The following is a 72,089-nucleotide window of genomic DNA, read 5'->3' as shown; positions in this document are numbered from 1 at the left end:
TATTCGGAACAATATCTATCAGGTAGACAGTTAATATTTGCCTGTTGGGTGCGCGGAAATTTCTTAGAAAATTAATAAGATTCAATTGTTAAAAAATGAGGCACAAATACTGAGCGAAAATAATCAAAGGAAGGATATTTTAAATAATAATTGGTGATCTCAATAGAAAATAATTCAATAAATAAATATAATAATTAATTTTGTCAACATCATTATGTAAAATAATAACTGCACAAAACAAAATAAAATACAAAAAAAAAATCATGAAATTGCTAGAGAAGAGAGGAATAACTGCTAACTAATAACTCTATAGCTTTATGCTTTTTAATTTTTTTGCACTATTTTCTTTGCGTTTTAAATTTGCTCAAAGCCATCATAATTAAGTTATTTCATAAATTATCTAGTTATTCCATGAGATAACTGATCATTCTATGAAATATTCTATGAAGTACCATATTTAATACTCTAAGCTAATATATATATATATAATAAGTTGGTTTTCCTTTGATTTCAGGATTGATTGCTTAATTTTCTTTCCAAAATTAGAAGTTATATGCACTTTTACTTTGATTTGTGAATTACGATGACTTTTGATTTTTTTCAGAGCATCCCGGAAAATAAGCTTAATAAGTACTTTAACGATCTAGCATTGGTAGGTCATGCCAATTCATATCGCGAGCCTCTTTCCAGATTGGAATAGTTCTCTTGTATTTGCTGATTTTACGCTTCGCCAACTATGTTGATGCTGCGACGTCTTTGCTCATGAGGAAAATGATAACTTAAGTGCTAAAAGCTTTTTCCAATCTCTTCAAATCGGATGGTACGTTTGCCCACGTATGTCTTCGGTGACAAAATATTAATACTTTCAGTACTCGAGTTTTAATTAGTCAAAAATTTTATTAAATTTTGCTTATAAATGGTCAAATAGTTATCTGGTGATGAATCTGAGAGAGAATTGAATTTAAGATTCGTTAATAATTTTGATAATGAGTGATAAATTAAACAATATGAAATATTTAAAAAAAGACGATACAAAAAAGTAAACGATAGAAAAATTTGACATTTAAACAACAATAAAAATGCACTTTTAAAAGCTGCTTTACTTAATACTATTCTTGTTTTTAGCATTAGCTAAAGGAACACTCCTTAAATGACATTAAAGTGCTTAATAATTCTTTATTACAAGAGATAAATCACTTTTTGAGATAGAAAATTCTTTTGACTTTCATTTGAAGATACGGAAAAATGAATTTAAGAAAAAAAAATCTGTTTTAAAAATAATCCTCTCGAATAAAATAAAAGTCTATTAAGAATTCAGGAAAGAACTAGCAACTAGAAATTTAATTATCATCTATTGCAACGGCATTATCAACAATAAAATAAAAACTCGATGGCACAAATGAAAATGAAAATAAAAAAAAATACTGCAAAAGATAAAGCAAATTTATTTTAAAAATTACTGTACCATTTTTTATAATCATGCTGATGTTTGCCACCATTTACCAAATATTAGAAGCCCCCTTATGCCATCAAAATGATCATTTTCTTTAATAGTAAAGATGGATCTAATGCCGTTCAAGATTTCATAATAGATGATACGGAGAAAAAATAATAACTAAAAAAACTATTAAGAAGCGTGTCACACTTCCATAGACTCTTATGCCATGGAATAAAAATGTTGAAGAGGGATAATAAATGAAGAGACCAGTGATCATGACAATACACTTTATCATCAGGTTGAAGTAGTAAGGCGACAGATGTTCCGAAAGGGGAATGAAAAAATTCTTATTTTTTAGATGTGTGTATTTTCCTTTTCACGTTTTTATTTCTTTAAACAAAAACAAGCTGTGCCTAAAATCAGCTAGTATATGCTTGGAATTTCGAAACAACTATTTGTTATAATGAACAATTTACCATTGACGGTGAGAAAAGTGACAGGTTAGGCATTAGAGCTGAGTTTGTATTAAAGCACTGTGTAAATGAAATAAAAAGATTTGTTTACAATTTCTTTGATATATAATTTCAGTATCTTTACATGATATTTAAAAGTGATTTCAAATCTTGATTTTTGTTTCTGAATATTAGTAAATTGTATTAATAGGGGAAAAAAAATCTCTTTTTTTCAGAATCAGTTTTTGAAAATTTGAATGTATTGAGTGTGAACTTATCGGACGAAATTTGAGAAATATTGAATTATATGGGTAAGATAATATAAAAAAAAAGATATAAAAATAAGTTTGATTTCTAAGAATATAGCAGTTACATAACTGTATTAGCTTCTCTTTTGATACAAAAAAATCGTTTTACCTTATTAACACCAAGGTACATTTCTCATGATCCTTCTTGGGGGTCATTATTACACTGTATTCTAAGTGAGTGTCGTATATTTTCATGTTTGTGTTTGTTTTGCCTTGTGAAATGTGGGGCTTAGAAAATAATTAAATAACTGTTCCTGGAACTCGTCTATTATTTTCATCAACCTCACAATGAAGTTATAAAGAGTCTCGTCAATAAAAAGCATATTAAGGCACTAAATTTTGTTTTTATTTAACCCCCTTTTCCATTTAAAGATTCAATTTTTTTTCAAACCGTGGAAATTTTTTTCCACATAACGGGAGAATAATTTGTTTAAAAATATTTATTTCCTTCAAAATAAAGGATATCAATATTCCACATTAAGGATAAAGCTCAAGTGTTGCAAGATGAAACAGTGAATGAATCTTTATTATTTAAAAATTTTAATTTGACATTTTTTCTCTCTAAAACAGTTTAATTATTATTTAAAACAAACTTTTCCGTAAATTATTAAAATACTGTGTTAGGTATTCATCAATTACCAGAAATGCTCAGAAAGTGCCTGAATTCCCATTCCAATAATGTCTATGAAATGCTAATAATAGGAACTATACAAAAATTTATATTGTGACTTAGATGAATTCATAATAGTTATCAAACTTATTTCCCCTTTAAAATTTTTATATCTTCTTATAACATAGGATATTGTGGGCCAATATCTATCCTTTGCCATTTTGTAGATCATACAATTTGACATGAATTCTCAAGTTTGACACAAATATGCTTTGCAGGGTAAGAATGTGCATTTCTGAGCGATTGTTTTGAAATAGAAATCGATTAAAATCCAAGCGAGATTTGAAATTCGAATTTTGGAAAATATTATAGCTTAAAAATAGTTCCAAGCTATTATAAAATTAAAATTTTGTCTTCGTAATATTATCAATTTAGTTATACAATTCTTTTTCTGAATTGTAAATATTTTTAAAAATATTTCTTGGCAAAATTTTTTAAAATGCGTTCATTATTTCCTATTTAATCTATTACATCGTTGAAAACTAAGAAAGAAAGCTTCTCTTTATTATCCAAGCAATTCATATAGGATGCAAGAAAGTGAAGTATGACACTGCGAAAGGTAATTTAGAATACTACTAATACATAGTTAGTTTTTTTTAATGGCAATATGTTACCAGAGAGTCAGATTAAGTTAAAAATGTATGGTGTACATACGTATTGCTTTGTAAGAAGCTCAAGGATATTGCCGTGAATAAAGTTTTAGAAAATTCTACTTAATAAAACATTTCTGTATAATTTTTAAAGGTAAAATAAAAAGAAAACGCTCGCAATATCGCTTTTAGATCAAGATTAAATTTAAAAATCAAAAGAAGAAAAACATGTTCCACTTCAAGAAATTTCCAATAATTTTCTATGAGATGTTGCCAACAATGTTACGGTTTCTTTATATATCCATCACACTCAATTCGAGTGAGTTTAATCATTTTTGAAATAAAAATTATAATATTTATTTCGTAGAAGTGTCATTATTTTAGTGTGGCGTTATTAAAATAATACAAATTAGATGTCAATCACAATTTAAAACTTTTTTACTTTTGTTGAGGGAAACAATATTACGCGTGAGAGATTAATTAAAATTAAATGAAACCAATACACAAAAAAGTTAGTAAGTTTTATGAAACTTCAAAACTTTGTTTAGAAAATAATTTAAAAAACAAATTATTACAATCAATTATTATAATTTACTGACAAATTATTAGTGAAACAAAATAGCTTAAGTACAGATTAACGATCCTTTAATTAGATATTTAAATTCAGATTATTATAATGTGATAGAATATTAACAAACTGTTGAATGTATCCTTCTTAAATGTTTAAATATGTTTACATTTGAGTTTTCGTGAATAAGTGGTTGAAACAACGAATTGTAATTAATCCATTACGTTCAAATACTAACCAGTTGTGCTAATATGTATGTAAAGTACTGACGGTCAGCGAAATAATTTCTGTCCTGATTTTCATTACAGTATTATGAGAAAAAATAAGCTGTGCTATTTTTTCAAATGTTTTACTCATTTGTTCGCATTGCTGGAACCGGTTCGGTATTTAAGTTATTTTGTCATCGTACTAATGTTAAAGTAGAGCATCAATTGAAACAATGAAACTTTAAACTCTCATAACATTTTTAATGCACTAATCCGACAATAAAACATTATTAAATTTGGAAATGACTGCAATAAACTGCAATGACTTAAATAAATGAAATTAATGTACGATCTTGTTGTATTTTTGTGCTTAATTTTTATCTTTATCGGTTAAAAATTTTTTTGTCCAAAATGCTTATTATGTTCTTTTTAATATATTACGAAGTACAGAATGCTCATGTACGGAATCCTAAAAAAAAATTGATTATTCGTAGTATTCACGCCCCTACTGAAGATCTATGCAAAAATACACCTTAATCAAAGATTATGCGAGAAAGTTTCGCGGAGACCATTACACTAGTTTCACATCATATTTCGATTTTTGTGATCTTTCAACAAATAAAAACCTTTTATTTTCATTTTTAACAGATTTTTTTTTCTGAACTGAAGAAATGCACATTCACCAAACCCATAACTAGATGAAAAAGGCATCGAATGAACAAAATATACAATACTAAAAATATAAATCGAAGCTACTAAAAGCGAATGGAATGCTGAGGGTATAGACTTTAAGACTCAACATAAAGAGACAGATCATTTCTTTGGAAAAAGTGCCACAGCATTAGAAATATCGATGATCAAATCTAGAGAGTACTCTGACTGAAAACCCACACATTACTTTCTAGAAAAATATAGAGCCTTAACAATGAGGAAAAGAAATCCGCAGTCATAAAGGAAATAGTGAGAGGCTTCTTCCAGTTGAAGAGAACTCATTTTCAGAGACTGGTATAAGAAACTGTACACCGAAAAGTTGAGTATTATGTTTAGAGGCAGATAAGACAGTGGTAGTAGTTGAAATAAAACTTTAAAAAAGATGCCATTTCAGAAAGTCATACGCGAAATTATATGAATTTGAACAAATTTATTTAGTCAATTCTTAATTTATCTTAAACGTTATATAGCTTTTTAAAATTAATATGAAATTTATTATTTTAATTTCACGTCCACATATTAATACATATGTGTGCAGCTATTATCGAAAAATATTTATTATGTTTATTTAAGCTTTTTTATTTATGACATATAAGAGCCAAGATTTGATTTAGAAATGAAAGATGCCATGCATTTGGAAATAAATAATATATAACTTAGGATTTAGAGACTTTCTCAGGAAACACACAAGGATTATGAACTTTCAAGATCATTTTAATCAATATTACGCTTTCTCTTTCTCTCTCCTTCCTGCAACCATACAAATAAATCGATGTAACCAATTCAGTTTGAAAAAAATATTTTAATCGCTTTTCAGTAGTCAAAAGGTTTTAACGAGAGGAGTTGGTTTTGATGCATTGCTTAACGAAATGATGGTTATCACTTAATGGAGAAAGGTATAAAATGAGAGGGGATCATTACAGACCTTTTTTAATATTATTTCTTAGATAAATTTTTCTTTTTAATTTATTTACTAGCACATTATGGTTTTGACAGCGCTTAAAGCACTTTTGTGTCTAAGAAATATTTAAGACATAATAAAAACAGTTCTTGCTGTAGCGTCTTTCATTGATTTTCGCATGTTCTGAAAGTGCCGCAGCTAAAATCCTGTTTTGTACTTTGAATCCTTTGGAAGGAATGTAGCAATCTTTAGGATAATTATGTAACATTTGAATGGATTTTTTTGGAATATATTTTTGTTTGGCAAAATTTTAATTCTTTAGAGTATATACCAACATTTTAGATGTTTTACAGAAGCAACTGGGAAAATTAAATAGCTGAAAATTCAATCAGAGACCAATTACCATTTCAGACAATGTGTCTTTCTAACAGTGATCAAATAACTAATTTCGATTCCAGTTTGATTTGTATATGTAATATCTTTACCACTTGAAACCTTCTTTGCCGGTTGATTTGTATTGGAATACGTTCGTAAGCCTTTTGTTATACTTGTTGACACACAAAAATCTTTTGTTTAGTCTTATGAAAACACTCAAAATTCTTAAACCATTATAGATCTAGGTATGCATTCCTTTCTGGAAAATACTTTAAATGACGTAAGAAATATATATTTTTTGAATCAATAAGTGAACCGTAAAAAAATTATTTCCATAAAATCTTTCAGAGCAAAAATCATATTTAGTAATTATTTTTAAATATTAAAAAAGATTCATACTCATGCGATTAAAACTGCGAAAGCTTTAAAAAAACTTGAACAATTTTTATTATTAATTATTTTTTAAAATTTAACTTATTTTAACTATTTTAGGTCATTTCAATGGTCACTTCGAGGATAAAAAGCCAATGAATAGGTGCTAGTTCTTCGAGGTGATTTGATAGACATACAATAATGACATTACTAATTTCAAAACTAGGCCAATTTTGATATCTGATTATGGAACCTTTCTTTATTTAAAAAGTAAATAGGACCGAAAGATTTTATAAAAATTTTGGGTCCACAATTTTTCGGAATATATTTATTAACTCAAATAACACAGTTTTTTAAAATTCAGTTAAAGCATCTTTCGAATTGGAAATATATACCTATATCTAATGACTTAAAAATTAACTCTTGGATTACAATTAGAGTGGATATTCCGAATATTTATTTTAGGTTCACTAAGCCTAAATTGCACTTACGTGCGTGATGCTCGTTATTAATATCGGCCAACTCACATTTGTTGAAAAACAAATTATTCAGAATGCCACCTCAATGTTTGAAAAATACAATACTGGAACTTCGTGAAAACAGCTATAACTCAAAAGGTGTTGTTTGGAATGGGTCCCAAATGATTAATAACATCCAATAACCAGAACTATATCTGCAAAATTTGATAAAATGCATAACAATTCAGGATAAAGAGAGCTGAAAGAATGATTGCCCCAGTTTTCAGAAATCCAAACATCTGGCAGACACCCGCATAACATAAAAATAAATAAGCTTTTATTCTTTTTATAAATGATGTATGCCTTCCATTATCCTATGTTAGCACCTACATAAGCATACCAATTTAAGCATCAATAAATTACAATATCATTTTTTTTTATATTACCCACAACGAAAAACCTTGAGTGTTTTGGATTGGATGCAATAAATTCTCAATTTATTCTTTATACGATGCGAGACGTTTGTTAAATATTAAGAAACAAAACGGGAAAGTAAATTTGAATCTTTCAGTTAAAGAATTATTTCTCATCCATTATTTTTGCACTTACCAAGGGAGAAATGTTATCTTTATTTTAAGAAAACAATTCTGCATATTAAGGATTCCGCTGTGCACACTTTTAGCCATTGCATTTTTATTTATATAATCTATACTTATAATAAAGCTCAATGTGTGTGTGTGTGTGTGTGTGTGTGTTGGCGCTCTACAGGCCAGGTCATTTGACATACAGCTACCAAATTTGGTACATGTATACCTTAGAGGTCGGGAATGTGCACCTGGGGTCCCTTTTTTTGAAATTTTAATTATTAATTAAAATCTAACTTTCCCGCCAAAAAAATCTTCCATTTTCCCCACCGCCAACTTTTCCGCCAAAATAATCTTCCATTTTCCCCAACGCCAAATGATTTAGGCTTTAGTTCTTTTTTTCTCCCAACAGTAATGAGGCTAGGGTTAAGATTTTTCGACGGATTATTTCAAACGATTCTGTTTATTTTCTTAATGTTTTATGCATTTAAAATTAAACATTGTTAATTAATCCATGTTTCAGATTCATTCTGAAGTACTTTTGAATTAAAATAACAGAGAATAAAGGAAATTAAAAATGTATAATCTGCATAGCGTTACCCCAACTGGCGTAGAAAAATTCACGCATTTGCGTTACCGTAAAAGACGAAGAAAATTCACGCATGCGCACTGTGTTCTGATTGTTGGCATGGCAACCATTAACAACGGACGATTTAAACTACTTTTAGGTTAGTTGTATGCGTTTGTAAGTAAACTGTATTTATGTTAGTTATATATTTTTTTGTGTATGCTTATAGTTTTAAGTACATTGTTTTTTAAGTAGTTTTTTTAAAACCTGTTTTCAACCGTTTATTTTAAACGATTCGTTTTATTTTCTTAGTGTTTGATGCATTTAAATTTAAACATTGTTAATGAATCGATCTGCTCATAATGAATCTAAGAAAATTTTGTTGACCAACTCTTGAGATATTACATAAATTTAAAAAGATATTCTTTAGTGCCCATACAGTTTAAACGCTGAGTGACTCTATTTTTAGTAATCAGATTATAAAAAAATGCTTTGTTTCAGTAAAAAATATTATTATATTAATTGAAGATAAATTCTTTAAACTTTAATTTAAAGCATAAATTCTACGGGTGCTAACAGAAAATGAGAGAGATACATATTACGTTATGACTGAAAGCCTTTATAATATTATTAATGAATTATATGATAATCAAAATTTGAAATTTTAAAATATTTTGATGAAGAAGCTATTAAAGTAGAAATTGCATAAAATATTTAATTATTAAAATTTTAACGAACATTAAGATTGGCGAACCGGCTGGTCGCCAAAGGCGGCTAGTATAATATATAATTTGAAGAGGTACATACCATTTTGGTAGAATCATTATTGAAGCAATAAAAGCTATTTTTTTTATAAAGAAGTTTTCTTAAAATTTCATAAGATAAAATGCCATTTCTAGAACAGATACTTCAATTTAAGTAAAATATAAAATCAATTTTTAATAACAGAAGATTGAAAAATACTACCAAATATATTTGGACTGAAGTACTCTTAGGAATTGTAAAACGTATTGAATATGTAAAAACGTATTGAATACGTTTACTAAAAGGCATAATGAACTTTGAGTATAAATCTGTTGGTTTAATAACACGAATGTTGATCACTGAGTTGCTAAACTAAAATCATTTAAATATTATTTATCAGTGTTTTTGCTACTATGATAAAAAAAATTTTTCTACTTTTTTTGAAAGGAAAAAGATGAGAAGAATTTAGAATGATATGTCTGAATGTGAATTAATATTGAAATAGAGTAATTACATTACATATTAATAGGTAAAGCAACATTCCAAATTAATAGAATGACCATCAGTTTTATTGACAATTTAGATATTGTTATTTTGCTTTGTATTAATTATATAATATGTATTTGCTTATTTTTAAACATTGAATATTAAATTAGCAGTTATTAAATGTACTATTTAAATCACTGAAATTGAATATATTGTAATTAAATTATTGAAGATACTGTAATTAATACTGTTTAAAATTGAATACACGGTAAATAAATGTAATATGATCGGATTTCTACTTGAAATGTTTGCAATAATAGATGGAACACTAAGTTTTTTCGAAAGTGAGGAAATAAATATGAAGGTGATGTATAAAAGGAAAACTTATATAGATTATATTAACACTAAGAGAAACTGCTGTCAGAGAGGTACACTTTAACCGGCTACCCTGTCCCACCACTAAGGCACACGAATAAATCTGATTGACCGGACCGCCGTGACAGCAACACTAGCGGGAACTGTGATTGAGTCCTAAGGGCCATCACCGGCTTTGGTACAATCCTTCCCATGGAAATCACTTCCCATCATCGATAGGAGAGAGCTGACTCTCACCATTTCTGTACCCACCGGGGTTGAGAGAACCAACCACCGTACCGAAAGGTTCTCATCCTTATTTCTGAGATAACTCCGGTAGGAGTGTCAGAGAGGTAAAAGCTGAACAGATTACGCAGCTGGTTCGGCGATAAGGAATGGTATATTTTACATATGGTAATTCAGTAACCATTAGTGGGCTCTTTGCAATGATCGTATGTAATATCTGCTCTAGTGGAACCAGAATAGAATGAGTTGTCATTTTATGGATTAGAGGGATTTGCGTGTATTTTAGTAGAGTAAAATTATAATTCTTTGGAAGAAGATTAATATGTACAAATTAAACTTATATGAAGTCGTCGATATTTTTCGATCATCATATTAGAGTGAACTTGAAAATTTCCTCAGACCCTTTGGGTGACTAGATATTTACAAATAATTTTAAACTGCATATTGAAATATGAATTTCGAAACAAAGAATCATAATTTTCTTTCAGAATAAGATAAATGAAATCTGAATCTAATTCAAAACCATGTCTTATTGACAATGAGACACCTATTTTATCCGTTGAAAATGAAGTTATTAAACTAAATCTCAAAGAAAATTCAATGGATTAGCAGATATTAAATCCCCATTATAAAAACGAGTTTAAATAGAGTATTGTATTTATTTTTTGTTAAAAGGGGTCATTTTCAGCAAATTAATTCATTAATATTGTCTGTCTCTTTTTCTTGTGGCTCACAAACGAAGACAAAGAATACGTTAAAAGAGGCCAAATCAAATCGTTAAAAGATTACTCATTTAATAAATAAGATCTGGATGCGAAATGGACTTAGTTATGTAATGAGTAGATTCCATTGCTATGACATTTAATTCTAATAATGCGTCGCTTAGATCAGAATGTAAAGCAAGCGAAAACTTCGTTATCTGTGTCTTTAAAAGTGATGTTGGTGCAGTGAATTGTAAATAAAAATGAAAAATATAACTTCATAGCAAAGCAGCTTAATTTCCCTTTCTGGCTTTTCACTAAGCGAACCGATTGCTGATTTCTAAGGATTCAAGGACACATTTTCTGTGCATGACAGAGAATGTGTCCTTGAATTTAATTTACTGTTAAGGTGTGGATTTCGTGAACGAGAAAGTTATAATTAGAGGTCCTCTCGGTTTCCCTTCAGAAGATGAATGCTTCTGTGCAGAATGTAGAGAGATGTCGGGCCGAAATTGAATTATTAGTCCTCTGTTCTGTTTGGATTCGGAAGTAAAGATAGTGGCAATGCATGACCAAAATAGAATTCAAATGCATTTATTGTTAATAAATATGAGTAAGAAATCTATAGTGGTTGCATAACTATTCCATTTATTTTTAAAAACTATTTCTAATTTAACTTAAGATATTCATTTATATCAGATTTCAATTTCTAGTGAATAGGAATATTTTGGATATCAAAAAATATTTTTGCAGCATATTTTAAGACTTTTATTGGTTAGTTAATAATCTTTCTTAAGGGACAACATTTCTTAAAAGGAAATAATGTGTGTATTTTTAAAAAAAGATTAACGAAAACTTTTAAATGAAGAGTAATTGAATTGATGTAATCTATACTTATATAAAGCTCAATGTGTGTGTGTGTGTGTGTGTGTGTGTGTTGGCGCTCTACAGAAAAGACTATTTGACCTACAGCTACCAAATTTGGTACGTGTATACCTTGGAGGTCAAGAATGTGCACCTGGGATCCCTTTTTTGAAATTTTAATTAGAATTTTAATTATTGTTTAAAAATTAACTTTCCCGCAAAAAAAAATCATTTCCCCGTCGCCAAATGAGTAAGGCTTCAGCATTGCCCCCCCCCCCCACGTTAATGAGGCTTGGCTTAACATTTTTTCGGCCGATTATTTCAAATGATTTTGTTTATTTTCTTAATGCTTGATGCATTTAAAATTAAGCGTTGTTAATTAATCGATTTTTCAGATCATTCTGAAGTACTTTTGAATTAAAATAAAACAGAATAAAGGAAATTAAAAATTTCTAATCTGCATAGCGTTACCTCAACTGGCATAGAAAAATTCACGCATTTGCGTTACCATAACTGACGTTGAAAATTCACGCATGTGCATTGTGTTCTGATTGTTTACATCTATTTTCAACGGAAGCGGACTTGATTAAAATTATTTTTAGGTTAGTTGTATGCTTTTGTAATTAAATTGTATTTATGTTAGTTTTTCATCTTTTTTTAAGTAATTTTTTTCCCTGTTTTCGACCGATTATTTTAAACGATTTTTTATATTTTCATAGAGTTTGATGTATTTAAAACTAAACATTGTTAATTAATAGACCTGCTCATGATGAATCTGAAAAAAGTTTGTTGACAAATTCTTGAGATATTACATAAATTAAGAAAGATATTCTTTAGTGCCCATAAGGTTTAAATGCTCAGTGACTCCGTTTTCATTAATCATACTACTAAAAATGCTTTGTTTCAGTAAAAAATATTATTATATTAATTGCAGATTAATCATTTTTCACTTTAATTTAAAGCATAAATTCTACGGGAGCTAACAGAAAATTAGAGAGATAAAGATTACGTTATGACTGAAGGCCTTTATAATATTCTGAGTGAATTGAAATTTGGAGTTTTAAAATATTTTAATGAAAAAGCTATTAAAGTAGGAATTACATAAAATATTTAATTATTAAAATTTTAACGAGCATTAAGATTGGCGAACCGGCTGGTCTCTAAAGGCGGCTAGTTGTTAATAAATATGAGTGAGAAATCTATAGTGGTTGCATAACTATTCCATTTATTTTTAAAAACTATTTCTAATTTAATTCAAGATATTCATTTATATCAGATTTCAATTTCTAGTGAATAGGAATATTTTGGATATAAAAAAATATTTTTGTAGCATATTTTGAGACATTTATTGGTTAGTTAATAACCTTTCTGAAGGGACAACATTTCTTAAAAGGAAATAATGTGTGTATTTTTAAAAAAAGATCAACGAGAACTTATAAATGGTGAATAATTAAGTTGATGTAATATTATAGATAAAAGATTGAATGCATATCTGGAATTTTTTTTTGTCAAAGAGCTTAAATAACAGTGAACCAAATTCGCACAATTTTTGAAGCCATGTTCATTTTTTAAAAGGTTGTATATAAAATTACTGACCACATGTAATTGTAATAAAAATTTCAGGTTTTATATTTTTACTTTCTCGTATAAAAAGTAAAGGGAAGGTGCTGTAATCGTCAAACTCCAGATTTCGACAAATCTCCAACTTTCAAAAATCCCCGAGTTCGAAGGCTACATTTTAGGAACTATCCCTGTTTCTCAGTCTGTGAATGCGATAACTGAAAAAATCCTTTGGTCTATATGAATGAAATTTCGTATATGGATTTTAAATCAAATGTATAAGTTTCTGTCAAATTCTGAATGAAAATCATTCATAGGAAGTATATCTGCCTGTCCGTTTGAGTACAAGTGAACTCTATATCTACAAAACCCAAAATGCTAGATAGATAAAAATTAATATATAAGTTAAACGTCTAAAATATAGATACTTAGAAAATTTGAACAAAATTCATCAAATGATTTTATTTTCTCATGCATGCAAACACTCACAAACTCAATGACTTAAATGAATAAAATCCAGTATGTAATTTTGTTACTAGAACTGTAATTCCCTGTTGAATTTTTATTTCAGATAGTTGAAAAAAAAGGTTCAAAGTAAATATTCCCGCAATATAAATGCTAGATTCACGCTAAAGATTTATGTTTCGCAACTATTGTTTGCCAAAGCCATGCACAATATTCAAAACCTTACCCAGAACCCAAAATTTTATATAGATGGAAGGGGATAAGATCTTTATTGGAGGGTATGCAAGACGATTCGGGGAGACCAATGCTTCTGGTATTTGAAAAAAAAATATCTTCAGAATTGTTCAAGTGCCTTCATAATGCATCTGAAATAATGCAATTTTAGTTTAAAATTTCCTCAAATTTATAAACTGAAATTTTACAGGCATAAATTACAATAAGAAGAATATACTTTTTCATAATGTAATATAAAAATAGTGGAGAATTAGTTAAGCAATAAAATAGAAAAAAAGTGAAGAAACACGTTTCATATTTTTCAGTAGAATGTGTAATCCAATGAAATGCTATTATTTATTATGCTGAGTTTTTCTCAATGCATTTATCTTTCTTTAAAAATATTAAGTAAAGGCAAGTAATATTTTAGGATAATTTTTATTTAAATGTTAGTTTTAAATAATTCTCAGAAAGCATAGAATAAATGAAAAAAAAAGTTAAACAAAGATATTCTGAATTTAATTACATAAGATACACAATGACTTGAATGATGGCTGGACATAAAAAAGATTTAAATAGATAAATATTTTAAAATGAATTCATATTACTCTAAATTATGAAAATAATGTCATTAGAAAAAATTGAGATATGAAATATTCTATCATCATTGTTATTATAAATTATAGTAAATAATCAAAAATTCGTTTCCAATAATAAATAAATTCTCCAAAAATAGATATTTGTAAACTGAAGTTTTGATGGACGACCATTAGAGAAAATATTACTTAAATATTATTTATCATGATTACATATAGAAGTTAAGTTTTAAAAAAACATGTTGGAACAGTTTTAAAGTATCTCTGCTACTTCTACTAGTTGTTTAAAAAGTTTCATTGTCTTTGTTATGTGCTAATAGTCCATAAATAAAGGAAGTTAATTAAGTGAATTTCAAAAACATACATAAACCAATTTCCTAATCGAAGTCAAAAGCAGTTAATATACTCGAAATATTTTAATGAAATATATCAGATTAATAAAGGATGGTAGAACATAATTGCCTTCAAATTTTTGTTTTCACATAATGTAATTGATTGAAAATGCCAAAGCTTATATCTAAAATGATTGATTATTAGTAGTAGGGATTAAAGACAGATGTAATTTTTTTGTAAAAAGGCAAAGGAGTTTTAATAGTTGATAAACAAAAAGGATTGAAAATTATCTATCGTCCATCTTTATTTTGAATAATCTAGTTTTTAAAGTAACAGGAGGGCGTAGGCAAAGATAGACACTTACATTGAATAGTATAATGTGCATTTGGAATTAAATTTATTAATGGCAAGCAATTTTTAAAAATTTGTTGAATATTTTTGACATTTGAAAGATTGAAATTTATATATTGCAGTAATTTTTTAAAAATAATTAAATATCCAAAATAGCAAGAGAACTTAGTTGGTAATTGGTATTTAAATTTGCCGCCTCTTGGTCACTACCAGAAGTTCTATTTCGAAAAATATCTTTGTTTAGTCATACTTTTAAGAATTCAATGACCGTAATTATGTCCATTTAAATAGGTGCTTTTTTTCACTGGAGATCAATAGAGCGGGAAAAAAAAGTAAAAACTAAGAATGACAATCCACTTGAATGTTTCTTTGATCGTATTGATAGTAATTTATGAATTTCTCTATAAACAGAAAAGTCAATCTCTGAAAAATAATGTCAAGATTTAAAATATCGCTTTCAATTTTCAATAAGTTAATGTTAAGTTTATTGAATCTCCAAGAGATGAATGGACAAGAAGATGCAACACATTAATATAAATTAGTTGTAAATTTTATTTTTGAAATAACAAAACTGTATTTAAATTAAATCAAAATGTAAAAGATCTTTTTCCTATCTTTTTCTCTTATTTTATGCATCAGACACTCGTCAAAATTTTTGATAATATAAAGCGTTCTCAAAGTTTCTTATGTATTCAAGATTTTATCAAGAAAATAAATGAATAACTAAATCTGAAAATTATTAAAAAATGAGTAGATAGTAAAAGTAAAAAGTAAATTTCATGTAATGCATCTGTATTAAGGCATTATTAATTTCATGAAGCTAACCGATTTATCTAATTTTGATCGAAAATGCATCATTTTTTATTGTGTTGAAGTATTGTTAGTATAAATAAAGAATAGAAAAATTCACGAAATACTAAAAATCATTCACATTATTGACTCGTTAGCTACTATGACACCACTTGATTCAAATCTGTGATTCATACTTACAATCTAATTAGATGATATTTTTTCTACTTTATTAAAAGAAAATGGAAAAGCCATTTAATCGGATAGAAGATCCGATCAACAGTTTCGAGCCAATATAGCGAATGTGTTAAAACCTGAAAGATTTCATTAAGACAGTATCAATTTGGAGAATACATTGAATAAACTGATATATAGATTTTGATTATTATATATTAATTTATGTAGTATATTATTCAAAAAAGAAATGTTAAGCATTTTCTGTAAAAGGAAGAAAAAAATACAGGATTTGAACAATGGCTCCCATTTCGAATCTCTGCCCTTCCAAAGAAAAGACATATCATCCAATATAAGAAGAGAGAAGCGGAGAAGTTTTCTGTAAATGCCCTGATAAGACAAATATGTGGACCTCGATTGTGTCTTTGTTTCTTCCTGACACCTCGCCTTCGGCTTGCAGTTTTTTTCTTCGTATACGAAGTCGTAAATCATCCAGTTATTCAACTTCCTTCGTAAGCTCTTTTGGGGAAAGCAACTTTTTTTTTTAGGGAAAGAGGAACAGAAAATACCGATCGCATTCCCAGCCAACAATTTAGGGCTGGCTTAATTGAAGCTTGTCTATACATACATATTGATCAAGAAAATCAACCTGTTTACAAACACATTCCTTAGAACATCTTCATACCTATGAAAACTAAGAAATGCCATGAAACTTGTAGATTATACTTTAAAATATCAGAGAATTTTTTTTGGCATTCTATACTGAATGTATTGTTTTTGATGGTTCATTTAATGATACGATAAATATAATAATAATAATAATTTTATTCTTAATTTTTACGATGTTGTTTGGATTTATTTCATTGAGGGAAGACAAATAAATTAATAATAAACATTCATTTTTAAGAATTTAAACATATTAATTTGTTTAATAAATATCATAAATTTTAAAAAATATAATACGGAAATTCTTTTTCAAGAATTCGATGGCCTCTAATTAATGGTACCTTTAGAATATATTTAATATTTAAGATATATTAAAATTAAATAATGTCTACCAGGAAAATTCTAAGAAGTATATATATATAATCAAAAAATTTTACTGAAAAATAATGAGTAAAACATGTCACGTTAAAAAGTATAAAAATAAAAACTAAGTGAAAATTATAGTGCAAAAATGTGTCAATGAATTGATAGAATTAATTAATATTTGGTTTGTAACAGAAGTATCATCCGTTTTGAATTTGTGGAAAAATGATGTCAAGATTCTATAATATTTATAATGATAATTTTATTATTAATGGTGAATTAATAAATGAATTCATTATGAATGGAAAACTAAATATCAGAAAATAATTAAAATAAAAAGAATTCATTTTTTTAAATTCACAAATAAAAGTCATTTTCTGAACTCATTTTTATTAAATTTATTTAAGTAACAGTTTTCTCATCTTTAACTGCTATGATAAAAAAAACATGCAATACATAAAAAAAAAACATAAGTTTTTAAATTAAACATACCCCTATGAGCGAGTTCAATGACTTCATTTTGCTAGCATTAATAGGAAACATAAAAAAAAAGCGATTAATAAATTGCTATCCATTAAGTTATGCAGAAATTTTTTTCCAGAATGTACAATGTCTTAATCTTATGACAGCATTTCAACAAAAATTTTCATAGAAGCATGCGATATGACATGAAATTCATAAGAAAATCATTTAAAATAAAATACGGTTTATGAAAAAAATAACTAACATTTTATAAAGCTAACACTTTGTCATCTGAAAAACGTTTACAATTATGAATGCTGACAGTGTGTGTTTTCTAAGATCTAATTAAATTCGATCGCTTACATTACGCTTTAAAGGATATTTATTTTTGATTTTAGAAAACTTGCTGCAAATGAAGTGGAAGTGAAACTGCTTTTTAAGTAAAGAAAAGTAATGGTATTCTAACACGTTCTAGATGAATTTTTTTTACACGTATCAGTGAAAAAAAGGACAGAATTTTAAAGTGACACAGATATTTTCTGTCAATTGATCTAGATTATGTAACCAATTAAATAATTAGTTTTTTTCCAGTATTAGTAAAGGTAAGTTTTCACAGACATGGCATTTATACTGAAATTTTAAATGTACTGATAATATTTAATTGTACTGATTGTATTTAGTTGTACTGATTGTATTTAGTTGTACTGATTGTATTTAGTTGTACTGATTGTATTTAGTTGTACTTAATTGTACTGATTCTGGGCAGGCTTTAAGTTGTATGTCTCATTTGTAGATAATCCTGATGAGTGCATTTCTGTGTATAAATATATGTAATAATGATTCAGAAGGTTGCAAAAGGTAGTAAACATAGACAGTGATGTGCAGTAAAAATTTTGTATTGAAAAATCTCTCTCGGATGGAAAAGTAAAACTATTCTGACGATTAGAGTCTTTTAGTATGAAAGATAATAAACTTAGCTTTCACTCTGTTAGTTTGAATATATATACTTGCTTGTTAGTTTGTAAATATTTTTTTTACGCGAGACGAACAGAGAAAGAGGGTTTCTTTAAATCTGCACAGAGAAAAAAGGATCTTTGTGTCAAAAACGTTTGTAGTGCAAAACAATTCTTAATTGAATATGTTTATTATTTTTTGAATTTTAATATTATTTAATAATGTGAATAATGTTTATACTTGCTGAAAATATACCCAGGATGTAAAAAAAGGAATTTAGAGATTCGTAAATGTTTCGATTATCGTACAGTGACACTAAAGACTTGCCTTAATGTCATTTCATGAGGTATTCTTAGAGAGGTATTCTTCGTTTTATAAGGTATTTTTCGTTTTGATATCCCCTAAGTGAATAATTAGTTTAAAAAAATCTTTATACAGAAAAAAAAAATCCCCAGCTTAAAAGTTTTTGTATTATCCAATGATAAAGAAAAGTAATTTTAGTCTGTTTAATTCATCTCATGCTCATCTCATTCTTCATCTCTATAGATGATTTTAAAATGGTAATAAATATTAAGAAATTTATATTAAATAACAGATTTATTAATCAAATACCGATTTCGAATTCTTGATTTCTCTGATTTATGTATTTTGCAAATATTTTTATTTTAGAAAAACTCATTTTCGTTATAAATATGGAACAGAAATTTGTTGTATGATTATAGAATAAAATTCCAGTAACCATGATATTCAAGTAATGTGTCATAAAAGGCACTTCATGTAAAATCTACCAAAAATAATTACATTATTCTTAAAAATATTAAAGAGTATATAAGACGTAAATGGTGAAAATGTAAAGTAATAAATTAAATAATTGTTATCTACTTTTGGGTTTTAGATATACAGCAGAGTTTCTAACGAAATTTTCTGCTGATTTTGTACGGTATTTGCATGCTCACTCTCCATATAACGATGGTTTTCCGATTATTTTTTTAGAACACTTCGCAATTTTTTTATTTGTCGAAGCTCTATCAAAGTCAACATAATCAGTTGAGTGAAAAATAACATCTTAAAGACATTGAAGGTTGAAGAATGTAAGACTATTCTCCATGTCGATGAAAACATTGTGTTTATTAATATTTAAGAATTGTACAAAAAAAAACAACAACTATGAAGATGATAAAGAAATGGACATTAAAAATACCTTCACGAGAAAAAATATAAAAAACGCTACGAATACAAATATTTGATACACAATGAAGGGGAATTAAAGAAAATTTTAAAGTCGATGTTTTTTCTTCTTAATAAATATGGGAAAAAGTTGATGAAAAGTGTATTCCTAATAATAAAATTACATAAAAAAGTTAAAGAATTTTAAAGTTTAAGAATTATATTATAAGAAGTAAAGTGAGTAAGTAAGTTTCGCGTTTTTATAATTTGACACACAAATTCTTATTTTACAAGTTTTCTTTGAAACAATTTTTTTTGAATGGTATATTATCGTTAAACAGAAGTTTGATTTTTAACTGAAATTGCATTTTTAAATTAGGAGTTAAGTTTTCATTTTTAAATTAAGACCTATGGCTGGTATTCTGCAAAAATTTATTTATTTTTTGATCCCAAGAAATGAAGCTATGACCAATAATATTTCTAGAATTTTGCAAGTTCAAAGGTCATAATTAGGGATTGCAATACCGGTATACCGGGATACCGAATACCGGTATTTTGAGCCATTTGTACAATTTTGTATACCGGTATTCACAAGTTTAAATACCGGTTTTTCGGTATTTACTAGAAATTTTTAAAATTGTCTCCATTATATGTTCAGGTATCGCGAACATACCAAAATAGTATACGTTTTTGTTTTTATGTCTTCCTAACGGGGGAAATTAATTAGATAATTAATGGCTTAATTAATTGCTTAAATCTAAATTAGAGAAACATGGATTATCCTGAAAGAAAATATTGTGTCCATAACGACTGATGGGGCAACAATTATGAAAAAAGTTAGAAGATTGATTGGTGCAAATCAGCAGTTGTGCTATGCACATGGAATTCAATTAGGAGTAACAGATGTATTATACCAAAAATATAAAGAACAAAAGAATCCAAATACTGTGGATATAGGAATTTCGGATTCCAACTTTGAAAAGAGTAAGAGTGAGAGATGGATTGACAATGAAGATAATGACAATGTAATTGTTGAAGAAGATATTGCTAATGAGGATGAAATATTAACCTATCAAGAATTGCTTCCTATAATTTATAAAGTTCGAAAAATAGTTAAGATATTTAAACGTTCCCCTATAAAAAGGATATATTACTAAAATATATACTAACTGAAAATAAAACAGAATATATGTTACTATTAGATTCTAAAACACGTTGGAACAGTTTACTCCTAATGATGGAACGATTTTTGAAACTGAGAAATCCAATCCAAAAAGAAATAATCGACTTAAATCTGTAAATTAATTTTTCAGATAGTGAATTCGACTTAATATCCAGAACTATATCAGCTCTACTTCCAATAAAACTGACTATTGAGGCATTATGTCGGAGAGATTCTAATTTATAGAGTCGGAGTTAATATTAGATTCTAATGTCGGAGAGATTCTAATTAACAAAAAATTTCATGTTGCAGTCACTGAAAAAACAGCACACATCACTATCTGAAGAATTATATATTACATTGAAAAATCACACAGAAGATAGGCATACCGAAATAGAAAATGTCTTATGGTATTTCCATAATTATAATGATCTTAAAAATGAAAAAGAAGAAAAGAAAATAACCAATTAAAATCTGACAAAGTTTAGAGTAAATTTTCTTAAAACTTTTTACCCACAAACCTATCCACATTCAGAAGAATTCGGTTCAGTTATCGAAGATTATGATGTCACTACTGTCGACAGTGAAAAGGAATTGTCTCTTGAACAAAAATTAGAAATAGCGATAAATAAAAAGATTTCAACGAACCAAAATACAATACAGAAATCGGCTATATCCAAAACCATCCGACAAGAAATCGATTTATGTGAAGATGAGGGATTTAGAGGTAAATACTTGGAAAAAGTATATCGCGCATTGCTAACAGTACCACCAACTAGCGTTGATGCCGAAAGAGCGTTTTCGACAGCTGGTAATTTTTACACAAAATTACTTTTCAGGCTTAATGACAGTACAATTGATGCCTTAGGTTTTTTTAAGATCACATTTCAAAAATTTGTAATATTACCACTGATTAAATAGTGATATTTACAGTTTTTTTTTGTGATTTAAATAAATAAGATGTTTCTTTACTTTTTGTGATTATATACTGTTATAATTTATAAGTTACAAATTATTTTTTGAGATATTTACACTTTCTAACAAAACTGGCAAATAAAACAAAGAAACACCTGTGTTTTCTTTCTTTTTCTAAAATTTCTAATACCTGTATTAAAACCGGTATCCCGGTATTAAGATTTTAAAAATACCGAATACCGGTATTGAAATTTTGGTCCGGTATTGCAATCCCTAGTCATAATCATTGCCTTCGCTCATGAAATTAAAGAAAAAACCCGACTTTCCAAGTCATAAAATACATTTTTATTGCATAAAATTTATTGCTTCTTTTAATATTTATATGTTATTAGGCACCTTTCTGCCAGATAATTGATTAGTATTTTTCGTGATCTTTTTCCTGTAAATTCCATTGAAATTTCTTTCAATAATTTTTAAAATATTTGCTTTATAAAAAAACTTAAAATCTTGTTCTGATTTAATTTTATTGATAAACGTTTTTATGACTGTTGTAAAATTTGTTCTGGCGGAAAAAGTAATTCTGTCCTGCAATAATTTCACGCAAAACCTCCATCACGGATCTTAAAGAATAAAAAGAAACGAGCTATTCAGAAATGAGGTATGACATTCAGAATATTCCTTTAAAACTTCTCGTAAGATTAGAGAAAAGAAATGAAATTTTATGCTTAAAAGTTTTTTTTTCTTTCGAAATTGTGTAATATATGGCACGAACGTTATTTCTCCTCCTAACATTTTCAACTAAAGATTGTATTTTTCAGAACTTTTTATTGGGTTTTTAAAACTTTTGGATCAGGATATTAGAATCTTAAATTGGAAGAACTGCCGAAAAAATTAATGCGTTAAAAACGACTGTTTTTTTATTTTTTATTTTTTGTATCTATATGTTTTTATGGTTTTTCACTGCTTTTTTTAGTAAGTGCTTCATAAACAGGAATCTAAAGAATTTTAGGAATGTTTGATATACTTATTAAAGACATTTAATCACAGTTTAATTCGTGCTAGAACTTACTTGAACATTTATGGAGTAAATTTTTAAGTAAATTTTTAAACTGTTTAAATCAGTTTGGCGAAGATGACATTAAAAATAAACCATCAATATGCGAAATATACGGAACACATAAAGGAAGCGAAAGAAAGAAAAAATATAATAAAAAGTATATAAAAAGAATATTACTCTTCTTATAAAATATAATAAAAGTTAATTATAATGAAGCATATCAGCTCTTTTCTTTAAAACTATTGAATGTCGACACGTAATTAATTTATTCACATTTATAGCTTTTAAATTGGCACAACGAATTAAATTAAGCTATCTGAGAAACACACTTTGACATGTTATTGTGAAATGGTAGATTAGAAGCTTAGTTTAATTAATTAAATTAATTAATTTAACTAAACAACGAGAAGACTATTTTGAGACATGATCAGATAAGGAGGACAACACCAAAGTTGATACCCTAGTCTCCAAACATCCATGCCATACTAATGAAAGCACATTTGGCCCCAATGAATATTAGATACACCAAATCTCCTTATTCTGTGGTTTTTTTGGTGGAATCAGGTTTCAAGCTTGCTATTTCTTTGGTTTCCGACGAGTCCTTACCACACCAGTTCTTCTCTTTTATGATAGATCAAAATATAGAATGCTTATTCAGATTTCATCATCGTCATCTGATAGGGCTTATTCTGATACCTCCGTAAAATTTCAAAATCATACGCCAATAAAGCAAAAATAAGAACAAAATAGGATAAATAAAAAAGTGCACAATAGAATAATTAAAATAGAATGGGTAAAGTCAATTCTTATTTCCCATTTTCAAATTCAGAGTGCTGAATAAATAGAATTGTTTGTTAAAGACAGTTCAATTCTAGACAATTCTATTAAATTTTGTATTTCAAACATAATAAATGGAAAATATAATTTGTTATAAAAGAGAATATCACTCATACCCAAGAATTTAAACTATTTCCATCACCCAAAGCCCCAAGATAGGAAAGAATATGTTTATTGTTGAATAAAAGAAAGCATGGGAATCAAGAAGTATAAACAGAAAAAAAAATTATAAAATAAATTTAATAAAAAGCGACTCGCTACGCAGCAACAAAAGTAATCATAAAATAACATCTATTGTTCTTATAAATGTGTATATATTATTACAGAAGCATGCAATAGCATATACACACTTATAATGCTAAACATATTCGGATATAACAGACAGAATAACGAAAATAATATTTATGCAAATATAGTGTCGTACTAGAACCAGTAAAAAGTAAGAAACCTGATGCGTGTTCGTCATTGTATGAAATTTCTATCTATGTTTGTTTTAATGGAATTTAGAGAAAATATTTTATTTCAAAAGTAAAGGATATAATTCATATTATCTTCTGAAGCAGGTTTATTTTATTTATAACAAACATAGAATTTTGATTATTTTTCATGTTTAACTCTTTATGAAACTTTGAATACCATAGGCATTAATTAATATTCTTTATAAATAATGAAGTGATATAAAATTTTTTTGCTATCACAAATTTAAATTTATAAAAGAAATTAATCAAATTACTATTGCATATGGATTAGTCATAATGAAATTTTGTTCAGAAATATCACTAATAATGAAATTGATAATAAATTAGTCATAATGAAATTTTGTTCAGAAATATTACAAACTAGCCGCCTTGGCGACCAGCTGGTTCGCCAATCTTAATGTTCGTTTAAATTTTAATAATTAAATATTTTACGCAATTCCAACTTTAATAGATTCTTCATCAAAATATTTTAAAACTTCCAATTTTGATACTCATTTCATTCACTCATAATATTATAAAAGCCTTCAGTCATAACGTAATATGTATCTCTCTCATTTTCTGTTACCTCTCTTAGAATTTATGCTTTAAATTAAAATGGAAAGAATTAATCTGCAATTAATATAATAATATTTTTTTTCTGAAACGAAGCATTTTATTATAATATGATTGCTGATAACAGAGTCACTGGGCGCTTAAACTTTATGGGCATTAAAGAATATCTTTCTTAATTTATGTAATATCTTAAGAATTTGTCAACAAAATTTTTTCAGATTCTTCATGAACAGATCGATTCATTAACAATGTTTAATTTTAAATGCATAAAACATTAAGAAAATAAACAGAATCGTTTGAAATAATCGACAGAAAAATGTTAATCCTAACCTCATTACTGTTGGCGACCCCCCCCCTGAAGTCTTACACATTTGGCGGTGGGGAAAATGGAAGATTTTTTGCCGAGGAAGTTAGAATTTTAATTATTAATTAAAAACTAATTAAAAAGGGACTCCAGGTGCACATTCCCGACCTCCAAGGTATACATGTACCAAATTTGGTAGCAGTAGGTCAAATGCCTTGGTCTGTAGAGCGCCAACACACACCCACACACATTGAGCTATATATAAATACTAGCCGCCTTTGGCGACCAGCCGGTTCGCCAATCTTAATGTTCGTTAAAATTTTAATAATTAAATATTTTATGCAATTTCTACTTTAATAGCTTCTTCATCAAAATATTTTAAAACTTCAAATTTTGATTATCATATAATTCATTCATAATATTATAAAGGCCTTCAGTCATAACGTAATATGTATTTCTCTCATTTTCTGTTAGCACCCGTAGAATTTAGGCTTTAAATTAAAGTGGAAAGAATATATCTTCAATTAATATAATAATATTTTTTACTGAAACAAAGCATTTTTTTATAATCTGATTACTGAAAATAGAGTCACTCAGCGTTTAAACTTTATGGGCACTTAAGAATATCTTTTTAAATTTATGTAATATCTCAATTGGTCAACAAAATTTTCTTAGATTCATTATGAGCAGATCGATTCATTAACAATGTTTAAATTTAAATGCATCAAACACTAAGAAAATAAAACGAATCGTTTAAAATAAACGGTTGAAAACAGGTTTTAAAAAAACTACTTAAAAAACGATGTACTTAAAACTATAAGCATATACAAAAAATATATAACTAACATAAATACAATTTACTTACAAAAGCATGCAACTAACCCAAAAATAATTTAAATCGTTCATTGATAACGTTGTCATGGCAACAATCAGAACAGAATGCTCATGCGTGAATTTTCTTCGCCGGTTACGTAACGCAAATACGTGATTTTTTCTACTCCAGTTGGGGTAACGCTATGCGGATTAGAAATTTTTAATTTCCTTTATTCTGTTTTATTTTAATTCAAAAGTACTTCAGAATGAATCTGAAAGATCGATTCATTAACAATGTTTAATTTTAAATGCATCAAACATTAAGAAAATAAACAGAACCGATTGAAATAATCCGCCGAAAAATTTTAATCCTAGCCTCATTACTGTTGGGAGAAAAAAAAAACTGAAGCTTTTCTCGTTTGGCGCTGGGGATAATGGAAGATTTTTTTGGCGGAAAAGTTGGCGGTGTGGAAAATGGAAGATTTTTTTGGCGGGAAAGTTAGTTTTTAATTAATAATTAAAATTCTAATTAAAAATTCGAAAAAAGAAACCCCAGGTGTACATTTCCAACCTCCAAGGTATACACGTACCAAATTTGGTAGCTGTATGTCAAACGGTCTGGCCTGTAGAGCGCCAACACACACACACACACACACATTGAGCTTTATTATAAGTATAGATATAGATAGATAATGAAATTAATAATAAATTAGTCATAATGAAATTTTGTTAAAGAATTTTTCTCTGAAATAAATACTGAAAGTACGCATATTTATTTTTCCCGCATTCTAAATATTAAAGCTATATTTCGAAGTAATTTACAAATAAAAAATATTGATAAGTATGAGAGACTGCTGTCATTATTTTAATTAAGAATTAAATTCTAGAACAAAAATGGAATTACGGCTTGGGGTAAATAAAAGCGTATTTTAAATATTAAATATAAGCACTTTTTGATCAGGAAAAATTTTTAATTTTCATAATTGAAACTAGAAACATCATATAAAAATTAATTTAAAAATACCTCTCCGACTTATGAAAACATTGAAATTTCTGCGTTGTTTATTAATGTTCGCTTTTAATATTTAATAAAATGTTTCTGTTTTTTTAAAAAATCAATCTTTTTAATTCTAAAATAATAATTTTATTCTATTTTTCAGTACACATGGATTTCAGAAGCTGAATTAAATGTTTTATTTTATTCAGATTATTGAAATAAAATTTGCTATCCTTTCACTTTGATTGCAAATAAAATCTATAACTTTTTGAAAATTTGAAGCAACACATTTTACGAAATAAAATGTCTTTCAACTTTAATATGTCTTTCAAACTTAATCAAAATAAATGAAAAATAAATTTAAATTGCGAACTTACATTTAACTATTTTTAATATCTGCATTAACATTTTACAAAAGTCAAACTTAATATGTTTATTGAATGCAATTCGAAGGAATACTGTCACAGGTCTTTTAAAATATAAATTTTTAAGGCTTTAAAAAAAAATCTAAAAAGTTGGTGGATTAAAATAGAAAACTTATCTTTTTCTACATTTTATTTTATCTAGTTGAAATGTAAACTCAAAGATTTGAAAACTAAGAATGACTAAAACTAAAATATAGAGCAATAAGGAACATGAAGGTCACGAATTTGAAAAAAAAAATTATAATGCGATATAAGGATAAAGATAATATAAATGTTAAATCGTATTTCTCATTGAAATTAGAATTTCTCATCAGAAATTCTATAAATATTTATTATTTCCTTAATTTAGAGTTCTAAGCATAATTATATTCAGGAAACGACATTAAATTTTAAATACAATGTGTTCTTCGCTTACGAAAATATGAAATTTAAAAGATTTTTTATTACAAAAGTACTAGCTAATTTATTTTGAAAGCATTGGATAAAATATAAATTGATAATTTGTATTCTTTTATATCTCCTTTTTCACTTTTACAAATCCATACTTATAGAATTCCTTTCAAACGACTTTTTCGTTCTTAAAATAAGGTTTGTAATAAAACAATCATCAGGGGTTGATGGTCGATTTGTTTCATATCATATGGAAAAAAATGGAGTCATTTTGAAAAAATTAATAGGGGAAAAAAACAACAACCGAGATTTGAAATCTGATTACGAGTTTCCAAAAGGATATATCTTATAAAACATCTTCATCAGTGAGTCGTCTTTAGGCTGAATGCGCATCCGCTATATTTGTTACAACATAAATTCATCTGAAAGCTCCTAAAGTGGCTAAAACACTTTCTAATTTGTTATGGTTGAATTTTATCCGTGAATATTAGATTTGGTTATTAATAGCAACCATTCGCATGATAACAACAATTCTCGCATGAAAGAACAGTTGAATATTTAAAGAGGTTATATGCAAAATTGTCCGTTTGAAATATATATTTTTCATAAATAATGATTGATAGTTGATTGACCAGTATATATTTAAATTCTATCTGCATTTATTGATCAGCCTTTAGTTTATGCTACAGGTTATTTATTTTTAGATTACTTTAGAATTCCTCGCATTATTCTAAAAATGAGAATATATCCCTTCTTAGGTTGACTAATGTTAAGTTTTAATTTTTACTACGCAAAGAAATTGAAGACTATATTACAATGATGGCTAATGAAAATTCACCACTTACATTCTCTTGAATATGGAGGGTATAATAAATTTAAATTGGGATAGTAATACTGATGGTACGAAGGTAATTTTGAACGATTTGAAATATAAAACGATTGCACTATAATTTGTGACTAATTATTTATGTCATTGCTTTAACCTCGTGTAGAAAATAGGAAAAAATTTAAGATGGTGCATTTTAATCTACCATTAAGGTTTGAGGTATGCTGTCCTCATAAAAATTTCAACAACGAAAATAGTCTTTTACATTTTTAATGAAAGTTTAAATGTAATAAAGATTAAGATTTGTTTTTATTTTATTCATAAATAAAACCAAAAACGCTAAGTGCTAATTTGACGAAATAAAAAAATCAAATCAACAAATATATATTCAATAAATGTATAATTGGATGGATAAACGAGCACGAAATGAAGCAACAAAAAACTAAACTAAATCTTGAAGTATGCAGCCAAAAATAAATAAATTGCTGTGACTTCAAAATACTTGATAATAATAAATTATTCTAATGAAATAAAACTTGATTTTTTATTTGTAACACAGAGCTTTAAATGTATATCTGAAATTAAGCAGAATGGAAAACAAATATGATATTTGAAAAGAAAAACAATTGCAAGCAGCTATTCTCAAATAATAATAATAAAAAATGAGGCTATTAAAAAAATATAGAATTCTTTAAACAATTCAATAGAAAAGACGAAAAAAAAAATGTTACTATTTCGATAATGCAAGAAATACCCGGACTTAGCCAGAAGCCAGGAGGAAACTTGACGGGACAGCCGAAGAGCAATTCTTAAAAAAATTTAGTGATCTTGATTCAATTTTTAATTTATGGGCTTAAGAATTAAAAAATAAGGCAATAGTTATAAGGTAGGCGTATTGCAAAGATATTTTTTTTGAATCAAAGATTAATTTTAAAAGCTATTTTGTTTCTATTTTCTTATCTTTAATATTTAATGTACGTATTTCGAGATTCCTTATTATAATTATTATGGTTTCTTGTAGTTAGTTATTATGATGCTCCTCGTATTGATTCAAAGTAAATAAATATATGTGATTTATTGATAATAAAATTCTGCAAATATTGTGCTGTAGTCAAGAAACAAAAACTATACAGAATTGTAGAACGATAGAGAATCAAAAAGTGAATGAAGAATCCTTCTTTTAAATAAATATACAATAAGTAAATATAAATAATATATAATATACATAGCCCCAAAATCGACAAAAATGATGAAAAATTAACGAAAATTTTAATTTTCGGCGGAATTTAAAAAAGGATTAAGATTAGGAAATCTGGCAAGAAACTTGCATTTTTCAATTTTTTTCTCTTTTTATTTACATAGTTCTTCTTAGCTTTCGTGCTGTATACTAATTTCGAGATTCCAAGTCAATTAGGAATATCATACTAAAATTGGTAAGCAAGGAAAAAAACATAAACCCCATGAAGCTACTCGAAAATAAAAAACATAAAGGAATTTAAAGAGAAAAAAAAGAACAGGGGGCCATTCCGGTTAATTGCTATTCGTAAAAATTCATGATTCTTGTAAAACATTTGCTACTTTTTCCATAATTAAAGATTTCTAAGCTTAAGTTAAAATACATAGTTGTTTTCATACTAATTGCGATAATGGACACAGAAGACAGAATATATCGGTATCTTGCATGAAGGTAAAATGAGGTTGCATGTCAGTGCATCATTAATTACAGTTTTTACTATTAACTAGACGTTTAATATATTCGTTTTATTCATAAAATTGCATACAGTTCAAAAGGAGATTAGTATAAGGAATTTCTTTTTCTGAAAATGAAGAAAATAACTTATGTATTGCAGATGCTTCTTCATTATTAAAATTACCAATTTCCAAAGTACTTAAATCGCTACCTATAAACAGTAACAGCTAATAGCACCATTTAAACTGACCTCGGAAGAAAAGAAAATATTCAAATGTTACTTCAGGCAAGTAGATTGTCAGCTATTTTATATTTATACTTTATTATTTTCTATCTTAAATAAATAATTATGGTCATCTATAAATGTGAGCATAATAAAAACATTTTTTTTATGATAATGAACGTTTTTTATAATAGCAGAAAATACTTATCCAAAATAATAAAATTCTTCTTGTTGCGTCAGCATTTAGTATCAATAAAATATTATAAATAAAACTTCTCTATTTAACAAAATGCTAGAACATCAGATTCTTTCAATCCATAAAATTGATATAGAACTAGGCAAATTTGCTTGTGTGACAAAATTGTAAGAAAAGAATTTTATGAAACTATTATTTACAAAGAGTTCTGAAAGAATTCACTTAAATTATCGTCTGTGTTTTTTATAAAGAAATTGTTAAGTTGAGTCGTTTAAATTAAATCGTGTGCGCGATACAATATATTTTGATAACTGGGCTATCTAAAAACATATATAAATCTTCGGGAAACACAAAAATATTTTAATTTAATAAGGTAATAATAATAGCAATTTATTTACAATATATGTCAAGCTTGAAATTGAAGTAAACAAATGATGCAGAGATCCAAAACTATCATATGCACGTGAGCTATAAACTAAATTGCTGCCAACTAGGGAATAGAAATTCTTCTTCGGATTATTAATAGGAAAAAAAAAAATTAAAAAAAGACAATAAAATGATGTAGTTTCTGGATCCAAAAATGGGTTATAATTTACAAAGTAAACTAATAAATGTGCATTAAGAAAAAAACCGAAACAAAGTATGAGCTGATAAGAAACTCCATCTTCGTAAGGAAAAACAGCCTAAAAGTATACTGAATAAATACAAACTGCCAGCTTTCGGAGCCATTGACGTTTTTGCATTTGATTGAGGGAAAACTTTTTAAAATTGAACATTTTGGTCGTTTACAAAATGAACTTGTACATTTATAACTTAGCAATCCAAAGTTTCAACGATAATCAGAGATATATAGTTTCATATATCTTTAATCGAGGATCATAAAGGATTCCTAAAAATTAGAATATTTTATGAAATACTAAAAAGAGCGTGCTTCCAATCGTAGTTATAATGATATGCGTTGGGACTACTAAGCAAGCTAAAATAGGAATATTATTGCATTAAAATACAGGATCTTGAAAGAATTGCTACATTTAAGTAATTACAAATTTCTTATGTCTTGCCCAGAGATGTTGATTTCATTAATATGGAATCTAAGGCAAGAAAAACAGAATATATTTATGGTCATAATTAAAATGAATTATTAAAAATATTTCATTTAACATAAAACAAATGAACCGAGAAGAATGGAAAAGATTAGAAAATTAAGATTACAAAATAAATAAGGGAAATATAAAATCGGGTATAAAATTAATTAGTTAAGCATGTAATAGTTAAGATATTGCAAAACTAAACAGAAAAAAAACGCTTCTCTATCGTATATTTCGCTAATTTTTCACTACTATATAATTGTTTATCTGTACTGAACGAAAGAATATTAGTTCATTTTCGAAACTGGGGAATGACGGTCAAAGTCATAATTTAGAAGAACACCAGTTTATTTATGTACAAATTTTAAAATACCTTAATACATTTTTAAAAATATTTTTAAGTATAACTTGCAATAACACTTTGCGTCGTTTAGTTACTGGATTTAAATAAATTTTTATTTAATGACGGTATTAGATAAATTTTTATATGTATGCTATTGTTGCCGAGTAAAATTTATGAGTAAAATTTAAAAATCAAATGAGTCAAATCTAAATCATTATCATGCTACATGTATTGGACTAAAAAGTCGAATTTTCTTTAACATTTTTGTTAAAAAAAATATTTTTAAGCAAAATTATTAGCAATTTTTTTTTCTATAAAAAATCTTAAAAATATGATGAAGGAATATTTTAATTGTTTAATGCCTTCTGTACTTTCATACCATATTTATAGAAACTTTAAAGCATACATATCCATTGATGAATTAGATAAGATTTCTACATAAGAAAGAAATCAAGGTAATAGTATAACATAATGCAAAATTCCTCAAAAGAAAAAAAATTAATTTCGAAGAGATTTTTTTAGCGTAAATATTTATTAGAATCATCCAAGATTGTGAATATCTTTAAAAAATCGAAACGAGTGATATGAATCAGGGAACGAAAGATAAATTCTTAACTATCATTCTCTACTTAACTAAATTAAATAAAAGTTTCAGTAAAAACACAAAGCTGGATTTTTAAAAATATTCTTCTTATGAAATAGGGCGAAGTCGTAAAAGAATCCAAAGAAAATAAAAAATTACGCAATTTTCTCTCTCTAAAAAGAACTTCAATGAACAAAACAAAGTTTTCGGAACAATACTTTATTCTGACTTTAAAAGAGCGTAATTCCTTTGAAATATTTTGGAGATTAGATGTCATAACATATTAAATAATTCTCTCCCCTCCTTAAATAATTTTTGAGTATTGAAAACTATTTATTTGGGAATGATGACGAAGAATCTCAACTCCATAGAGAAAATATTTTCGCAAAGATAACACATTCATTTGCAAGTTATTCATTTTATATTCCATTAAGTGAAAAAAAAATCATCCTCGAAATGCTCGAAAACATCCTGTTATATTCAATCATTTAAATTTTAGATTTCTCTTGCATTTTCAGCGAATACAAATTGATTGCAGTTGTTGATATGATTACTGTCGTTTCCTCTGACATTGAAAAAAATAAATAATTGAAAAACATATTTGAAAGGAACGAATAAAAAAAAACATTTTAAATTTAAAAACGAGAGTTATGGCATATTTTTGATTTTTCATTTAAAAATTAAGTGGCAAAAGGGACAATATTTTTACTTTCAGAAATACCAATGAAGATATTTAAATCTAGTTCAGTTATTCCGATGGGAAGATTTATTTTACTTTATGAAGAAACTAAAATTTTTTTGTACAAACTTCTTTTTTACTGTCTCGTATTCAAAGTATAAAGAAAGTATTGTTATAGTCAAACAATCTGAATTCGAAATTTTGACGAGTCTCCACGTTTCAGCCTTTTCTAAGTTCGCAAAAATTTTCATGCTATTATGTGTGTCTGTTTGTGACAAAGATAATTCAAAAATGCTTTGAGCTTGGATGAAACTAAAATTGAATTTGTGAATTTTTCTCAAATTTTGAGCGAAATCCATTCAGAGAAAGTCTGTATGTCATAACATCTGTGCACTATAAATTTTATGCGAGAAATAAAGCCTTTATAAGAGAGCATGCGAGAAAATTTTGAGGAGACCATTCATACTGGTTTGAAATCATAAATGTTTTGATCATTGTCATATGATAATTCAAGAAGAACTTGTATTTGTTATTTTCTCAAGAGGGTGAAGAATATGATAATTTATAGCGCACAGATGTTATAACGATTGTGCTTCATTAAGTATAATGCATATTCTCTTCGCCCGTTTCATGGTTCTTGGTATAATGAGGACTGGAATTCAAAATCTTTCAATCATGAAACTGATTTCTGATGTCATGATATTATAGTTTTAAAATCCAAAAGTAATAAAAGTAATTTCTAGACTATTTCCTTTTTTTTTAATTTTTGCTTTTGATCATTTAATCTATGAAAGCGATTCCAGTTTACTTTTACTCCTTCTATTTTTTTACTTAATTTTAGTATGCTTAATTATTTTTACTAATTTTTTACATATCAATAATGTTAACTTAGTCGTGCCAACAATTTCATAAATTACATTTAGTTATTTTGAATTATATTTGCACAATAAATAAGTAGTATTTTGGCTGTTTAATTATGCTTAAAAATTGAGATATTGGCGAAATCTGTCCAGTTATTGATGTTGGGGAATCTGAGGCTGCGTTGGTTTGGCTGAAATATGAAACACAGCGGAGAGCATGCAACGAATTCTAGGGTAAAGAATTTACGTATAAAATTAAAATTGATATAAAAGGTGAGACCGAGGTACGCTGTCAATGTTTCTCTCCCTCCCCTCCCTTGTATAAAATGTAATGAAATTATGTTTCTGTGATTTTTCTCGAAAAGGAGGTAGATGGCAGGTTGACCAACATATTTGGAGATTATGATCTTTGATGTAAAATAAATATCGCCTAAATTGGTTAAGAGGTTGGAGTTCAGGGGGGGGGGAGAAGGTTCTTTGATTCTGTCAGTTATTTCAAATATATGAACGAGAAATACAGTTTTAGAATGTTTTGAGAATAAAGTAGATTTTGTCTTAATCCATGACCTTAAGTGATTTTGAAAATTATTTCCCTTTAGATTAAAACTTTGTTGTCCATATTACAAGATCATTAGTTTGTAAAAACAATAGAAATCTTAAGATTAGTCTCTATAAATTCTTGATCTATATCTTACTGATTGTTAACCTCTTCTTAAAATATCTCAGATAAAATCATTTTTATTGAAATTTTTAAGAACGACATATTCCTCAATGTATTAAATGAAGTATATTATACAATAATTAATAATTTTGGGTATAAAGCTTTATAAGTTATACTTATTTTAGTTTATTTTGTTTTATTTATTATTTATTTTATACATTATTTTGTTATTTATATTTGTATATTTATTTCAGTGTGGTGGTAGATCTAGATTTCTTTAAAAACATTGCATTGGATAACGGTTTTAATGACACATATTGAAACATTTTCAATGCACATTTTAATTTTCCCCCGAAGAAACAAATACTGAAATTTCGTATTCAAGTAATCTAATAAGCATCTTTATCACGTTCTTTGGAATGCATATTTTTTGGATTTTTACTCTCACTTTACTCAATTCCAATAGAGTAAAAACAAATCTTTTATTCCAAATTTAAGAAGCGATCATATTTCAAGCATTTTGATAGGCCCATGAAGTATTCTGGAACTTAGAAGTGATTTTCTTAGATATGAACCTCCAAAAATTTTATACTCGAATAATATTCGTTCTTTGCCTTTTGATTTATTTATGTATTATTAGAAGTTTCCAACTCTTGTGGTTGGATTGCGTGAGCAATGCAATACCTACTGCATCGAATTCGATGCTGGTTTAACTAAATATTCGAAACGTGCACGTCTTATATCTAGTACTAAATGAAATAAAATATTTGATTCTTTATTCTGATATCCTAGTTCATGAATAAATATGCATTGCTTTTGGAAAAGGATTTTTCCTCGAAGAAGGCATCTTCTTTTTGAAAAATAATGCTGGAAAATCGCAGTTTCTTTCAAACAGATTTAATAAATTGAAATCCTTAAAATAAATTGTAATAAAAAGCTATAGATAATATCTTCCTTTTCATTAAAATGTATTTATTTGAAAACAGCACAGATTCTTTAACTACTTTTTATGGAATCATTGAAAGCCATTCTTTGACAAAGTTGCAATTTTTCAATGGATTATGTTAGCGTTTAGAAATAATTTAAAAAAAATAAAATATAAATAATAATAATAAATTTTCAGGTTTAGAAGCCAAATATTTTCTTCTTAAAAATTTTAGTTATAACTGATATTTACAAAAATTTGAAATAGTATCTGTTTTGTTGAGCATTAAATGATTTTTCAATTTGTGGGTAGATTGACTGAATACTTGAACAGAAGTTTCTTAACCTGTGGACATGACAGATGGAAGGGAGGAAAATGGATTAATAATAGCATTAATTAGTAAATGTTTATACTTTATGAAATTCAAAAATGCTTGGTGAATATTAAGTTTAATTAATATATATAAAAGTAAGAAAAGAAAATAGAGGATTTACATCCTGAAATAATCAGAGAAGATCGTGTTATAGAAACATATTTGTATGGTAAAGTTGCAGATAATTAAAATTATATAAATAATTCTGAACAATGTAATTAAAAATGAATCAGATTCTGTTTACTTTTTTATATTATTTCATCCATATCATACAGTTTTGATTTCAAAGGAATTTTCCTGTCTTTCCTGTTGGAAAGTAAAAGGTTTTCCTGTGGAAGAATGTTTTAAATTTCTGACCGATTTTCTTACAAGATTCTGATGCATCAGATCTTTAATCAGTTTCTGTCAACTCAAATGATAAACTTTAAGATAGTTAACAAAGGAAGGAAAAGAGCCGTTTACCTATCAATATTAAAAGACACCTGCAGAAAAGAGTTATTTCATTCAGTTTAAAAAATTGAAGGGATCTGGGAAACATGTGAATCACAGACGAATTAAAAAAGTTCCAATTCATTGGATTTTCAAATTCTTTTTTTAATTTAGTTTTTGGATAATTCAGTTTTTGTTTTTGCTTCGTAAATTGTTGGTGACGAAAAACAAGGCATAGTTGCGTACCGAATTTCTATCAAATTCTATTTCATTTAGTTCCAGTTTTCCATTGATTCTTTAAAAATTCTAACTATTAAATTAAAGTGTATTAGCTATTAATCTATTAAAAATTCTAATGACAGTGTGCCACCTATTTTGATTTATCAGTATCGGGCGGGACAGCCTAATATTACTTTCCCCTGCTGTAAGTGATAATCTGCTGTATCTACGTTAATTAGTAAAGAAGAAAATGATGCGTCATAGAAATCGACCGCCTTGCCTCTGAACTTTCAACCGGACATAGGACCCCCCCCCCCCTCCTCCTCCAAGTAACTTTGGACTCGCTGTCAAAGGATAAGGAACAAAATTCAGGGGAATAAAAATTTATTTTTTAATTTGTATTTTAATTTATAAATACAAATATATTGTTGTTTTATACTTATCACAAAAACTCAAAGTCATTTATTTTTCTAATTATTCTTATTGTGAGCTTGAAATATTCAAGGTGTATGGCGGCCATTTTGGCTTCATTGCAATTCTTAAACCATTAGAGATAAGAACATATTTCTTATAGGTAAGCAGATAGTTCTAGAATCTTATTGAATTAAATAACTATTCTGATATAATAAAATAAAGCTTAACATTTTTACTTTCTTTCTTTAGCATCAAGTTGTAGGATTTCAATTAATAGGACAAAATGAACCAAAGAATTTTCCACAGCAATTTTCTTTGTAATATTTACTAAAATTTAAAGCAAAATGTAAATTTTCATTAAATGCTTCAAAATCATATATACCCTTAAATTTTAAAATAAATATTATATTCTAATTTATAATCATTGCCAAACTTTAGTATATTTTATAGTTAATATTTAGAGTTTCCACTATTATTGAGAAATAAAAAACATCGGGAAACAATGCGAATAAGATGAAATGAAAGTACTTAAAAATAAAAAAAAAGAGCTCCCACTTACGCAGTTTTTTGAATCAAAGAAAATTTTATAAAAACATACTATGAATAAAGTATACATGCAAATGTAGGCTTCTCTTGGGTAACTGAAGGCAAATATTTTTATTGTTAAAGAGTAGTGAAAACCTGTGGTTCTTACTTCAGTTTCAAATGTTTGCATACAGTAATAATGATCTTTTTTTAAAAGAAAATTTTTGTATTCTTTTAAAAAGCATGTATTATTTCGTAGATTTACCTCTTTATTACTGCTTACAAATACAGGGAACAATATATTATCTGAAGTTCACAAGTTCAAAGTTCGTTAAACAAACTTTAATCAAACATTTAAAAAACGAGGTTATTAAAACTATAATACCAAAACAAAGAACATCTTGTTGTTTATTAAGTAATAATAAACAATAAATAAATGTAGCCACCATTTGTAAATAAAAATGTACTAAAAGCATTTTCTTGATTTTTGCATCCTTTTTCGGGTTTTTTTTTAACTACGAAATTCCTTTATCTTTTAATACTGCGACAGACAGTTCTGCAAATAAACGGGAGTTTATGCCATTTATAGTAAGTCATTGTAAATGAAAAAAAAAATCAATTTAACCTTTTAAAGGGCCATTTTTTTCTAGTCATATTATGTTAAAATATTTTTATGCTTGAAATTAGAATAAGAAAAGGGATTCATTTAGCTTATTAGATAAATTTAATTTGATTAATTAATTAGGTTAATTAATAATTAAGTAACAAATCAAGACACATCATTTTATGTAAGATAAAGAACTGAAGCCTCTAAGTTTCTGTCTTTCTAAAAACATTTGTCAGAACTGATGCCAACCTACATAAATTCATACAAAGATTGATAAATTTGGTGGGAAGCATACTTCCCATGGCCCTAGAAAGGGTTAACATACGGTTTCGGTATTGCAACCACGAGGTTGTATTTTCACGATTTCATAATTATATAAACAGTTTTTAATCAATATTTATCAACAAAGAGCTTTTCATTGCAATTTCTTATTAAACTTCCATTTATTTCCCTCATGGATTCATTAAAATATACGATGATTTCAGATAGGCGTAACAGAAAGGAACAACTCCGGTATTTGATAAATTATTACAAAGAGATTATTTATGACTTTTTTAGATTAAATGTAAAACATATAATGAATAATAAAGATGCAAAAAGTTTATGAAATCTCATAATAAATTAAGAAAAGAACGAAAGAAGAGTAAAATGCTTGAATAATGCATTAAAGTAACAAATTTAATAAAGCATTTCTAGAAGTTCTTTTAAAATTTATTTAGGTGGTATTATTTAATGCAAGAAAAGAAAGGAACCTAAATCTAGAACATTAATTTTATTTCTCTTCCACTAGTAAAAATATTACTCAAGTAGATTTACATTGTTCCTAAATTAAGTTCAAGAATCTCTTGAGTGAATTTTTGTTCTTTTTTCTTTTAGATAAAAGCTTTTAAATTAAATTCTTTATAAGTGACAGATAAAAAAATAAAGATTAAATAATATGTAGCATTATCTTACTAACTTTATAACCAAACTCTGTCAAGTAATTTTCTTAGTAAGAGACTCATTTCATATTTATGAATCTTTTATTGAATTTCATTTTTTGTTGCGATTTGTGTAAATTATTATTTATTCTTACATAAATTATGTAATTAATGTTTTCGCTTTTAGCATATACTGTAAAAACATTACTTTTGCGAAATGTAAGAAATCTTAGTTAAAAAATTTCAAAAGCGACATAATATTTTAGAGCAATGACCTAGCCTTGTATAAATTATTTTTGTTTCATTTATTTATTTTTTTTCTATTTTCTCCAGACTAACGGATTAATTACCAGAAAATCGCATAGTCTTATAAAAATGTTATGAAAAATGGATAAATTATTAAATATGGTATTATCCCCTTTAAAATTAGTTTCATACCTACAATGGCTGTGTCATGAAAGCGAAAAATCAATAAATTAAGGGTTATTTTTCATATCCTTCTTTGGCCTAGTTATAATTTTGAAACATATTAATCTTATAATTAAATTTATAAAAAGATTGAAAAAACTATCTTAGTAAAATTTCATTATTTAAGAAATTCTGGAACAAAAGAATTTCAAGAATTTTTAAATGCATTTGCCATTGGGTGGAATTAAAAATTTCAAGCTTTCATTTGTAATAAAGGTTATTAGTTATTGAAAATGTCAATATTATTAGTTTCTAGATTCCTTCAATTTATATAAATTTTTAAAAAAAATTCATCAATTCAAACTTTGCAAAAATAAATCCAAATAAAATAATGAGTACAGAAGCTAGAATTGATATGAGATAAGATAGAATAGTCGGTCATTGAAAATAAACAGATAATATTTTGTAAGCAGAAAGGATAACTCAGAGATACAGCTTAATTCGGATTATGGACGTTCAAATTATTCAACTTAAACAGTCAAACTAAGTTGTATTGTAGCGGTTACATAACTTTCTTACCTTCTCTTTTGATACAACAGATGGCCTTACCTTATTAACATCAAGGTATATTTCCCATGATCCTTCTTGTCATTGTTAGAATGTATTCGAAGTGAGTGTTCTTGTATTTTTCGTGTTCGTGTTTGTTTTGTCTTTTGAAATGTAGAACTTGGAAAATAATTAAATAACTGTTCCTGAAACTCCTCTGTTATTTTCATCTACTTCATAAAGAAGTTATAAAAGAGTCTTGTACGTCTACCATATCTAGATTACTGAAATTATTTCACAGTTTAATAATTCACATTGAAATGTGATTTCTTAAAGATCTGCCTGTGCCATTAAGGCAAATATCATCTTCAAAGTATTGTAAGAATTAATGCTAAAGATAAAACCTTTTTAATTTGAATATAAACATTCTCAATTAAAGATTCTTAATAAAAGGAAAAAAAGTTAAAATTTAAGCAAAACTATTCTAATTAATTTTTAAAATTTCGAATTCTTATTAAATATAGCAGCGATTTTTTTAATCCAGGTTAAAACTGCTTGATAAGTTTTCTACGACGACATACTGGCATTCTTTCATTGTTTAATTTGCAGTCAAAATGACAAGGTACTGCAATTTATTTTTACTTTCGTTCAAAATGAAATTTTTTTATCGAAGGTAACAGTTTACACAGCATAAAATTTTTGAAAGGAATTTAGTAACATTTTAAAAGTTTCTTTGAGTTCTATGGAAAGTTCAATATTTGCAGACAAGTTCTTTTTGAAGAGAATTTTATCTGAAGAGAAAATTCCTTCTCTTTCTTCGACGGGAAAAGAACCACAGGGGGAAGAAATTTAGTCTTTTCACATTTTTATAAATTTTCCTTTACGTAAATTTTATTAGTTTAGATGGATTTTTAATCTTATCTTCTCTTCTATGTCGCGTTTATAAACAAATTAACAAGTATTTTATAAGAATTCATTTTCTGTTCAGTTTTAGTCTATTTATTTAAAAGTGAAACAATTTAGAGATATCTTTAGAGTAAACTGTGCGACAGTTTTTTTTAACGAATATTAAATTCGTCTCTGTTTGCATTGAGATGAAAGGAACAAGGACAAAAAATATAGTTAAATATAAAATGAGTGAATTATATAACATTTTATCTATCAAGGAAAAATCCCTAGAGAGTATTTTTGTATTTTTTAAAAATACAGACCCCTTTATTTTACTAAAATATGCCAGACGATAAAGAAGATAATTTTTTTTTAAAGAATATCAAAGAATCTAAAATTGTTTTAAAGCTAAATGGAATATGAATTCTAAATATGATAACCTTTTTATATTTTTGGTAATAAAATATTAAAATAAGTTTAAATTACCAGCTATTTAAAATAAATAAATTTAAAAAATTCAATGCCATGAGGATATTTAATATAAATATTTTTGTAAATTACTGTTAATTTCATTAATTCATTACTTTCTGATTTGAAAGTCATTAGCTGTTTTCGAGTTGAAAAATGAGTTTGGAATAAAAACTCTTGATTGAGGACAAAATAATTCCGTTTCCAGTAAAAAATTCTTTAATATATTTGAAAATTCTCATGGAAAAAATATTTTGAATTTTTTTTAGAATGCTATTTATTTCATCTTTTCAATACTTTCTTCCGAAATTCAGTTATGTTTCTAAATGGAATTATAATATTTTATATAAATTCTATATTAAAAAACAAATAACGACGTATTAATTCTAATTTCCTTGAAGTATTTTATTAGAGAAAGTATTGTGAACCTAAAAAATTCTGCAAAAGATTTTGACGAATCTTCTCGTTTCAGCTCGAAAAAAAAACATATTCAGCATAATATCTGACTGTCTGGGAAAAAACACTTTGAAATTTTGTATATAGGCTTTAGAACGAATTTGTAGATTTTATGAAATTTTGAACAAAATCCACGTTGAAGAATTCTTTCTATCTGCTGTTGAAGTACAAATGAATTCTATAACTACAAAATATAAAGAACTAGATATAAATTTTGGTGCATAGGATTTATTAGTTAAAATCTTGATTCTGATTAAAATTTTGAACTAAATATAGGTATTAACCATCTCTCTATAAATACTTTTGATGTCACGCAATGATTTAAATGAATGCAATTCGGAGTGTAATCTCATGACTACACATGTTATTCCATGTCAAATCTTGGTTGCAATAGGTCAGAAAAATGCAGAATTTAAAAGGCATATTCGCACGAAAAATTCAGAAAGGACCCATATTTCGTAATTACTATTCGCCAAGGCCATACTGAGATATTCGCTGTCATAATCAGGATGTCCAGTTTTATGGAGAGGTGGGGGAGGGAAGCGACTTAAGACCTGTAATGGAAAACATGCGAGAAAGTTTCAAAGACACCATTCCCGTTGTTTCTAGTAATACAATAGTCCAATTCTATAGTTCGGGTTATTCGTAAAATTTACATAAAAGGCGGAATCATTTCTGCTACCAATTCTTTTTACTTGCTTTACAGAAATCTAGTTCAGAACTATTCCTTCGTTTTCCACTATTTGAATAAGATTCTCCTTTCATGTCTTTCATCTAGAGGCTATTTCTAGATACATTTTTGCAAGAGAGAGAGAGAGAGAGAGCGAGAGAGAGAGAGAGACATAGAAGGGAAGGTTTTTTCCCTTGCTATTTTTTGTTGCTTTTAGTCTTGAAAATCATAGAGAATTCAATTACTCATATTTAAATTTAATGAACTCACATTTTTCGGAAAGGAAACACTGAGCCTGTAAAGGCTTTTAAGGATTAAAACTGCATTTTTAAAAAAAATATATCTTTTAACATATAATAATCTAATAAAAATAAAAGAGCCATGCATTAAAGTCAAGTCAATTTATTAAACATTTTCACTTATATTTAATCATAAATTAATTAGCATTAACATTATAAGTGTGTTTAATTTAGTTATATTAATGCCCCGTTTTCCAGCAATACTAGGGCTATTTTGGGACGGAAATCGTAATAAACTCGCGTTAAATAGCACTCAAATCAAATGATGAGGACGATACCTGAGCTAGTACCTGCTTCTCCAAGCTTTCACACCACACCAGCGGAAGGACACATTATAAGTATGAAAGCGGAATTTTAAAAAATTCATTGAATTTTTATACATTTACTGCAAGCCTTATTGTTTGACTACAACTTTTGTTATTAAAATTCAAATTTACTGCTGACTATTAATTTGCTTTACGATTTATTTAATAATTAATGTTTTATCGCCAACAGGAAAACAAAAAATGAAATAAGATTATATGCATCTTAAAGCAGACAGCCATAATGACTTTAGAATTTCTCTCTTCTTTATTTTTTAAAAATTATTAGGAAGCGGCACTCTGATCTATTTTTTCAAACTCTTTGAAACTAATAAAATATTAGAATTCGACATTTATTGTGTAGTTACCTTTTCTCAGAGACCCAGTATGTATGGTTAAACACTAACGGAAGAGCCTACAATTAAAAAGAATTATAATCTAACTCATTAACAGTTATTTGATTGCGATGCAACTATTTTCTGAAGTTCAAAAATGGTTTATTTTAATTATTTCTTGTTGATACTAATGATATATTATTGATACTATTATTTAATTTAAAATCAAAATAGCACGCAACATACGTAATAACTTTTCATTAATATCCCCATACTTATAATTCTGAAAAATTGATTATATATATTTAATATGAAATTATATATAATACATATGTATATTTTAATTACATTAAATACATATGTATTGTGTATATTTATGTGTAAATACTATTAATAATATATATTATTATATATATATAATTAAATTTAATTACACGAAGGAAATTTAAGGATTCATATCAGATCTTTTCTTTTAATATATAAAATTTCCTTTATAATAATTTAAGCATTTTCATCAGATCAAGAATTTTTGACTGAGGGCCTTTCATACAAGCATTCTTGAATCTTAAAAATCAATTCTCTGTTGCGCATACCACGGGTTAACAGAAGAATATACTTAAAAAAAACTCTTTAAAATTAAAAATGATTAAATTAAATTCCTTAACTTATATAAATTAGATGTTAGTTTTATTAGTTCCTTAAAACAACGATCACTGATCGAATATGTAAAGAAAACTTTAACAACATCGAATAAGTTTTATAGTTTAGAGATACCAAATTTTGAAATTCAACTGAAAATGTAAAATTATGTAAGGTTGCTTAGGTATAACGAGACGAAAAGAATGAAGTTAGGCTTCCGTTCTTTCGATCATTTTTGCTGCTTACATTTAAGTTGAGGATTTCCTCACCCAAAACTGCAAGCTGTCAGCGTTCGTGAACGATATGCTATCAAACTGGAGAAAAGTTTGCTTCAAAGTTAAATATTTTTTCATAGCAGGTAGGGAAAGTTGCGTTTATCCATAAAGCATATGCCAAGTAAAATCAATTTTCGGTAAATAAAGATTGAAGAATTTTTGAAGGAAGGAAAAAGCATATGAAAAAATGCACGCATCATTTCAGTACATAAAAAGTTTAATACAAAATTCTCTTTTTACTTTTTGATATATAAAATATACGAAGAGAAAGTATTGTAAATGACAAAAAGAAAAAAAACGATCTTTAGATTTTGCCATTTAAGACTTCTTCGAATTCAGAAAATTATTGGAATTATGTTTTGTCTGTGAATACGAGAATTCAAAAAAGCTTCGAGGCAGAGAGCTGAAATTTGATAAGTGTTTCTTAGCGACCACACGAATATCTGTCCAAAATATGGATTGAGATAAGGATATCAAGTTTTCACAGATATCTGCATTACGGATACGGAGATGCGAATGCCAATTTTCGATCGAGATCTGTTCAAGATATGGATACTAAGTTTTGAAAGCTATCTATCCCAGATAGAATTGAGATACGGATACCAAGTTTGGACGGATATCCGTACAAGATACGGAATGAGATGCGAATACTAAGTTTTGAAGGATATCTGTCCAAGACAGAATTGAGATACGGATACCAAGTTTTGACGGATATCCATCGAAGATGCGGAATAAGATGCGAATACTAAGTTTTGAAAGATATCTGTCCAAGACGAATTTGAGATACGGATATCAAGTTTTGACGGATATCCGTACAAGATACGAATTCCAAGTTTCTACGGATATCCATCCAAGATACGAATATCAAATTTCAAATTTTGATGGATATCCGCTCAAGGAAATTTCTGCTTATTGTCCGATGCGTATGCGATCACAATAACATAAAAAACGTAAAAAGTTAGATGGGTGAACTTCGGCATGTTATTTTATCGCCAGAAAGTCAACTGCGCATTACAATTTGAACCAAATAGATCGAATGGGTGATCATTTTCGGTCTATATATTTGCGTGTCTATAAATGCCTTACTTCGAGAAGGATGAACGGAATTTTATGTGTCGTCTTCTGATCTAATTGTAGATATATGTAAAAATTTGGACTCATTCGATCAAAGAAAGAACCAAAAATCCATGTTATATTTTTTTCGTATGCTACAAAACATAAAACGCGATTCTAAAACTTTGCCAAATATAAATGGGCAGATTCCTATATGTTTCATTACAATCATTTATTTATTGCAGTATTTATAATACCAAGCTTCTGTTAAAAATAATTATGTACAAATGCGTCATGACAAATAAAGTGTGGTCATAATTCATAATATTTTTCTTAAAATTACTGAAATAAAAAAACAATCCACAATAAACTTTAACACATTATTAATAATATTATAAGTTTAAAATGTATTAAACTGGGAAACTTATTTAATCAGCTTATTTGTAAGAAGGGCCTTATAGACTACACTGATGTATATATATTTAAGAATATTGCGGTTGGAAGCTAAAATTTAGATGCGAGTCGAGTCGAAAATAGAGCTTCCATAAAATCAAATACAGATTATTTTGTCTTTTTCAATGTTTTCAATCATTATTATTTTCTGAAAAGTCCGTTGTTGCAAAAATCAGCAGAGCAGAATAGGATTATTTCTGGCCATAGTAAAGGCAATTTATTTTGAGATCGTCTGGTAATCTTATGGGGGATAACATTAACTGGAACCATCAGACATGTAATCTTCCGCGAAAGAAATATAATACGATTAGATTTTTTGGGCATCTAACCAGCAGAAATGGCAAAGAAAATTGGAGGCAAAAGAAAGAAAAGTAGAGCAGATATTCGTAGTTTTTTCCATATACTGTCTGCGAAATAATCTAATTCGAAGCTTTTGATTCCAATTCTGATTAAATTAATTAAAAGCCAAAAGTAAAGATTGTAAACAATTGTTTTGATTTTTAAATATTTTTTCCCTCTCTTTTTTTTTAGGGGTGATGCATGCAAACAAACAAATAAATTAAGAAATTAAGAAATCATAACACTTAGAAATTTTTGCAGTTTCTTGCTTGTGAATTAAATTGCTTATTATGAAGTTCTGTTCGAAGTGCTGTATATTGAGTAATTAGTAGTATTAATACATATGTAAGGTTATTAAATTAATCTTTTTAAAAATGATTCCTTTTTAGAGAATTATAATTATATATGATAATTACATTCATTTAAATTACATATTATTTATTTACACACTATATACATTATATTATAAAGTATAATTTTTGAAAACTCTTAAATATAAATGTTAAATCCTTATTGCTATTTATAATTTGAGAATTGTTTTTTACACTTGCATTCATTTTCAGACTCAGGTTTCCTGAATTCAAATCATGGTTCTCTCAATTTCCAGTTAACTGAGTTTTGCCGCATTGTATAAAATTACATAGAATTTCTGGATGATGATATGTTAGATTGGTGGTTAAGAGCAGGGAATTAAATAAGTCAAATAGAAAGGGCAATATTCTTCTACATTCAGAATTTAAACACACACACACACACACACACACACACAATATGCATTCTGAATTTTGTGTAAAGTGAATTGAGCCCAACAAATAAGAAATAAGAACCAGAATATATATTTTCTCTTTTGAAGTTAAGATAATTGTACGTTCGAGCGTGCTTGAAATAAAATAAACTCAAGATATAACGGTCTCATAAGCTTAAACAATAGCATTCTATATATTCGGTTAAAGAAGCTTTTTATTTTACAGAATCTTATGAATACACAAGACAAACTTTAAGGTTAGATGAGGCGTATAGAGAACAAGTCAATTTTTAAAATTGATTGAAAGAGAGTGGGGCTGGGAACTCTTTATCAGGAAAATGAAAGAAAATGATACATCAGATAAAATTCACGACTCAAATTCAATGGATAAAATTACATGAATAAAAATATTATGAATGGTAAGCAGCACAGCAGATACGTAGATGAAAAGTAGGAAGCCTTTGAACAGCCTCAGCAACAAACTTTTGAAGTGCTTAATTTAATAATTCAAAAGGATTGCCGTTCGATATCTACTTTGAATATTGTTTTTTTACGCATTTGTATTGTTGTATTTTGGCAAATTTATATTCCATTGAATTTGTGTTGAATATTTTATATGGTGTATCTTTTTCTTTCCACTTAATTTACTGAGGAAAAGGTTTCTGCAGCATCCTCTTTCTTTTTATTTTGTGTTCCTCGTTCTAAGACAGAAAAAATTGGTTTTTGTATGGCTGGTCATTCTTTTTAAATTTGTACTATGATTTCTGAAAAACTTTTTATGACATAAAGCTATTATTACGACATTTATCACAAAATAATCTGAAATTTAAAGACAGAAATTAGATGAAAAAAATCTTCCGACCGTACTCGTTTATTTTTACGGCTTTTGTAACAAATCTCCAAAAATACATACTGTCCGCAATTTGGCGATTAGAAACTTGAAGTTGGCGATCTAGGAGTAAGCTGAAAATCGCGAAGTAATCTCGGGATTGCAACAATCTGAGAAATTTTGACATCTTTTGTGTAATGGAGTTTTTCGATCTTTGTGTGAATTGAAAATTGCAAATTAAACGCATCATTTTGTCGTTATTGGCGTAATTTTGGCTTTGGTCATTTTTGGCTTTAAAAATAAACAAGTATCTTTTCATTTCCTCACTCAATTGAGATGTGAATAAAACATAATATTCTATAATTAATGATGTTTCAGAGAAAAGAAATTTAAAGAATAATTCATCGATATTTGACAAATAATTAATCAAAATGTTGAAAAATAATTGTATGCATTATTTTCTGACACTTTCAGTGTTCAATAAACAACAATAGTTTTACATTTTTCTTTTCTTGATATACTTCGACAAATCGAATAAGAAACAATTTTTACAAATAAATATACACACACACAAAAAAAGACTAATTATCAGACTGATAAAATGTATTAGCATTTATGACTGATGAATATAATGAATTAATCTCATGCTTGGAGTTTTTGTTATACAGGCAGGTAATTTAACGCAACGCTTAACTTTTTCATTAGACAATTAGATTCTATTTTCGTGCAAATTATTTTTGAAAATTAGAAAGAATTGTCAGAAGGTTTTAATGAGAATCGTTTTAATTCAATGTTTGATAATTTAATTTCTTTCTTTATAATAAAATTTTTGCTTGAAAGAAGTTAATATGATTAAGAAAAGAAATGTGAAATCCAAGTTTCTTTTTTTGTTCTCAAAAAATGGCAAAAACTATGCAATGTAATTGTTTATTAGAATAAGATGGTTTGTAACAGAACTTTTGTAACACTAAAGTTTGGTTTTAGTTTGATTTAGATCTTTACAATAACATTTGTATGTTAAATCGAAGGAATTATTTTATTATGAAACTTTTTATCTCAAAAGAGAGGAAAAATGTTAACTTATTCTTTGTTGCAATAAGCCATGAATACAATTCCTATTTTAGCAATAACTCCTTTGTTCAATATAAATTTTATGAATAATTTCATAGATATTTCTAATGGAAGCTGAATGAATGTCAAGTCAATTATCTGAGGACTTGCCACCATAACTGATGACAAAAATGAAGGTTCTTGTGAGTGCAGGTATTTTGACAATATCTATATTAAGAGATAAATACCGGAGATACTTCTCGAATCTTCATACCAGAACCTCCATATTTCCAGAATCTACTGTGCTCTGTCATAGAGACTTCTGTGTTATTTCTGTCTCAAGAGAGGGATCTAAACCAATCGAGTCGAGTGAATTATCTCGAAGGAGAGCTGATTGCCGAGTGAACGGTGTTAGTCTGAATGATATTGTGTTCTGCTGTAATTTAATCAGGCGATTTGTTATTTGCGAGAGAGCTATTTTTAACACACACGCAAACAGCAAGTCGCCGATTTCGATAAGTGCTGTCTTTGCGAATGTTTTTGTTGCGCTCAACTGTCTGTATTTTGGATTTCTTGTGGAATAATGCCTCGTTATTCATCATCGAATATTTATTATACTATTTACCATACATTTACTGAGCGGAGTTTGCGTAACAATATCGTCAATAAATGTTAATCGTCTGCCTTTCCCTGATTTGCAGTCTTATTAAGATTGGATTTGTAAAAAAGTTAATCGAATTAGAATATTTCTTTGTGATTTACTTTCACAATGCTTTATTTATTGTAAGTACAAATGTTTTCTGAATGTCAAAGACTTAAGTATACATATTGAGCTTTAGATTGAAAAAGTTCATTGGATTTAAAAATAAATTGGAGTTTAAATTTGAAAATTTAAATTGAATCCCACTTTCTAAAACAATTATCACAAATTATTCTTTTAAAATGCTAATAAAGCGATACTTTTTTTATATTTTTCCAGCTCAAATGTTAGTTCAATAAGTCTATTTCGATAGTTGTTTTCTTTTTTTCTTGTAAATTTTATTTCCGGAGAAAATATTTAAATACGAATCGCATACTGATTACATATGAATATTTTTCAATCTTACCTACATATGAACTGGTCATTTAAATAGAAAAAATCAAAAATGCACGTAGTTTAACTCTTTAAAAGCGCCACTTTTTTTCTAGTCATATTATATTAAAATATTTTTAGGCTTGAAATTAGGATAAGAAAAGGGATTCATTTAGCTTATTAGATAAATTTAATTTGATTAATTAATTTGGTTCATTAATAATTAAGTAACAAATCAAGACACATCATTTTGTGTAAGATAAAGAACTGAAGCATCTAAGTTTCTGACTTACTAAAAAAATTTGTCAGAACTTATGTCAACCTACATAATTTCATACAAAGATTGAAAAATTTGGTGCGAAGCATACTTTCCACGGCCCTAGAAAGGGTTAACATGTTTTTCGAAACAAACTGCTGCATTACTGTATTCGTTTTACAGTTCATATGTATCATTACTTACATTTTTGAACTTACACTCAATTTTACAATGATGAAATCGGGTTTTAACCTAATGCTTCGTTTCTTTGTTGCGGGTACGTCGAGTGTTTTTCATTTAGAAGAACTATTAACGTAATCGGTAGCTTAACTCTGGGAAATGCTACATACAACTCTGAGAAATACTACTACAAACTGACGATCTTAAGCGCCATCTCGCAAAATTTTGAGGTACTAGTAGGTTATTACCCTATGGCAACAATGCAAGAACCACAAAAATTTATAAAACTACTCGCGATACGACATTGTCAGTAAAACAGTAGATAGAAAAAGACTAATAGTTAGTTATATGAAATACTGTTTTTTTGTGTGTAAAATTGCGTTTTTTCAGAAATACACCTATATAGATAAACTTAAGAAGCAAAAACTTATCTAATATAAAATTTGATACAAATCGTTAGAGCCGTTTTCCAAATACACAAATTGTATACAAAATACACAAAAAAAACCAACCCATATAAGGTTTCAACAAGTTTCACATGGCAGTCGCCATAGTTCCGAAATGCGCCAACAATCAAAAACCCTTAACTAAGCATAAAATGAGGCATAACTTTTATTCTCGTGATTCATTTTTCTTTTCTCAATGAAATAGGAATTAATGAAATGGGGAATAATAGCTGTATCTAGCTATTACAGTTGCTCAGTGAAACAGATCCTAATTTGCTCTCAGATGGCATTAGCATTATGATACTCCGATGGTAATTGGAATAATGCGTATTTCGTGCTTTTAGTAAAATAAATCCACAGGAAAAGAGTTGGGGTCGCATCTCTTGGGCGTCATTCTGGAAAGGGCAGAGGGGTTGAGGAGAATGTTAAGTCTGAGAGACTGTGCTCTTATATATCAAGACCATAATTACCATTTAGGATCATAAAACGAAGATTTTTCACTTCGTTTCGATAGTTAAAGAATGTTTGCAAAGGAAAATATTGATGCTTTAAGTTGGGCTCAAATTTTCCAATCACATTCATTAAGAAAGTTAATTTCTCTGTTCTTTTCAAATTTATTCTTGAAATTTTTCCTTTGAATTGTTATTATCAAATAATGCTATTAAATTTGTATGTGAATAAACTGTCTTTTAATATTTTAATTAAATGATTTGGGACTTTTTTCTAAGCGTTTTTAATACAGGGGAGAGTATTGTATCTTCGAAAAATTTTCAATATTAATTTTTTTAAATGTCTTCATATATAAGTTCACAATTCTGTTTCGAAAATTAATCTTAAAGCTATGTTTTTAGATTTATATTTATTACCTATTTTTAAAAATCAAACTTTCCAATTTTAATATTTTAAATTAAAAAAAAATACATCACATGATGTTTAACCATTTGATGGAGGGGGGGGGAGATGTTGTACCTTTGACTTGCACATATTATAAAAAGAAACAAATAAGAAAGGAAATGTTACTGCCATAGAATGATTAAATAGTTATTTTTGATCAAATCCTAAATTTTTATACATAAAAATAAGTTATTTACAAGTGATAGAAGTTTTTAAAAGTATATTCTTTATATTACTATTTAATAAATAAGAAAAAACATTACTGAACTTCATAATTTGAAAAAAAATATTACAGCATCACTACCTTCCGATTCAGTTTTTTTCTTAGCATTTCTTTTAAAAGTAGCTGAGTTTTTTTTCCCAGTTCATTCCTGTGGGATTTTTTGGGGTTGGGATCATCATTCGATTTCAATGCTTGCAAGAACTCTTTTTCAGGATTGTCAGTGATCATTTTTTGAATTTAATTTTTGATTTTTCTTTAATTATTCCTAGTTTTGAATGACACCTAGGAAAAGGCCCTAGTGAGGAGGTCAATGGTTTATTTATACTAACAATAATTTGGGCCAGAATTTGTGTTGAGAAGCCTAAAATGATTTATTCGCATACGAGAATACTTGATTCTTGATTATTATTCATATATCCTCTGCCTATCAATTACAAATGAAGGACGTATTTCTTCATAAGTAAAAATATTCTTATAAAAAGGTACAAGACCTATAACATTGAATCATTACATAAAAAATTTAGTCATATCATATGTGGTAGAAGGTTTACGTCTATTACTTGGTGCTAACATCCGTTTGTTCATTATCTGCTTGTAATTAAGATTGGATGTACAAATTATATCCCTGTCTAACTATTGTATTCTATTATTATCGTGAGGATAACAGGTCACGATAATTGCAGAATTTTTTTATGTGTGATCTCGATAGGAATAGTTGTAATAGTTTCTTGATTATCAAAGAGTAACAATGTAGGTTAATAACTGAAATAATTTATCTCGCAGATGCGCCATCAATCTAATGAGCACATAAGTGTGATAGGTTGCAGCTTCAAAAACATCAAGATAAGTTCCGAATAGAAGAAAACAAGAATGGCTTCATTTAGAAAACGGGACATTACCATTTATTTTGGTAATGGTACTTAAATGGTACATTAGTTGGTGTATAACGTGGGAGTTGGTCCATCACATTCAAGAAACTACAAAGTTTTTTTTAAAAACAATTACTACTATATGCTAGAACCATAAAAGTTTTAAACTTTTGTATACTCTTTAAGGAAAGAATACATTCGGATGATTTTGTTGTTTACTACTGGATCAAATGCTGATTCAATCAAAATGCTGACAAACCCGCAAAAGAGATAGTGTAAAAAAAGGGGGGGAGGGATTGAACAAGACATTCAAAATCTAAAAATTATAAACAAAGCTTCAATTTCAAATCTTTCGTTGTTTTGCACTGTGTATAAAATTTTTCCAAAAATCAATTACAATACCATAATGTTTTCAGTTGCTCCTGTTCTTGTTAATATATTTGTAATTTTTAAGAAATTCTTCATTTTGTCTGCTGTAATTTGTAAGTTCCGAATTTTGAATTTCCCATCAAAGTTCAAAATATTTATTAGATGTTACAAAGAAATAGCTTTCACTGGATGATCTCTCCTACCATACAAACTGGAAATTTTTCAAATTTCAAACATATGTTTATTTAAAAAAATAAATATTTGTATTTTATATAAATGGAATTGCATAAAAAGGAGCTTTGATTGCATGTAGAGTTCAAGGGATAATATCTATTCTTTTTCATTTCAAAAATAAATTTAGATATATTTTATGTTCTACTTACTTTCATTGTTATATTCTTAGAATATCAGTAATAATATTGATATCGGAGATATAAACGGCAGGATTCAGATTGTCAGATTAAAATCAAGGTATCTAACTAGTTTGAAAACATGATTTTGGATGAAAATTCGCATGTTATTTTTTTGCAATTTCAAATATAGTACGTTTCTGTTTGGATCTATATCTTTATTTTGTCTCTTCTATGTCATTTAGAATAAAATTTATAATAAACAATTGGTATTTGATGCTTATTTATAAGCTTTAAATGCATTTTCTGAAGTATTAGTTTTTTCATAATTCTACTGTATAATTATCAGCATAACTAAAGAAATAATAAAGATATCGTAATAAAATTTATAATTAGTGCTCGTTATATTATGCAGAATGTAATGAACTATGGTTTTGATACTGAATGCTTTAGAAGTAGATTTATGATTGTTTAATGTAAATATTGTTGAAAAAAATTCTGTAGATAATTTCACATTGTTACGAAATCTTTTCTGCTACAAATACCGTCAATTAATCGTAATAACATAGCGCACTTAATTGCTAATTCAGCAGCTTGCTTGCTGTCTAATTCTCTAATATCTCTTACTTGCCGGCGACTCCGACTCTCACACACACAACTTCTGACGATCCACACAACTTCTTCCTCGCAGCTTCAGAGTGCCCGTATTTTATAATTCCGAGAGGCGGGGCTAGAAACTTCAGACCAATCAGGACATATCTGAGTGTATCTTGGTTCCTACTGGATGGATCGTGAAACTTCTCGAACTTTCCAGTATGATCCATTTAGTCGTCAAACTCACCAAATTCATCGCCAAGTCGCCAAATGGTCGCCAAGCTCAGCAGGCACAGGACAGATCTTACAACGGTTTTAACGGTTTGTCCCACGATGACACTATTCGTACCGGGTAGCAAAATTGCAGATTTGTAACAATATATTACACACAAAAGTTTTATTTTTGAATATAATTCTTAGATAATAGTTAGTTACACTCTAAGATATGTTACACATGTAATGTTACAAAGAAAAATGAGAAACTGTAAAAATTTCTTTCTCTAGAACAATTCTAATTTTTGTAAATAAATGAAACCCGGAAATTTGCATCAAAATATGCTTTTTCTTCAAAAGCTGCATATATATTTAAATAATGTCACTTTTATTTATCATTTTATTTGTATATTAATAAAAAACATCATATAAACATTAAAATATTTTTTTAAATCCCCTCCAAATCTAGTCGGATGCCTTAAACATATTGTAAATTTGGATTGGAATTTATAGACAAATCCTATATAGAACTGTAACTATCACAATTCATATCAAAGTTACCAATATATATAATAAAAATAATGATAATAAAATCAAGAGTGAAAGAAAATTTTCTAATAAATTAATCTCATAAATTCATTTTATATATTTTCTAATTTTTAAAACATGATTTATCTATATAAAGTAGTTGCTTTGCTAAAGGGGAAAAAGGAAACTTGTACACCATTCCTATAGAATCGTTTTTTATCTTTTTATTTTTAAACTATTTTTTTTTTTTGGAGAAATCGCTGATTGGTTGAAAATATATCGTCCGAGTTCCTTTAGAAAATTTCAACACCATTGCAAAAGAAAACTAAAATTTGGGCAGGATATGGAAGAGATTTAAAAGATAAGGAAAAAATATTTCATTCGGGAAGTGCATCAAGAAACCTCCCTAAAGGCACAACAGAATTCTTGAAAGCATGGCATCAGTGGCTGCCGGAAATATTTTTTCTTGGAGAACATAAAGATGAAATAATCTAACAAAACTAGGTCTCAGAAAAGTTAACAGATCCTATTACTAAAGGCACGTGCTTTAAGTTGAGGCTTACATCCATGCATTCAAGCTATAGAATTCAAAGAGAAATTCTTAAGCAACTTAGAATCTACTTGGATATCACAACAGATATGCTCAAAGAAAAGTTTATATCTTTCAGATTATTGGAAGCGAAATTCTGCAGTAATACTGAATTTTTTCTATACAAACTGTTTTTAAAACGAAGTATTTCAGATAATCTCTTTTATATTGCTGCTACATTTTGGCATTCACTTTAGTTCCACATATCAAGTTTATATTGAATTTATATTCTTTCTAGTTGAAAAATAATATTCAATAGCATAACCTAAAGATTTAAAATTCAGATAAAAGCTTAAAATGTGTTTTTTTGCAGGTTTTCGAAATTGAAACTTAGTATATTTTGAATTACATAATTTTTATTCAATTATTGTTACCCAGATTCAGATTTTTAAAAATTTGATTTTAATTATATACCTACATAAGCAGTAATTTTTAAGCTAATATAAAGCCAATAATGAAAGTTTTCTAATTTTTTGCGTTTACAAAAATTTTAGATTATAAGTAATTTTATACTAAATGGGAAAAATTACAAATCTCTTTAAACACTTAATTCTTTAACTTCAAATTTTTCATTTTAATTAACTGCAAGAAAGTAAGTCAACCAACTGTAAAATAAATTCAACCACACTCATCTGATTATATTATATTATATATATATAAAAGAAAAGATTCTAAAGAATTTTTTTTGACCTTTAAACGATGATTATCTATACTTATAATAAAGCTCAATGTGTGTGTGTGTGTGTGTGTGTTGGCGCTCTACAGGCCAGACCGTTTGACATACAGCTATCAAATTTGGTACATGTATACCTTGGAGGTTGGGAATGTGCACATGGGATTTCTTTTTTCGAATTTTTAATTAGAATTTTAATTATTAATTAAAAACTAACTTTCCCGCCAAAAAAATCTTCCATTTTTCCCCACCGCCAACTTTTCCGCCAAAAAAATCTTCCATTATCCCCAGCGCCAAACGAGGAAGGCTTCAGTTTTTTTTTCTCCCAACAGTAATTAGGCTAGGGTTAAAATTTTTCGGCGGATTATTTCAATCGGTTCTGTTTATTTTTTTAATGTTTGATGCATTTAAAATTAAACATTGTTAATGAATCAATCTTTCAGATTCATTCTGAAGTACTTTTGAATTAAAATAAAACAGAATAAAGGAAATTAAAAATTTCTAATCCGCATAGCGTTACCCCAACTGGCGTAGAAAAAATCACGTATTTGCGTTACGTAACCGGCGAAGAAAATTCACGCATGCGCATTCTGTTCTGATTGTTGCCATGACAACGTTATCAATGGATGATTTAAATTATTTTTGGGTTAGTTGCATGCTTTTCTAAGTAAATTGTATTTATGTTTGTTATATATTTTTTGTATATGCTTATAGTTTTAAGTACATCGTTTTTTAAGTAGTTTTTTTAAAACCTGTTTTCAACCGTTTATTTTAAACGATTCGTTTTATTTTCTTAGTGTTTGATGCATTTAAATTTAAACATTGTTAATGAATCGATCTGCTCATAATGAATCTAAGAAAATTTCGTTGACCAACTCTTGAGATATTACATAAATTTAAAAAGATATTCTTTAGTGCCCATAAAGTTTAAACGCTGTGTGACTCTATTTTCAGTAATCAGATAATAAAAAAATGCTTTTTTTCAGTAAAAAATATTATTATATTAATTGAAGATAAATTCTTTCCACTTTAATTTAAAGCATAAATTCTACGGGTGCTAACAGAAAATGAGAGAGATACATATTACGTTATGACTGAAGGCCTTTATAAGTTATGAATGAATTATATGATAATCAAAATTTGAAGTTTTAAAACATTTTGATGAAGAAGCTATTAAAGTAGAAATTGCATAAAATATTTAATTATTAAAATTTTAACGAACATTAAGATTGGCGAAGCGGCTGGTGGCCAAAGGCGGCTACTAATTTGAATAAATTCGTGTAAATATTTTTTCCGAAGAAAATGAAAGCACAAAATTAATTTTTTTCTGAAAATAATTCCAGAAAAATATCGAGGCTTCAGGTCCTTTTATCAGTAGTCTACTAGGCATATTTTATAACCTGAGTCTGACTTTAACGTTATTTACAAAGATAAATTACTTTATTTGAAAGCGAATTATTTATGGCGAGACTTTACATATTACAAATCATCCAAATCTATGAATCACTTATGAAAATTCAAAACTTTACTACATTGAGACAATTTTACAGAAATTTTTCAATATTTGGATAATATCAGAATATCCTTTTCTTCGAACTTGAAAGAGATTCTAAAATATTCATTTACTATTCTTTCTGTGAACATTCGTAATAGTATGAAATTGGCCAAAAGTATTTTTTTTTCTTTCCTTTTTATACATCTGGAATTTGATATTTTGTGAACATTTTTTAATACTTTTTAAAAGATGTTAAAAGACCAGAGGATTTGAACTAAAAACAAAACAAAAAAAAATAATCAAAAAGTATTCAATATGCTGTATTCTAGCTATTAAAGTGCTGTATTCGAGCATTGAGAATATTTAAAAAATCTTTTATGCTTTTTCCTTCAAAAGAATTTCCATATTTGTTTTCTAAAAAAGAAGGCTCAATTTTTCATGAATAAAACAACGAGCTTCTTTTGTGTCGGAAACAAACAGGGGAAAATTGAAAGAATTTACTTGCTAAGGAAAATATATCGTATACAGGGTATTGCCGAATTCGACCTTCACTTTAGTAATCAATAAAAGTGTATTAAAATCATTCTGAAAAGACTATTTGCATGAAGATAAATTGCACTTTCTAATTTAAATTAATCATACGAATCATAAATATACTTATGCTCCATAAGTAAATAACTTTATATAGCTACTATAAATAACTACATTTATATAGTATAACTACATTTATTATTACAAACGTCGCTGCATATCTCGCTCATTTGCTATCATGTCTCTAAGCAATGAAATAAAAGATTAAATTATTCCATTTCTTGGGAAAATAAGGGGAATAATCTTAATATCTGGACTGCATCTTTTAAGATTGAGTATTTAAAGAGTCTCTTCATAAAATCGCACGACTTTGTTCATTCTTTACTGTGATTAATGAATAGTTGCAACGAATATATTGCAATTCTCTTAGAAGATATGTCAGTTAAATGTATGAAGATTGATTTTTCTAAGCAATAATTATTTCGTGACTTTAAGAAATAAAATACACTGCCTTGCTCAGTTTAAGTTTTTTTTGGAGTTCTTTTTTACTGAACTTCATTTCTCTTTTTATATGTCCATAATGCCAATGAAAAGACTTTAAGACCTAATTTTCTTTTAAGCGATACAGTTTTTAATTTATTCAGGAGACAATACTTAAGCGCAATTGATCTCAATGACATTTTTGACTATAGAAAAAGAGAGATCAGCATACATATTTAAAAAATTTACAAAATAAAATATCCAAAATTAAAAAAAATACATATTAAGATTATCTAATTTTTACCTTTTGGATTTACAAGTTATTTTAAATGCGTAGAAATTATCTGAAGTATATTGAAATTTATGGATTTACACATTCTTTTTTTTTTTAATTTCTAAAAGAATGCTACGGAACTGTTCTTAGACTTTGAGCATATAAAGAATATAATAGAAAGCTAATTCAAGAATCTGTGATGGAAAATAAAGCAATCTTATCTTCTTTGTCTGATTTTCTACAAATTCTTGTTTTTTCTAAATAAATTTGCGCTTCATTTATGAAGTTAATGATGTAGTAAATTATTATAAAAACTTATTAAATAAACAATTTCAAATATTTTTAAAAATCTAGAAATGTTATAAATTCATAAGTATAAATTTTTATTTTGTATTTACAATCTACAAATAAGAATTCAAGTTTTAGGAATTGCAAACGAAACAAAAGCATTCACATTAACTTGGATTTAAGAGACATTTGTAAAGAAGCAGTTAACAAAGAATAAAATAAAATAATAAAAAAAAAATGTAAACTATCTCCAATTGTTTCAGAACAAAAGAAAAAAATATAAATAAAGTTCGTTTATCAATAATTCAAAAAAAACCCTCCACTATTAATACTAAAATGTGATTATTGAATATTATTATCAATATGTGATTATTATTCTATGACTATTATTGAATTTGAAGCTATTTTTTTGTATTTATAAGAAAAATAATTAAAGGAAATTTAATTAATTATAGGAATATATGTAAAAAATAAATTAAAAATATTTCCTTTCTTCAAAAAATCATTTTCTAAGCATTTTTGAAATTACCTTAACTTATCATGCGCTCTTCGCTTGATAGCAATATTCTGAGAATCTGTATCACAACATGAAAATATTCTATGCATATAAAAGTCTTGATTTTTATTTAAAAAATCACTACGTTTCTGAAAAAAAATAATTTCAATTTTTTGGTTGATAAATCGAAGAAAAATACAACGAAAGTCTAATAATAAAATTAATAAAGAAAGAACAAAATGAAAATATTCGATGAAATTCTAATGATGAAATTATGATTAGGAAATTAAATTTGCTATTCTAGGCTGAATGCATGTGTTTGGAAGGAGCAAATAATTAGTTTTTCAGTTGTTCAATATAAAAAAAAATCGTAAGAATTCTAATACAATTTGTGTTCAGGAAATCGAAAAATTGAAAAAATTCTATTTGATAGAAAACTCAATCTTTTTTTCGATTATGTTCTTAATAATGAAAAAAAACCCATAATTTTCTAATTTAAGAAAATTGAAAGACAAAGAAAATTTCATTAAATTACCACGTATATTTATTCTCACTTAACATGAAGAATTCGAAAAAGAATTAACAAATAGAACTTAAAAAAGAAAAAAACTTATTTCAAAGATACTCATTGACATTTAAGTTTCTTTGTATCAAATATTTTGACTAAAATTATAGTAATGATATAATTTATTTAGAGATTCAATTTTTAAAACAATTGTTTAAATAGTTTACTTTCTACATTTTTTTTCATCAGAATTCCCGAAATATTTCGTTTATTTATAATTTATTTTTACATTTTGTTTTCAGTGAAATATTCGATTATTTGCCATAAAAGTTAAAAGTTTTAAAATGTGTACACCATAAAAGTTAAAAGTTGAGAACAAAGAGATTCTACAAAAATAAATTCTGTAATTGATGCAAAACATGCGAATTAAAACTGTTCTTCTAGAACATATTTATCTCATAAATAAACGAAAGAATTTCTTTTAAGAACAATTTACGAATATCTCAATTGTGAAAAGAATGATTTTTTTAATAAATAAATGAATTTTGATTGGTTGTAAAATTATTGAATGATTTGTATTAAAACTTGTTTCTATGTTTCTCTTATTTTACACGGTTTTTTTTTATTTTTTAAAAGAATGAAAGAAAATATTTGGCAAAGAGAATATCAAATTAATCTAAAAATACTTAATTTTTTTTTTCTTATTTTAACTCTTTATTAGAAACTGTTATGAAAAACAATACCGACTATTATAATCCTCTTAACTAAATAAAAAATTAGCATCGAATAATCAAAACCTAAACTTTCTCAATGTTTTATACTATATTAAAAGTGACTTTCTAACAAATGTCAATTATCATTGAAATCAAAAAAACCTCAAAAATGTCAGTTATCAGTGACTGATTGTTCTGACATCGTATTGGGTAAGAATTTGTTGTTAAGTTTCCTGCCTTGAAATATCCTGTAAAAAGAAACCTGTTCAATCTCCAACAGAATGAATAACGAGAAATGAATATTATCTTGAAGACCCAATTTTTTGTAGACTATAAAATATTGTTTCACGTTAATTGACATAAACATAAAATAAATACATTGGCATAAATTCTTTCCACATTCATTAATATTCTAGAAAAACAATTTCGATAATTGTTGACGTTTATTGACTTTTGTTACAAACAAACAGGAAGTCTGATGAGAATAACACATGAACTAGATGTCTAATTTATTCTGATATTTTAAATGAATGTGTTGGCAAGTGATGTAAAAAAAGATAGAATGAGTAAAATTGTGGATTTGAAAAAAGAGTTATCTGGAAATATTAAACTTATTCTTTTTACAAATGACTATACTTTTCCATTTCGAAAACAGTCTGTTTCAAGACTGTCATTCAAGACAAACTTTGAGGCATTGGATTAATCAGTTTTCAAGAGAATCCAATAAGTGTAGACACAGTAAAATGAGGGTTAGTCCCCGATTAACAAATTGTGCCACTAATAATTTTGACCTTGATAGCTTGCAGGAAAATTTAAATTGAAAATAAAGTATAAAAACATGAAAAAAAGAGAAAATGTTTTGCATTATTATCAGTAATAACTTCCAAGTACGTAAAAATTAACAATGAATCATAAGCAAAGTAGTTAAATAGTCTATTTGAATTATTTTTAATGTTTTCTGAAATTGAAAATGGTATGTTTCACATTTTTTTTCCATTTCCCATGCGCTTTTCACGTTTCAAATTATCGCAATGCTGAAATCAAAAATAAATAAATCTAAAACGATTAATAGTTTGCAATACATTTCTTCTATTATATTGTTAATCCTTTAACTAATGTTATTTTCTTTGGTTTGCTTGACAAGGAAGCATAAGAAAGGAAGGACGTGGACGTGAAAAGGAATAGGAAGGGGGGGAGGAGGGAGAGAATGGCACCACTTGCTGTTGACAGCCATTTTGTTTTCTGCTTTTATGCGATTAATTGAATTTTTCTGTTCATAATGTTAAGTGCCAAAATAATGTTGGGAATATCGATCAAATCTTGATTTATGATTTTTTTTTTTTTTTTTTTTTTTTTTTTTTTTTTTTGTAAAATGTAAATATTTAAATTTAAAGTTTCGACAACACATTTTGCCTCACTATTTTTTTCCATTAATACTTTTATAGTATTAAGAGAATTTTTTTTTGTTTTCGTTCATCTTTAAAAGAAATTAAATTAGATTTTTTGATCGTAAGATATTTGTATACTACTAAAATTTTAAATTTTATGAAAATGGTGTTAAAAAAGAATTTTTGTTCGGGAATCAGAAAACTAATAGATTGTAATTAATCATCATTCAGAAATAAATAATACCTTAATGGAACATGAAAGAAATAACATATTGAAGACAATGAAAAATTTTTTGCTAATATTTAATTAACACTACTTTTTTTTCTCTTTTTTTTTAAGAACATCACAAATTTTTTTTGTAAAAGTTATAAAGAAATTCTCATTATTAGACATTCTAATATTTATGCAAGATTGCTATACAGATTTTTTAAAACTTAAATTTCGAATTTCAGTTTCATTACTTTATTAGTAGAAGACAAGGATGAAAAAAATAATCTGAAAGTAATTGTAAACTTGACATTTACTTAATGTTTAAAAGATTTGCTGATTTTTGAAAAAAATTATAATAATTTTTCGTATAAAAAATGTGTCTAACTTTCTTCTAGTAAGTACTTTTTAATACTTTATTTTTATTTTCAAAGTGATATCTTGTAATTTTATAAATACATAAAAAAGAATATATAAAAATTCTGTATGATTCTCGTATGCATCGACATGCAATTAATCATCGGTGTATTTAGATACATTTTGATTTTACTTTACAGAAATGGTTGACATATCTTTTTGTGGATTGTTTATTCTAATTTGAGAAGAAGTTAATTTTTGCCTAAGCATAGTACAGTTTTAATATTTTTATAAATCTATAGTGCACATACAGAATTTTCAACTTTATAATTTCGTAAAACTCTAAAGGAAAAAAATTTTTTGACTATCAATACGTGCACTATGTGTGAGGAAATGCAAGACAGATTTAAAAATAAATATTTCATTTATTTTTCAGAAAACCTTTCACATTTTTTAAATCCAAAGTGAAGTCAATATAATATGATTTGTGAATCCTTACACGAAGACAAATCATATTTCTTTACTATCAAACAGGAAAATCGTTTGCACCATATTTTAATATGTATTTTATGCCTTGAAAATTCAAATATTAATAATTTATGTAAGAATATAATGTCAAGCAATGAATTAATTTATAACTAAAAACCCATTTATTTTTTATTCATGTGCTATCCAAGTTTATTTATCCAAACAGTATCTGTAACGGAACAAGTAGCAGTTATGTGTTTAATTGTCATCCTTTCTTTTAAAAAGAACGAATTAAGAATAGTTTTAAAAATTTATACCTTTATAGGACTGTCCTTATTTTTCAAATAGCGAATTGATATATTTTAAATAAAATTGTCACATTTGAAAGCATAATGTAAATTTAGCGTTATTTTTTTAAACGTAAGATTATTCACCCCTTTTTTTGCACTTAAAAGTTAGATATCAAAAGCAAGTAAAGTACGTTAATTCAATAATTCATGGTGTAGTTTCGGCTGTTAACATTTTTATCCAAGAAGGAATATATATATAAACTTGAAATTTATGGCTTTTCTTGGTACCATGTGGCTCATTTAGAAATGTGAAGTTATTTGTTTGCAAATCTCATTGGATGGGAGATGTCTTTAAAACACAAAAGTGAAATTTCTCTCAAACTGTTTTTTTTGGATAATTAACTGTTAACACGAATTGAAATTTTTATGTTTTTTAGACAATAATTCCCTATAGATGCCGAATTTCTGTCATAATAAAATTTTATTTACTTTATATATTAAAGTTTAAATTAAAATTTATGTTATGAAATAAAATTTTTGAATAAATTTAATACGAAAACTGAACAAGTCCTACAACATAAGAATTTAAATCAGAATTTGAGACTTTTGTATAAAAGTGAAAACAGTATTTTTAAGTTGACATTAATTCACCTCAAAAAATTTTCTGTTCGAAAATTTAAAAATGCCAAACGACTACAAATTTATAATACGACTTATTCAAAACTTCTGTTTATTATTAGAATTAATGTTTTGGTAATTCCAATAAATATTCAGTTGTGTGACATGACGATAATTGATCAAGATATTTTTATTTTCTGTTAGAAAATTTTAATATGTTATAAGACTACACATTCATCAAGCAAAATATAATACTACTTACTCAAAACGTTTCGCTATTATAAAAAAAATCCTGTTTTGGTAATTTCAATGAATATTAGAGGGATGGCAGTATGATAGTTTGTTAAGACATATAAAATGTAAGAATTAAAATTTATTTGATTTTATGATATATACATTATGAGCTGTAAATGTGCCCTTTAAAATCATACCACTTCAAAGAAGGTAACAAATATAATTATATACTGCTAAAGATAATTTAAAATTCCAGTAAAAATAATCGTTTAAGTCATGTCTTATTTAACTCTTCTGGCACTTGAAGCAAATTTCAATTTTCTGCAGAGTGACTTTGCGGAATGTTTACTAAATACGTTGTGTTTTATAGAGAAAAATTTACATTTTCTTAGAAATAAGATGCAAATGCAGAATTATGATACGAACGAAGGTGAAGTTAATTATCCCCAAAGTACAGAAATTAACTGGATGATAAAACAGCAATTGCAAACTATTTTCAAAAGCATAGCTTTACACTTAAATTCGTAAGTTTTGAGGTGTGTAATATACAATACATAATACAGGTGAAATGTCGAGAAAGTCATTTTATGTAGATATGTGGAATGAAGATAACTATAAATAATTATCTCGGTTTGCTGAAGCATTCGGAATTGAAACGATGATAAAGATGCTTAACCATTTTTACAATCCCTTAAAAATTGTTTATTTAATGCACTTTTTAATGGGAATAAAAGATAATTCTTATAACCAATTTTCAAAGTGGTTTTGTTGTTGAAATATAAAATATTCAAATAGACTCCTAAAAATTATAGATAATTTACAAAAACAGTGTCGTTTGAGCTTTCATCAAAATGATGAAACATAACATAACAAATAAGCACTGTATGAATTCTTAACCATTAAAATAATTAAAGAAATAAATAAAATCTTCTCGAGCTTTCGACAATATTGCCGATCATCGTGTGAAATAGTATACACATATTTTAAAATTATCCTATAAAATGGTTATCCGGTCTTTAGGTACTTAAAATATGTAGAAGCGAGGAAGTAATTTTATTTATTTCCTTTCAACACCAAAGATATTAACATTAACTTTTCTCATAAATAAATTAAAATTTTTCCTTTATAAAAATTCGTTTATTTAGATTATTTTTTATTTATGCCGTATTTTTATATCATTATGTTTAAAATATTACGATAGTCTGCACTGCATTCTTGCAATTTATGTATTATTAATGGAATAAGAATTCTGGGGCAATTCATAATTATTATTGGGAGCTGCAGCCTCTCTGATAGTAATAACAATAATTTTCATAATTACAAAATATTGTTTATCTTCAGAAATATTCAGCTCTTATTTATCGCAAAGAAAAGAAAGTCTGACACTTGTTTTTACAAATCAACAAATGCGGAATGAATTTCTAAGTAGACAAGATACCAAGATTAGTGATTCAAAAATAGATAATTTATAATAGTATATTTTAGTTATGTTTGTATTCTGTTTTAAAGTAGAAAAGCCTACTTTGGAAAACGCGTTTTACTACTGGTTAGATGTTGTGATGACTACCGTTCTCAGATTTCTGCTCTATGCTAGCAAAAGGACATTTGATTACCGACATAATAATGTAAGCATACCAAGTTTACATATAAATGGTTCTTTGGATTTTGAGCTTAGAGCTTTCAAATCTCAAAATAGAATTCTTATTACTAGTAAATTTCTGGAAGAAATTATTTTTCAAACGAATGCGAACAATTTATTAAAATAGTCTTGTTATACAGAATGTTACTCTCCCAGCCCCACCTTTCCGATAGCTACTTTTACGAAAATGGCGTGTAGATATAATAAAATGACTCTGTGCTATGAAGTGCGATCCTTTATAGTAACACTTAATGGCAACGCATTCATATATTAGGAACTATAGAAGATTTTAAAAAGTGTCAGTTAAAATGATTTAGAATTTCTTAGTACAATTGGATACATGTGCTATACTAAGAACAGACACTTTAAAATGCATATTTTTCTGTATTTTACGAAACTGTGTTATTTGTGTTACAAAAAATGTTATTTGTGTTACAAAAAAAATGTTTGAAATATATTTTCTCTGTGGGTACAACTCAAAGGATTCTAACAATAGGACCATCTTTAATGTACTACTGTTGCTAATGCAAGCGTACTAATTGATGTGAAAAAAATTGTGAACGATAAAATTCTACAAAATTCAAATCAGCATTATGGGCGACAGATAGCATTTTAAACACCAGAAATAAAGATATCTCGTAATAATTAGTTTTTTTTCATCTCTTTGAAATGTTATAAGACATTAGACATTACAATTTTGGAAATCGCGATTTTGAATTTCACATTTTTAGAAGTCACAAATATGGATTGGGAGCATTTTGTTCTTAATATTAATTTGTATATGGTGACTTGTTCGTATTAAATCACTAACACTTTACAGATTTAAAATTGACATTTCCTCTTATCTTTCACCATTTTTGAGAAAAGGAAGCTAAACCCTTTGCCATTAGATGGTGCAGTGGTTGCATCAAGCAGCTCATAGGCATTTTATTATGCCTAGAAACCACTTACACAAGTATAGATATGACCATTCTAATATTAAGGATGGTGTAGTTGTATGGTAATTACAAGGGGATCCTGAATATACAAATGGAGATATGTGTAGTTGTACGATACTAAATATCCTGAATATATAGAGGAATTAAGAGTATACAATTTTCACATATTCGCTGCATTATGTGAAACAAATTCATGCTCTAAAAATAAATAGTAACTCATTCGAAATGATTTATACAGAAATCAATGAATATATACAACAAACGCTTATTGATATCCAACCTATCTAAACTGGCATGCAATCAAATTCTATCGTGTAGCTAACAATCTTGACAGATGAGGTCTCTGCATACAATCTGTATTAAATGGGACCGATTCCAACTCAAGTAAACAATTATATGATTTACTGGAGAATTAACAACAACAAAGAATAGAAATAAACGGAAATTGCTACCTTATTAAATTAATGAGTAAAAAATACTGTTTATCTTTTACATATAAATATAGATATCACTACTTGAACAAAGTCAGTTGTTTCGCTGCCTTAATTTTTTTTTTAGCCAGGAAGATCTTGCTTGTGATTTTTTTTTCAAATGATTCACGTAATCGTTGATACGACATGCAACTTAAATAATTGTTATAATTTTAAAATTTCTTCGGAAATAAATAATGTGTTTGAATAGAATAAATTACAAGAGATATGTAAGTTATTTTAGAAAGATTTATTAAATAATTGTGAATTCATTTTTAATCAAAGAGGGAAACAAGACTGATTCATATTTCATTCTCTAAGTATTTTTTTCTTAAAATATTAGGCTAACTTCTGCTTTGAAAATATTATGCTAACCTTTGTAAAGTAAGATGTAATGAAGATTAAAGAAGTAAGATTTTTTTTTCTTTATAGAAAAATATTCCAGTGAGGTGTGAAATTTGTACAATGTACATTTGTTATCTATAAGTTTAATTGAACTTTTTCAATCACTGAAGTAACAGAAATAATTAATTTAATGTAGATAATGCCCCGTCCGGAAGCAATGCGAGGGCTATTTTAGAATTTATCTCTTCATTTTGTGCTCCGATTAGACGATGAGGACGCACTTGAGCTGACACTTCCACCTACTTTCCAAGATTCTGCACCACATAAGTGGACTGATGTTTAGCCCACGTTCTCATATTTAACCTTCTCCAGTTCAACGTACATCACGGAATTTTTTGAGGAATTGGGTTTCGAACTTGAAGTTCTCTAATCTCAGAATCAGAGATCATTAACATAAGGTCGTCACCCTACTCCAATTAATTTCAGTTATACAGATATTCTGCTAAAAATAGGAAATTTCCAATTTCAAGCAATAAGTCGATGCCAATCATCAATATTTCGCTAAATGTTAAAAAAAAATTCTATAATGAAACTCCCTCTAAATACTTATTCTGACTTACTTCTTAACAATAATAATTGCTTGTTTTCTTTCATAATCAAACTCGAGACAAATGCATCAGATATCCATGTCAATAAATAAATCATCCACAGATTAATCACTGATTTGTCAGTGTTCAAAATGAACAAGAGTGACTGACAAGTATTTGCTCGTTCTACCAGCCGAGGTTAAATTTTAAGGGAAATATCTAAAGAACGAAGTGGAACAGTAATTTTAAATTAAAGCAGGAGAAATCTGTTCCTGGAATGTCATCTGACTTGTAGTTAAGTACAAAATGCGAAGAACGGATCTCACTTTGGACAGCGAGTTAAGTCAGTGAAGAGATGCAATTTTGGGAGGGATTCGCAAATAATTCACCTGCCATTCAATGTGGAATAAGTTTCCAGTTTCAACTCTGTGTAAGTCCGGAGATAAAACTGGGCAGTGGGTCAATTTAACGCTATATCAATTCTAAAGCTCTGGATTAATGTGCATGTTGAAAGAATCATGAGTAGCTGAATTAAATCTGCACATTACATGATAAGAATTAGTTTATAACGTTTTTTTATGGATATTTGTAAATATTATTAAATATTTGTTTCAAATATATGTAATATTATTAATAATGGCTCTCTGACTAGGCAGTTGTCTAGGGAGGCTGAAAAGCAGCAGTTAGTCTGACTGTCAAATCACTTTATAATAAATACATATTTTTTGAACTGTAAATATTAGAACTACACACATTACAGACATTTAATTATTAATGTCATTCATTAAAGAATAAATAAACACTTCTGTAAAATACATTGGATAGTTAAATGTTCATTTAGCTGATTATTTTTGTTGTGTTTTACTTGAGAATTTCTATAAAGTAATAATTTTAAATCTTATATTTTTTCGAATTTTATTGCCCTTTAATGAGCTTTCATAATAATTAAATGCTTATATTTATAAGCAAAGAAATTTTTAATTAATAATTACAGTTAAACTTTTATGAATTTCATGACTTTTGTTGTTTTATTATGATTTGCTTATTAAAAATATAAAATAAACTTATTTAATTTCTGAGTTTATTAAAATAAAAAATGCCTAAAATGTGAAAATTAAATTGACAAATTAAAAGAGAGATTTCATAATACACATTGCATAGAATAGCGAAATTCTTGATTCTGTCATTCAATATTATCAATTTTAAATCCCGCATAAATTTTATTTTAAATTATTACACTGCTTCCCTAAAGCTCTTTTTTTCATTGCAGTGTTGAAGACAGATTTTGCTGCGTTAAAATGACTGAATTTATTCAGCATCGAGCCATTTCGCAATCTAATTGAGCACTTTTAGAAATGGAATGGAAATTAAAAAAAATAAAAGATATTGAATGTTATTATCTACGTGGTAGGCCAAGAAACGACGAATTATCTACAAAATTTAAAAGACTGCTGGTGGTAAAAATTTGGTGGCGATACTGGTGGCGGTAATTCTTGGTAGTATTGTGAATTGAAAAAAGCAGTGTGGGTAATGAGTGTACTTAACAAAGCATTCATGAACCTTTGGAATATTCAAGCATTGCATTAATTTTGTCATATTTTTACTTGTGTTTTTCTATTAGTAATCAAAAATTTTGAATGATTTCTGTAAAGTTATATGACGTATTACCTCCTTTTATAAAGTGATATATTTTTCTGCTTTGTTATACATAAGCCTTTTATATTGCTTTCAAACAGATTTCCATTCAAAACAACGGACTCAGGACAAAATTTTTTAGATTGCTTTTGTAGAGATTGAGAAACAAGATATCATGTATTTTAAATCCTTGAGAGAAAAAAAAAATAGCGCTTTGTATTCTTGCTTTAATCAGACATACTTCTTCTCTTTTCATATTATGGTACTTTCCCCTTTTATTTTAAGGAATTATCAGGGGAAGATTAACAAATTGTTACAGATATTTGCAAATATTTGAAACTGCATCTTCAAATCATATGACACATGTGTACCAACACAAACGAAGATGCATTGTTTTAAAACGTATTTCTTAAATTATCTAAAATATTGGGGTCGAACTTTGATAAGCAGGTGTTTCTGGAATGTATTATCTTATATTCATTAATGGGGAAGAGAGCTCTACAGTTGAAATAAAATTTAATTATATATTTTTAACGGCATTTTAATTTAAAACCACATATAATTCAAGAATACACTTATTATTCTTTTTATTAACATAAAAAATCGGAGATTAAATCAAGCAATATTTTTTCCTAATTCAATCGCAAATATTTCTTTATATATTCCTTATTTTCGAAAAAAAAAATCTTAGGAGTGGTAACTAAATGTTTTAGGCGATGGTTTTTGGAAACATTTTTGAATTTTTATTCAATTAGCTTTTAACATTATACGATATTTTCAATTCATTGCCCGATATTCTCAGCACTTGGCATGATACGATATTTTCATTTTGTTGTACGATATTATCAACAATTTATAATAGCGTGGAAATATCAAAACAATATATTGCTGAAAGTGTAATAATATTAGAGATTATGAAAATATTATTTTCAGTTTAAAAACTCTTGATACAGAGTATTGTATGTATCTAATGTAGTCACTTTTTTAAAGCTATATATTAATATAATTCATATTGATATTTATATAACTTGAAATGAGTATTTCTCATTCCAAGCATTCTCCATTATAAAATCTTGAAGACTTCGTAAATTATATAATAATGATTTGTAATATGTATTATGTAGGCTAACATGGGAAAATAACACCTGAAGTTTAAATTGGCTCATGAAAGAAAGGTAAGTATATTACAATGTAACATATTTAAAGTAACCAAAAGCAGGAATGAAAAGTTATTAATATCAAGAGTTATAATGAATTTTCAGACAAGTGTAGCCATTCTCCATTATTACTCAGAATATATTAGGAATTAACAATTACTTTAAAAACAAGAAAATAGGACCATTTCTTCAATGACGGAAAACCCAAATAATAATTGTCTGAATTGTTGATTTTAACATTCATTTTAGAACTCTCGAAGTTGTTCAAAAACTCTAAGACATTGAAAGAAAATTTGATACACTTTTGACTAGATGCATTTTAAAGTAATGTGACAAATAATGACAAATTATAAAAAGCAAAACTTGTTATTTTCTCCTATAACAAAGCGAAGCCTTTGCCGATAGAAGAAAATAAATGCATACCCGTCTTGTATAAAATGAAGGCGAATTACCTGTTTATATATTCAAAGGAATAACTTAATTCAGACGTTTTGGCTTCTACTTCTTCGAATTTCACTGAAAAATGCCAGGTTTGAATTCTACAGAGGCTGCGTTTATTTGAATAACCCTTAACTCACCTCGAAGCGTTCATTTAAAATATCGAAGAAGCATTTCAAAATTCGAAGAAGTAAAACAGATTATGCATAACGATTTTTGCATTGAAAAATATAAGAGGAATTGATTTAAACGTCAGAGTTTTTTGATTTCCTTGCCATTGGCTATAACGTTTCTTTTTTTACTTTAACAGAAAATATACGAGATTTAATCAAAAACACTTTTC

This window comes from Argiope bruennichi, chromosome 1 (genome assembly GCF_947563725.1).
Source record: "Argiope bruennichi chromosome 1, qqArgBrue1.1, whole genome shotgun sequence".
Taxonomy (NCBI): domain Eukaryota; kingdom Metazoa; phylum Arthropoda; class Arachnida; order Araneae; family Araneidae; genus Argiope; species Argiope bruennichi.
This window is presented reverse-complemented; position numbering follows the sequence as displayed.